At 41.5% G+C, this 72,089-nt stretch overlaps 1 protein-coding gene and 1 long non-coding RNA gene across 4 annotated transcripts; one reads left to right on the forward strand and one right to left on the reverse strand.

The window, feature by feature from the left end:
* Positions 1-601: 601 nt before the first annotated feature.
* Positions 602-32,408, reverse strand: Ovol2 (ovo like zinc finger 2). Its single transcript, XM_046434568.2, has 4 exons — positions 31,872-32,408; positions 30,969-31,195; positions 16,394-16,583; positions 602-1,395 (listed from the first exon to the last, which is right to left on the reverse strand). The coding sequence occupies exons 1-4, from the start codon at positions 32,356-32,358 to the stop codon at positions 1,079-1,081; spliced, it is 1,221 nt and encodes a 406-aa protein (XP_046290524.1). The 5' UTR covers positions 32,359-32,408; the 3' UTR covers positions 602-1,078.
* On the forward strand, positions 6,055-27,498 carry LOC124086409 (uncharacterized). Of its 3 annotated transcripts, none has more exons than XR_006849795.2 (4): positions 6,055-6,235; positions 19,128-19,359; positions 20,456-20,613; positions 27,377-27,498. It is a non-coding gene; the product is annotated as an uncharacterized LOC124086409 (long non-coding RNA). The 3 variants fall into 3 exon arrangements; XR_006849794.2 differs by lacking the exon at positions 20,456-20,613 and adding an exon at positions 26,843-26,944 and having other exon boundaries at positions 6,056-6,235; XR_006849793.2 differs by lacking the exon at positions 20,456-20,613 and having other exon boundaries at positions 6,058-6,235.
* Positions 32,409-72,089: the final 39,681 nt, after the last annotated feature.

Here is a 72,089-nt window from a genome sequence, read left to right on the forward strand (position 1 = left end):
AGACCTTAAGCAACTTAGTGAGTCCTTGTCCCAGAATAAAATAAAGTCAAGAAAAAACTGAGAAGCCGGGTGCTGTGGTGCATTCCTGGAATCCAAGTGCTCAGGAGGCTGAAACAAGAGAATTGAAAGTTCAAAGCCAGCCTTGGCAACTTAGTGAAACACTGTCTCAAAATTAAAAAAAAAATTAAAAAGGGCTGGGGATGTGGCTCAGTGGTTAAGTGCCCCTAGGTTCAATTCCTGATTTAAAAAAAAAAAAAAAAAGGACTAGAGATGTAGCTCGGTGGTAAAGCAGCCCTAGGCTTAATTCCCAGTACAAAAACTAAATAAATAAATGAAAATTTGCTTCCTCAAACCTATGAGACCATCAACCTCCCCACAAAATAACCTGGAGTCCAACGTTACACAATAAACCCTAAACACAGAATTATAGGTCAACACTCTATTTTGTTTGGAAAGAGAACTTTCACGTGAATGTTTCATTTATTAAAATAATTTCTGTAAACTCTTTCAGAATAATAAAATTCATTTTCCTTGCTTAAATAGCATTTCAAGGCACCATAAAATGATGGTCTCTCAAGGAACACCCCTCCCTCCATGTGTGAAATTAAAAAAAAAAAAAAAAGTTCTACATGGTGATTTCAGCCGTGACTCTGATGAATGTGACTGTTCAACTGGACACAAGGGACAGGGCCTGATGCTACATGATAATTGATAACCTTGGGACAGATCCTACTGTTGATGTCTGGAAAAGACAGAGAGGTGAACTCAACACTTGCAATTAAAAAGAGCCAGTGGAAGTCGAGCACCGTTGGTTGTGCTCGCCTATAATCCCAGAGACTCAGGAGTCTGAGGCAGGAGGATCCCAAGTTCAAGGCCAACCTGGGCAACCTGGCTGCATCACAATCTTAAAATAAAAAGGGACGAGGGTGTAGCTCAGTGATAAAGAGCAGCTGGGTTAAATCCTCAGTACTTAAAAAAAAAAAGCCAGTTGGATGAGGGGAGGGTATGACAGCCTCCAAACCAAAAGTCCCAATAAACATGGCGGCACTAGCATTTCTCTTTCCCTTCCTCATCCTCCTCATTTCTTCTCCTCTTCCTCACTCAGGAGGGTATTTTCCTGGTGTGTGGACATCAGCTTGCTCTGCAAAAGGGCTGCCAACTTTTTGGATGTCTTTTTGAGAAACGTGCTGCCCGGGTGGGCACTGTTCACGTGGAGGTACAGGTCCTCCTGCGTGGGGCCTGTGTAGCCACAATCCTCACAGACATAGAGTTTGTCCCGACGTTGTTTGTAGGCATACTGCTGCTGTACCCCGTGGATTTTCTTCAGGTGGGACTCCAGGGAGCAGCGCTGGGTGAAGGCTTTGTTGCAGATGTCACATTTGTAGGGGCGGATGCCTGCAAAGAGGAGGGACAGATACATCATTGTCAGGTCACAGCCAATCCAAAGCCTCTCAATTATGAAGCCACTAAAAATCACCAAGACCAAGATTTATGGCAACATGAGAAAAATGATTAAAGCGAAACACAAAACCATCTGCAAAACATCATAGCATCCACACAAGCAAACCTGACACAAAAATGCCAACAGAGCAAAACTTCCTCCGGGAGGGATTCTTGTTTTTCCCACATGTATGCCTTAATGTTTTCATTTTACAGTGGGCAAAGTCAACTTTGTTTTTTCTTTTCTTTCTTTGCTTTTTTTGGGGGTTAGGTGGGGTAAGGGCGGGGAGCACTGGAGATTTAACCCAGGGGTGCTTTACCACTGAGCTACATCCCCAGCCCTTTTTATTTTTATTTTGAGACAGGGTCTCACTTCTAGTTTTAAGGGCCTGCTAAGTTACCCAGGCAGACCTCATATTGCAATCCTCCGGTCTCAGCCTCCCAAACTGCCACCATACCCAGCTTTGGTTTTCTTTTATGTAGTTTGGGTTTTCTTGGAAACACACACTGAATCAAAGATTTCAGTCCAAGTAGTTTGAGAGGCCATCCTGGGAAGCACCAATTGGGTACTGAAGAAGCGAAACAGGAAAGGGAAGGAGCCAGGGCTGGGTGAATTACCACGCCACTCTCTGCAGTGGGCAGCTGGGTCCAATTCTGCTGGGCAATGTAGTAGGCAGTGTAGTGCACACACCCATACTGTTCAAACATTACAACCACATAAATGAAATTAAGTGATAACCATAGCAGGCCAGGGGTATAGCTCAATCATGGCGCACCTGCCTGGTATGCACAAGACCCTGGGTTTGGTCCTCAGAACGTCCATTAAAAAAAAATACCCAAATCAGAGTAAGATCCAATTTAGGCTCTAGAGGGAATGATCATGGCTATAAAGGAGGGATGGGAAGCATGATAGCCTGGAGAGGTGAATATGGTACTAGGGCTACACGAAGCAGGCTGCTGCCATGGCCCTTGAACCATCTTGGAGCCTAGGAGACAGGAGGGCTGCCATCTGGAGGAATCCCCCAAGGCCCGTACAGATTTCTGGGCTTGCCTTGACTCTAGGAACTAGGTGTGGGAGCTAGGAAACTGTATTTCAGTTTTTACATTTAAATAAAAGCAGTTGCCTACCACAGTGGCACATGCCCATAATCCCAATAATTTAGGAGGCTGAGAAAGGAGGATCCCAAGTTTAAGGCCACCCTGGGCAACTTAGACTCTGTCTTAAAAAAAAAATAAAAATAAAAAGGGATAGGGATGTAGCTCAATGGCAGGGTGTCCCTGGGTTCCATTCCTAGTACCACAAAGGAAAAAATAATTTTTCTTCACATAACAATATTCCTGCTGATTTTTCCACATTGGTGCTTACATTAATTTCAATCCTTTTAACAGTACCATGGTGTCTCACTGTATAGCTGAATCCAAATCTCTTATTTTAAAAACTATGAAGACTGGGCTAGGGATGTGGCTCAAGCGGTAACGTGCTCGCCTGGCATGTGCGGGGCTCTGGATTCAATCCTCAGCACCACATAAAAATAAAATAAAGATGTTGTGTCCGCCGAAAACTGAAAAATAAATATTAAAAAATCTCTCTCTCTCTCTTAAAAAAAAAAAAAAAAAAAAACTATGAAGACTGAGGAACTACTCCTCCAACCCAAACCCTCCCATCACATTACAGTGCTTTGTACAACCTAATAACTTATGGGTGGTCCATGGACCAACAGTGACCACATCAGCTGGGAACATGTGGGAATACAGAATCTCAAATCCTCTTGTGGCTTGGATGTGCTCTGAGTATGTGCCCCATAGGTGCATGAGCTGGAAGATTAGTCCCTAAATATGGTGGTATTGGAGATGGCAGAAACTTAAGTTGAGGGGCCTGGTAGAAGGTAATCACATCTTGGGGGCTCCATCCTCTTGAAGGGATTAATGTGGCTCTCACAGGAATGGATTAGTTCTCCCAAGAGTAGATTGCTATAAAGGGAGACCACCGCCTACACTTGGCCCTTCTCCGTGTGGCCAGTTCCCTTTCTGCTTTTATACCATGTTGTAATAAAGCAGAATGATGCTGGCACCTTGCTATTTGGACCTTTTAGCCACCAAAATCCTAAGCCAAATAAACCTCTTTAATTACTAAGTACCCAGCCTAAGATATTTTGGTATGGCAACAAAGAACAGAGTAATATGGGCTCTAACCTAGACCTACTGAATAGGAATCTAAAATCAGATATTCTCAAACTTGATAGAGCATTAGACTAAGTATAGATTCCTGTGGCACATGCCTTTAATCCCAGGCTGAGGCAAGAGGATCAGAAGTTGAAGGCAGCCTTAGCAACTTAATGAGACCTTGTCTCAAAATAAAATGAAAAAAAGAAAGAAAGAGAGGGAGGGAGGGAGGGAGGGAGGGAAGGAAGGAGGGAGGGGCAGGCTGGGGTGTAGCTCAGTGGTAAAGTGTCCTGGTTCAATCCTCAGTATGAAAAAAAAAAAAAGAAGAAAAGAAAAGAAAGAAAGAAAAGCAAAAAGATTCCCTATCCCAGCCTGGAATTTCTGATTCTGGGGGCGGAGCTGACAATTTCTATTTAACAAGTTCTCAGGTGATAATAAGACTGCTTCTGGATCACTCTTTGAAAACCCCAGGACCAAAACAATGCAAAATTAAGCCTAAGGACAGCAGTCAGACATCTGAAGGCAGCCAGGCCCCAAGGCTCTTCTCTTAAAGGCTGAATGTCCCCAATTCCTTACTGACAGTTCATGGAGTGGGGATCAAGAGAGCCACTTAGAGCGGGCACAGTGTTGCACACCTATAATCTCAGCAGCCCAGGAGGCTGAGGCAGGAGAATTGTCAGTTCAAAGGCAGCCTCAGCAACTTAGTGAGGTCCTAAGCAACTCAGCAAGACACTGTCTCTAAATAAAATACAAAAAAAGGGGTATGACTCAGAGGTTAGGCACCTCAAGTTAAATTCTGGGTACAAAAAAACAAAAACAAACAAAAAAGAGCCACTTAGCCACTTCTGCTCATTATTATTATTTTTGTTTGACTACACAGATGACAAGTTCAAAATGAAAAAAAAAAAAAAAAGGATTTCTCCTCCACTCCATCCCACTACTTCAAAAAAATCAAATCGTTTCCATATTTCTTCCAGTCTACATCCAGAAGCACAATTTCCTACAACACCCACATAAGAAAAATGTGTTGGAGCAATGTCCTGGTAAGATGTTATTCCAGCTAATCAGGTAAAATGCAGGCCTTTATTATATTCTACACATTCTAGAAAGCTGCCAAAGAAGCACCCTTTATAATCTTCAGTAGCACATAATGGGTACTCAGTAAATAGTTCTTATTTTTATTTTGGTACTGGAGATTGAACTCAGGGGCGTATAACCACTGAGCCACATCCCCAGACCTTTTTTGTATTTTATTTAGAGACAGGGTCTCACTGAGTTGATCAGCTCCTTGCTAAGTTGCTGAGGCTGGCTTTGAACTCACGATCCTCCTGAGCTGCTGGGATTACAGGCGTGTGCCACCACACCTGGCTCAGTGAATAGTGTTTAAATGAATAAATGAATGAACCCTACTAACCTTGGAAAAGAGAGGTCACATCTTTGGGACAAGTTTTTACAAAGTAAGGGCTATTGATGTCTCTCCTAAGGAATATACCTACTTTATCTTTCACTTTTGCACTGTGATGCAAACTTGTGTATTAATGGGTCTTTTGGGCTGGGAGCTGGCTCCCACCATCCCTCGCTGGTCAAACTGCAAACCTAATTTCAAACCTACAGGTCATCAAAACAAATTTACCTAGAGACCAATTGCCTTTTTCTGTAGTTATGGGAAATGATCTGCTGCTGTTTTAAAATGTCCAGACTAAAAATAGAGGAAAACACACTGACATCAGGCTTCAACGTGGATCAAAAAACTTCTAGATGCCCAGAAATGGATGTTTCCCATGTTACTGGAAGTTCCTACCCAAAGGGTGATCTGTCTCTGGGAGAAGGCAGTGGTACCTCCACCTAAGCCCAGTGTGCCTAGGGCCATGTCTCCTTTTCCTCTTCATTCAATACATCTTCTCTGTCTTCTCTTTGCAGAGTACCCAGAAAGACCAAATAGCAAAGGATAGAATTCAGAGTCTGGTACCACATGGACCATGGAGAATGGAGATGACTGTTGCATCTCCACTGGGGGTGGGGGTGGGATTTGAGCCTGGTTTGGAAGTTGGGTGACTCACAGACACAAACATGAGTTCTGGAAGCTCTAGTTAGGGTGTTTCTGACTTGTAAACCTGACCCCCCCACACTCCCACCCCTAGGCAGACAGACATTGGTCAACCCCAAAGCTCCTTGGTGTCTGTTTCTGGGCCTGGGAACAAGTTCTCCTCACGCCATGCATTCAGGGGATGAAGGCGGTGGACAGACAGGAGCCCTGGACAAGGGGGACTGAGGCCGAGCCCTGCCCCCAACACTGAATCTTCACCCATCTTAGTGCTGCAGAGCAAAGGCCAATCTTCTCCACTTCTAAAGTGCGGAACTGGGAACTGAAATGCATCATCCATGCCAGATATCATTAACCTACTGACACCTACGTGAGTACCAAAGTCCAAGGCCAATGAAAAGCCAGGCTTCACACATCTGCCACTCATTAACTGGGTCCATGGTGAGACTGCTTAACCCCTCCAAGGCTCAGTTGCCTGGCCTGTAAAGTGGGGATAACACTCACACTCCCATGGAGGCTGCTCTGAGGGTTAACTGCGACATCACACGCAAAGCACCCGGCAAGACTAAGGACTCAACAAGATACAAGGTCAGTGCTCACATCCCTCTTGACATGATGCAAACACGCCCATCCACAAGCTGTCTGGTGCCTATATACATATTTCTTTTTACACTGTCAACTTTTCTATCCATGGGCACTTTTGTATGTATTATTTGTTTCACAACAAAAATGTCTGTTTTTAAAATATTTTCAAAATAATTTTTAAATTTTTTAAAATAATTTTAAACACGGTCACTAGATGGCTGGTGGAAAGATTTCTCTTACTTTCTGCCCTTGGGAATGCTGTACCACAGGCCTGTATTACCTCCCTCCCTGCAAAATATTCTTTGTTCATTATGAAAACAGAGTTTCTCAGGCTGGGGTTGTGGCTCAGTGGTACAGCACTTGCCTAGCATGCATGAGACACTGGGTTCAATCTCCAGCACCACATAAAATATTAAAAAAAACAACAGGGTTTCTCAGGTCAGGTGTGATAGTGCATGCCTGTTAATACCAGTGACTCAGGAAGCTAAGGCAGGAGGCTCACCAGTACGAGGCCAGCCTCAGCAACTTAGCAGGAACCTGTCTCAAAATAAGAAGGGCGAGGGATGCAGCTCAGTGGTAGAGTTGCCCTGGGTTCAATACCCAACACTACATAAAAAAGTGCGTGGGGGGGGGAAGGTGGCTTCCTTTTCAAGTTTTTTATTCCTAACATCAAATTAAGCTTCATAGCACAGATCCTCAAGAAAATTCTCTGCTACTGGAATTTTCTGCTTGAGTTCCTTGCTATAGCTCATGTGTCCCTTTTTGAACTTGATCCAAACATGAACTTCAACAAGAAGTTTTTATAGGCCTCCTTGTGGGAGCAGACACTGAGGGCAGTCTTCTGGGAAGGAAATTTGGTGAAGCCTATAAAAAAAAAAATCATAATGTCCTTACCCTTTGGCCCAGCAATTCCACTTGAGGGAAATTATACTATAGAAAGACTTCCACAAGTAGACAAAGGATATATGAGAATATTCATTCACTCATGGCATTATTGCCTGAAATTAAAAACGAACCTGAACATGGAAACAAGTGTCCACTGGGGAACTAAAAAAGGACTGTGTCTCCATGTTGGAAACTTTGCCATGATTTCATATTAAGAAATGCTCCAAAGAGTGTGGTGGCTCACACTGTAATTCCAGTAACTTAGGAGGCTAAGGCAGGAGGATCAAAGCCAGCCTCAGCAACTTAGTGCACTTGGGTTCAATCCCCAGTACCAAAAAAAAAAAACTTCAACAACTAATAAAAAGAGTAAGATGTGCTTACTATGCAGATATAAGGGAAGCTCATATCTATCTAAATCTATCTATCTATCTATCTATCTATCTATCTATATATTTTAATACATATATATAACATAAAAAGGCAATGTGCATTAAAAAACTTCTAGAAAATAATTAAATGACCACGTGCTTTCATGAGTGCAACTGGGCTTGGGCCAGCAGAAAGAGGTTTACTCATTTTTTCCCCTCTTAATTTTCCTCATATGTATATATATATATATATATATATATATATATATATATATATGTATTTTAGCTAAAAATATAAGTTCAAATAAAAAAGAGTAAAACAGCAGGGAGAGACAGTTTGCTAAGTGGATGAGGCAATTCCACAAGATAGCCCTCTTGCTGCTACAGCGAGTATACTTGATTCTTTTTCCCCTGGTTGCCCTGCTCCAAACTTCTCCCAATCTGCATTTTTCCCAATCCAGTCAATCCTTCCCATCAGCTCCCAACAAAGACACCATTGTTTTCTCTTCTTTAATCAAGATGGGATTTGTTTGCCTTCTCATCCCTTTCAATGTAGCCCCTGATGGAAGATAAGGCAAGAGGGCTCCTGTCCTGTCCCCTGGGGTGGAGCCACACTGCAGCTTTGGCTAAGGCCCCCTTCCCCACCCCCTGACCTCAAATCTGAATTCTTCAGCTTCTCTCTATGGAATTCACAAGCTTCCACAGAAATGGCATGTGCTTTAAATGGCCTCCTTTATTCTAGCTTGAGTTGTGAGTATATTAACCAACATGAATTTATTATCTCCCTGGGCCCCATCTCCCCACCAAGACTGAGCCAGGAACCCCACTTTCTATTGTGGATGATGACTTTCTTCTCTACAGCTTTATTTATTTATTTGTTTTGCAGTACTAGGAACTGAACCCAAGGCCTCATGAAAGTGCTAAGTGCTCTACATCCCCAGCACTTTTTTTTAATATTTATTTTTTAGTTTTCGGCAGACATAACATCTTTGTTTATATGTGGTGCTGAGGATCGAACCCGTGCCGCACGCATGCCAGGCAAGTACGCTACCGCTTGAGCCACATCCCCAGCCCCACTTTTTTTTTTTTTAATATTTTTTAGTTGTAGATGACAAAACATCTTTATTTATTTATCTTTATGTGGTGCTGAGGATTGAGCCCAGTGCCTCATCCATGCTAGGCGAGTGCTCTACCACTAAGCCACAATCCCAGTTCGCCCAGCACTTCTTATTTTAAGACAGGGGGGGTTGGGGATGTGGCTCAAGTGGTAGCGCGCTAGCCTGGCATGCGTGCGGCCCAGGTTCGATCCTCAGCACCACATACAAAGATGTTGTGTCTGCCAAGAACTAAAAAAAATAAATATTAAAAAAAAAAAAAAAAGACAGGGACTTGCTAGGTTGCCAAGACTGGCCTTGAACTTTCAACCCTCATGCCCCAACCTCCTCATTGATGGGCATGAACCACCTTGCCTAGCATAAAAAACGCTATCCTAAAATGGTGAGGCTGATACACTGAGGCACTCAGGGTGAGTCTGCGCTTCCAACATGTTCCAGGTTCTACACTTTGAGTAGCAAGAATGTGGACACAAAGGGCAAAGTCCAGCATATGCTAGTGTTCAGTTATTATTTTTTACTCTAAAATACAGATCTCCTCTCTACCAAAAGCAAATCAATTACATCAACAGATAGCCCTTCTTAGGAAGTATCCCAGGTGGTTCAACATAAAACAAATAAATCCAAAGAATATTCTATTAAAAAAAAAATCCATGATGACTTTCACAGGCTGTGAACCGCATATACAATCATTTCTTTGATGTTTATATGCCCTTTCTCTATTTTGACTTGGGGTGGGTCAATAGCCATAGTTTCTGGCCTCAGCAATCCTGTCCACTCCTCTGGAACAGAGCGATTTTTTCCCCTATGATGTGTGTTGTAGGTGATGCTGACTCCCTCTCCAGACCCCCTTTCTGGGCTAGTGCACATCATCAGCTGCGGTGTGTTCTGGCAGCTAATTGTTCTTGGCTAATCAATTCTCCAAGGGAACTGACCTCCCAGAAGCTCAGGGAGATTTGACCGTCTGCCATGTCTGACTGAAAAGGGCACAGAAAAGTTTCCTGTAGACAGAACAATTCCAGGGTATCACTCATACTCCAGAGCACTCCCTGGGATGGGACTGAGACTAGACTCTGACCGCACCTCTTCCCAGCCCCCTTTTCCCACCCAATTCACTTCCCTCAGTCCCTGACAGGTTCCTTCCAAGAGCTTTCCCTTCATAATTCATTTGATAAGAAGCTGCATCCAGGAACAAGACCTAGGACAATTTGGATTAAAAACAGCCATTCATTTGCTGATGTATTTTAACAAAATGTTACCACGATTTTTTTCTGTAGCAATTGGTTCCTCTTCTCCCATCTTCAATCAGATGTCATTTAACTCACACCCCTTCCTGATCACACTCATTCTCCACCCCACCCCCATTCACTCTTTTCTTGATGAAGTCATATTCCAAAAAGGAGACCTAATCTTTTCTTTCATCGGTTTGAATATTAATATAAGATGTTTTCAGGCTCTGGTTTCCCTGGATCTTTTCCAAGAAGTTCCCTGTGTGCTTTGAGTCTTTCCCTAGTTGCCCTGTTCTAAGGATTACAAATTGGAGGCCAGTCTGAGCAACTCAGCAAGACCCTAACCCTAAGTAACTTAGCAAGATCCTGTCTCAAAATAAAAAAAAAGTTAAAAAGGCTGAGGATGTAGCTCAGTTGTAGAGCACCTCTGGGTTCAATTCTTAGTATCAAAACGGGTGGTGGCCAGGAGAACTGGTCCAAGTCGTTTCCATAATGCTATTGGGTTGACCACTTTAAGAGTGAAAATTAACATTTTTTAAATGGTTAACAATTATCTTAGTGCTTTCCCATAGAAATTAAAATGCAGGCCACTTTATAATTTAAAATTTTCCAGCAGCCTCATCAAAACCAATTGAAAGAAATAGCTGAAATTAGTTTTAATGATATATTTTGTTTTTGTTTTTATTGGTGGTGGTTTTGTTTGTTTTGTTTTTAATTTTGAGATAGGGTCTCACTAAACTGCTAAGGCTGGCCTCAAACTTGCCATCCTCCGGCCTCAGCCTCTCAAGTCACTAGGATAACAGGCATTGGCCACCTTACCCAGTTTAACAATATATTTTAATTCAATATATCCTAAATATTATCATTCCAACGTGAAAGCAACATTAAAAATTGAGATTTGGGGATGGAGTTGTGGCTCAGTGATGGAGTACTTGCCTCGCACATGTGAGGCACTGGGTTTAATCCCCAGTACCACATAAAATAAATAAATAAAATAAACATATTGTGTCCATCTACAACTTTCAAAATGTATTAAAAGGGCTGGGATTGTAGCTCAGTAGAGTGTTTGCCTAGCATGTGTGAGGCACTGGGTTCAATCCTCAGCACCAACAAAAATAAATAAATAAAATAAAGGCATTGTGTCTGTCTAAAACGAAAAAAATATTTTGTAAAAATGTATTTTAAAATATCACCATAGGGCTGGAGATGTGGCTCAAGCGGTAGCGCGCTCGCCTGGCATGCGTGCGGCCCAGGTTCGATCCTCAGCACCACATACAAACAAAGATGTTGTGTCCGCCGAGAACTAAAAAATCAGTATTAAAAAAAAAAAAAAAAAAAAAAAAAAAACAATAAAATATCACCATAAAGCCTTTAAAAAATTTGAGATTTTACCCCCTACACACCTTTTTTTTTTGTTGTTTCAGCAAGTCTTCAAAATCCAGTGTTTGTTTTATGTTTAAACCATGTCTCAATGCAGCTCAGCCCCATAGCAGGGGCTCAGTAGTCACATGCAGACAGTGGCTGCTGTCCTGGCTAACACAGCTCCATATTCTCCTTGGCTAGACATTGTCTAGGTCTTTCCCCAATCGACAAACTAGGTGAAGAAGACCTTTACAAAAGCATCAGCTGGAAAGTGTATTTATGCACCAACTTATGTGATTTTCAGCACTACACAAAGTCACTAGAAGTTTCACTTTTGAAGAACAGAAGCTGGGAACCAGGGAGTTACAGGCCTCCCCATTTCCTGCTCTGTCCCTTTCGTGGTCAGAGGGCATCTTGGCACATTGAACACATACACTCACAGGCTTCTCTAGAACCTCCTAACTACTATCCTGGAGTGCACAGTTCATGCCAGCTCTGAATTTCCCTTTATCTCACCTTCCTTCAGAATTAATCAAGCTTCTAGAAACTGTAAAGGGGCAGGCTGGTGAGATTCCTGCCTCAAGAAGAATACCTGAAGGCCCTGGGATACAATGAGGGAAACAGGGATCCTATAGAAGATAAATGACCTTGAACTTCGGGACCAGACTGTCTTGGTTCTCAGCTCTACCACATATGGATCATGTGAGCTCTCCGAGCCTGGTTCCCTCATCTGTAAAATGGGGCTAATAAAAAATAGTAATGGCTCCTTGGAGTTGTTTGAGAAAATGGGATCAATGTTGAGGACCTGGCATGCAGGACAGTGATCATGTGTAGCTCTCTGCCATCTGAAGGAGTCTCCCAGTCACCGATGAGCCACCACCTCACCTGCTAATTCTTCTGCCTCCCTGGTGAAGACACTGTCAACACCCTATACAGGTTAACTCAGCAGACCACCAGGGCATCTCAGGTGGTTCCAGCACCTTTCTACCTGCAGCTAGTTCCCCAGAAAACACGACAGGCTTGCAAAGGGCGGGGGCGGGAGTACTGCCTGGGCATTGAAGGTATCAGGATGGACTCCCAAACAAGGTGGAATGGAGGTAGACAGAACAATATCCCAGCTTTCCTACTCTTGGAGTGACCAGGGGCACATTCGCATCCCTAGTCCTTTATTTTGAGATAGGGTCTCATTAAATTGCCCAGGCTGGATTCAGATTTGCAATCCTCCTGCCTCAGTCTCTGGAGTCCCTGGGATTACAGGCAAATACCACAGCACCCAGGACCTGTACATTCTATGTGGTTCCTCAGAGGGTCCCTAGTGGGACTGTTCCCCAGTTGCTCTCAGTGGTAACCTGCTCATTATTAATGCACTCATATTAGCTGTCTTCTCCCTATCTCCCCTCCCCATTCCCTCACCATGCATCCTGGGATTACCTCCTAAATAAACTGTGTATATCCAAATCCTTGTGTTGGGGTACTCTTCTGGGGTAATTCAAACCAAGACACTTCTATTTGCAGTGGCTTCCCATTCCTTCCATACTTCCATGGAAATCTCACTATCCTTCAAGATCAGCCTAAAGGCCCCTCATCTGAGAGGCCTTCCTGGTAAGCCATCAGGAAAAATGCACCTGCCAGGATGCCACTTCTTCTTCTTACTGGCTCCTCTGATACTTCACTTGTGCGACAGGAGGATGTCTGGGGTATTTCTCACTGTTGGCTGAGCCCTCCTAATTACAGAGCTGAGCATGCACAGAGGGCCTGCCACATCTTGGGTTCTCAGGAAACCTGTCAATTGCTGAAACTTTTACTACTAACAATAATCAACAATATTACTAACAATAATTAAAATCTACAATAATTAAAATAATTTAACAATAATTAAAATCTACTAAGCACTTGCTTTTTTGCAGGGGTACTGGGGATTGAAACCACTAGCTTTACTACTGATCTACATCCCCAGCCTTCTTCATTTTGAGAAAAGGTCTCACTAAGTTGCTGAGGGTGGCCTTAAGCTTGCAATCCTCCTGCCTCAGCCTCATGAGTTGCTGGTGATTATAGATGTATCTTCAATCCCCAGTACCAAAATGGAAAATAAGAAAAAGAGAAACAAAAGCTAAAATGAAAGGATAGTGATATAGACAGGCTCATGGTCAGCTAACATAGACATGAGTTTTTGTTATTATTTTATTTTATTTTTTGGGTACCAAAGATTGAACTCAGGGGCGCTTAACTACCAAGCCACATCCTCAGCCCTTTATTATATTTTACTTAGAGATGGGGGTCTCGATGAGTTGCTTAGGGCTTCACGGCTGAGGATGGGCTTGAACTTGCAATCCTCCTGCCTTAGCCACCTGAACTGCTGGGATTACAAGTCTGTACTACAGCACCCAGCTCTTGGTTTTTGTTTTAATCATAGTACTGGAGATTGATCCTAGGGCCTCACATGTGTTAAATAAGTGCCCTACCACTGAGCTACATCCCCAACTTTTTTAATTTTATTTTTTCAATGTTCATCTCAAGTGAAGGTACCAGTAGCCCTCCATGTTCCCTGAGCCCCCTTCACTTTGTCCTAGGGAGCATGGGTAGGGGAGTGACTATAGAATCTACCAGGTGAGGAGCAGAATAAACAGGCCAGGTCCTCAGGGGTATCCTCAGATAGGGATGAAGAAGCTAAGAAACTTTCCTAGCAGAAATGACAACTGACCTAATAAGTAGTTCCTGATTTCCTCCTGCCCCTGGGGCCAGCTGCCCCAGGCCCAGTTTTGCAGCTACTCTATGACCCTCTGCCCCCTCTAGGATCCTACACTATTCTGCCAGATCATCACTTATAGGACCCTCACCACTCCATAAGCACTTTGTCCCCCTAATGACTAGCCAGGCCTTTCAGAAGTTAGACTTTACTGATTCACTAGGATAAAAAAAGAAGGAGGATGAGAAAGAGGAGAAGACATAGAAGGAGGAGGAGGAGGAGGAGGAGGAGGAAGAGAAGGAGGAGGAGGAGGAGGAGGAAGAAGAAGAAGAAAAAGATGATATTTTAGAGATTAAAAAAAGAAGACTATAGCCAAACAACCTCAAAGAGTATACACTATGGGGCTGGGGTTGTGGCTCAGCGGTAGAGCGCTTGCCTAGCACATGTGAGGCCCCGGGTTCGATCCTCAGCACTACATAAAAATAAATAAATAAAATAAAGGTGATGTGTCCAACTACAATTAAAAACAATTTTTTTTTAAAAAGAGTATACACTATAGGAGTCCATTATATTAAGTTCCAAAATAGGCAAGTCAATTACGCTGTTAGAAGTTATGATAGTGACTGCCCTTGGAGGCAAGGAAGTAGTGACTTGGAGGAGGCAGGAAATATTCTGATTCCTATCTTGGATGCCAGGTGCATGAGCATACTCACTTTGTAAAAACTCCTAAATTCATTAATCTAGACACTTGTGATTTGTGTACTTTTCTAGATATATGTTACATTTTTCAACGGAAAGTTCACTTTAGAAAAATATTATAGCTGGGCACAGGGACTCATGCCTATAATCTCAGCACTCAGAAAACTGAGGCAAGAGGATCACAAGTTTGAGGCCAGTCTCTGAAACTTAACAAGACCCTCAACAACCTAGTGAGACCCTCTCTCAAAATAAAAAAAATAAAAAAAATAAAAAGGGCTAGGGATGTAGTTTAATGGTGAAGTGCCCCTGGGTTCAATCCCAGTAACAAAAGAAAAAGAAAGAAAAATATTTTAAATGAAAAAATTAAAAGGGTATCTTTTCATATGCCAGTTCACTAAATTGGGAAACACTCTTCCCCTGCCAGGGAGGTAGCTCATGTCCAGTACCCTAAGAACAATAACATATTATTAAAAACTATGAAAGAAAAATGGAATACAGAGGGCTTAAGAACAGCATTATGAGTGAGTGAGGAGCTGGGGACTCCATCTGGAGGGAAGAGTGGAAGTTAGAAAGAGGGAAGTTAGAAAACTAACTTCACCAAAATGCCAGGGAAAACCCTAAATTCTGAAAGGACTTGAGTGATCAGAGTCACTACACAGAGTAAATTCTATGAGGTTGTTAGAAGGGTGGGTGGCAATCTAGATGGGGCTGAAGGGGTTGAGATGAGATGGGTTTAAATGAGATGGAATAGGAATTATGGAAATGGGTTGGGATGGGATGGGATGACCTGAGGAAGGTTCTGAGAGGATGAGATGGGATAGATGAGGGGAGGGTTAGGCTGGAATAGAATAGGGATTTGACAACAGGGACCCAGATTGTAAAGGACTTTACATGAAGCTCATCCAACAAGAAATGAGGAATCTGGATTTCATTCTGCCAGAAGTTGGAAATTTTTTACCAAGGAAATGGCATCCTTAAAATTCTCCTCAAGGGATCACTGGGCAAAGGTGTGGACTATGGGCCACACCTAGTGGAGAAGCCTAGAGGCCAGATGTCCCTAAGATAAAACTAATGAGGCTTATGACCCATCAGAAGGGCTAGGAGTGAGGCCAAAGGGCATCCCCTCCCCATTCTCTATAACATGGAGCTGGTAAGGACTCGGCTCCACATTTCATAAGTCAGGAAATAGACTGGGGGTGTAGCTCAGTGGTAGAGCACTTGCCTCACATGGGTGAGGCACAGGGTTCCATCCCCAGCTCTGAAGAGGGGGAAAAAAAAAGTCAGGAAACAGGAGGCCCAAATGGAAGATGCTTATCGACCAAGCTCACATAGAAGGCTCAGGTCAATTCTAAGTGAGCTGAGCATTTTCTTCTTTTGATCTCTTAGGAGGAACACAAAGCTAAATACCAAGGCAGGCTTACTTCTCAAGAAAGAGGAATAAAATACTTATAGTAAGACCACAGAATCACATTCCAGAAGTCAAGACCAGTCAGGGCTGAATTACAATATTCCCCAGCATTTGTTTCATGCATCATAATTCTCAGAATACTTTGCTTTGAGACTCACCAGCACTTATATCATTATTCCCATTTTATAGGGGCAAAAACAGGCCACAGGAGACAGTTTGCTTGGCATGCTGGCAGGTAGTAGAGTCAGGAAACGAACCCAGATGGGCTGGCACCAAATACTCAGTCTACACGACCTTTCCAGAAATAGGACCCTGCTCCACACTTCTGAGTTGGTTCTTAGAGGGGAAAGGTACAGGAACTCTTGGCCCAAAAACATAGACTTAATAGCAAAGCACACGGCCCCAGCCTTACCTGTGTGTGTGCGGACATGCCTCTTCAGGTCAAAGGTGTCGTTGAAGCCCTTGCCACAGAAGGTGCACAGGTGTCTCTTTACCTGGTTGTGGCACTTGAGGTGACGGTTGAGCATGCGCTGCAGGCGGAAGCCCTTGCCACACAGGTCACAGCTGTGAATCACTGAATCATTGCACGTGCCTGTGGTGTACTGGGAGCAGAGAGAGGTCATGAGTGTCCAGGGAAATTACTTGGGGGACCTGCCTCCCTGTGTCTCTAGGTTTGCCTGGTAGTGGCTTCTTCCCCCTACAACTTCCAAGGGGGCTTGGTTTGGGAGAAGGAGAAACAGTAACTGGCAGATCCTTCTGATGCTCATTTTCCCCTTCTCTCTTAGAAGAGACCTCTGGTTTCTAGCTGTGCATGCTGTCTTACAACAGCCTTACAACAAGATGTGACCATGTGACTAGCTGGCTGATTAAATAGAAATTTCCTTAAGAGGGAGAGTGGCTCCAGCTGGTTAGAGACCCAACAGCCACTTAGGATCATGAGGTGAAAGTAAGGGCTAAGGATGGAGAAGCAGAAGAAAGGAATCCGGCTCCTGTTGTAGATAAAAGAAAGACGCCAAAGAAAGACCCAACCGATTATTTCCTCCTTGTACCTCTGTGTGCTCCATCCATCAAGACATGAATCTGGGTAGGGCTTATGACCCTGGGACCAACAGAGTGCAGTAATAATGTGTCAGCTCCAGTTCTTAAGGGATTTTGCAGCTTCCACTGCTACCCTCTGGGAAGCCAGAGGCCTTCTAAGAAGTTCAAGGCCACTATCTTCTGAGGAAGCCCAAGCTAGCCATGTGGAGAGCCAGAGGCCATAACACAGTGCCAGATATGGATAAAGCCTCCTTGGATCTTCTCACTTAACCCAGGGCTGCCACCAGCTCAGTGAGTGACCCCCGCTAATGTTATCCAGAATATATTGCTTAGTTGAGCTGTGTCCAGTTTCTAATCTACAAAATCAAGATCAAACAAAATGATCACTTGGGGAAGTGATTTAGTCAAGACCTCACAGCTTCATTATGTGTAAAATCAAAATCACCAAATTCCAACCTCCAGTGGAATTGAAGAGCTTTTTCAACTGCATTTGCTGCCTCTAGGAAGGAAACTGAATCTCTAGCTATATAATGAAAAAATGCAGATCTGATAGATTCAAAAGTTACCAGATCAGATGCTTTAGAAAATGGATTCATTGCTCTACTGAAATTCTGTTCCCCTAAGGGCATCCCCTCCCCATTCTCTGTACCATGGAGCTGGTAAGGACTCGGCTCCACATTTCATAAATCAGGAAATAGACTAAGGGTATAGCTCAGTGGTAGGGTGCTTGTTTAGCACGTGTGAGGACTGAGATTGATCTTTGGCACAGATACATCCCACTGCAAAGAAAAGCCTATCTTTATTTAATCATCACTAGCAGGAAGAGCTGGTCCTTTCCTGACTCCACACTAGCTTCAAATATCTTCCTCTCATCATCTTAGAGGAGGTATTGCCTCCTCTAAGACCCAGCTCAACTGCTCCCTGGCTGACACCACCTTCTCTAAATATGGCTGCCCATGCCCAAACTGTTCTTCACTATCCCCCTTAAACTAGTGCCTCTCAGACTTGAGGGTACCCACATTCGAGGGAGTTTCAGGGAGACTGTTAAAATGCAGACTCTGGTTCAGGAAATCCAGTAGAGTCTGAGGTACTGCATTTCTAGCCAGTGCCCAAGAGTTGCTCCTGTAGATGGTATTTATGGCACTTGAAAAGTGGGTAGCTCAGTTGTAGAGTGTTTGCCTAGCATATGCAAGGCCATGGATTCACTCCTTAACACTTAGAAAAGAAAAAGAAAAAAGTGAGGCTAGACTAGAATACTAGCCCTGAGTTCAGTAGTCGTCCTTTGTCATCCTTTGGGGATTGGTGCCAGGACTCTCTGCAGATACCAAAATTTGTAAATGCTCAGGTCCCTTATACAAAATGGTGTAGTTTTTACACATAACCAATGTACAACCTCCTATATAACTTAAACCATCTCTAAATTACTTATAATATCTAATATGATGTAAATGCTATATGAATAATTGTTAGACATATTGTTTAGGTGACATTGGCAAGAAAAAAAGGTCTAAGGCTGGGAATATAGCTCAGTTGGTAGAGTGTTTGCTTCACATGCACAAAGCCCTGGGTTCAAACCCAACAGCGCGCGCGCGTGCACACACACACACACACAAGTCTATACATAATTCGGTACAGACACAAAGATTTTTTTAAAAATATTTTTAATAGGCAGTTGGTTGAATCCACAAATGTAGAAACTGCCGACAGAGAGGGCCGGCTGTACTCCATTCTACTTCATTCCAGAGGTTTCATTAGGCACACGGTCTCCTCAACTCAAGGCCTTGAGGACAGTCACTAGTGTCCACTCACATTCCTACCTCCCTCCTCCCTTCCCAGCGCCCCAAGGCTAGCCCTGGGCAGGTGCAGTCAGTGAGTGTTGACAGGCAGCTGGGAACAGATGGCAGGATGCAGGAAGTCTGGAGGGAGGCACGAGACTCCAGAACAGGGTTTTCTAGTTTGCCTCCTCCTCCCTTTTTTTTTTTTTTTTTTTTTGGTGGTTATGGGAATTGAACCCAGGGCCTCACACAAGCTAGGCAAGTGCTCTACCACTGAGCTACACCCTGGCCCTTCAGTTCTTTCTCATTTGCTTGGAGTTTAATTTTTCTCAGTTAACACTGAAGTGATCGATCTGAAACAAGCCCTGTGCTCAGTCAGTGGTTGATCTGAAACAAGACGGCTCATTGCCACTGTCTAGCGGGAAGCAGAGAAGTCAACAGGCAACTGAGATCTGACAGGCCAGAGACACCTCGGGCAAGCACCAACTCCAGATGCAGAGTCCTGGGGAAGATGCTTCCAGAGAAAGAGAGCCCCTCAGCCATGCAGCGATGAGGAGGAACACAGGTAAATGGCAAAGAGTGTTTGGGGAGAGGAGAGTGGGAAACAAGGGACCATGTGCGGTTCAGTGGGGGCAGCCAGAGCCTGGAAAGTATTTAATGGAGAAAGTAACAGTAATGGAGAGAGGTAGGATCCCCTCAGGGATCTACCTGGGCGACCCTAACGGAGCTGAGATATATATAGGAGGGTACCCCTGGAAGGCAAAGGATAGTCACAGGGGTCAAGTTGGATGGCCCAACTGGTTGGCCATCCTGGACCCCCTATTGCCTCACACCTCAGAAGTGCTGCTGCCCTGCCTCTGTCCTGCCTCTCCCAGAGGACTGACTCTGGCCTGAGGAAGACCCAGCCATGACCAAGGTTTTCCTGGCACCAGGACATGGTCTCCTTGTCCGGCAATTCCCATCCAGATCACTGCCTCCCTTCAAGGGATTTCTCAGAGAGGAAACGTGTTCCACAAGTACTTTGAGCTTCTGACGGTCTCATCCACATAAGGTAAAGTGAGAGATAGTAAGGGACTAATGAAAAAGAATAGAGACAACGCACCCTCCCTCACAATTCCAATATAAAGTCTGTAAAACTCCAGGGCTTTATTTTTGAAAAAAAAAAAAAAAATTGTACCTCGATTGAATCTAGGGGTGCTTTACCACTGATCTATATCTCCAGCCCTTTTCATTTTGAGTGAAGGTCTTGCTAAGTTGCTGAAGTTCTCCTGGGTGGCCAAGGCTAACCTTGAACTTGTGATCCTCCTGCCTCACTGAGTCACTGGGATAATAGGCATATGCCACTATATGCAGCTCCTAGAACTGAACTGTCTTTTGAATGTCTTGTCAACCACAATTAAAACCTGAACACTTGTTTACTTTTTATTTACCTTAATCTTTTTGGTAAATTCCTTTTATTTTTTTCCCCTTGTGTTGCTAGGGATCAAACTCAAGTCCCCTTGCATGCTAGGCAAGTACTCTACCACCAAGCTACGTACCCAGCCAATACTTTTCTCTTTTTCTCCTTTTTTTTTTTAAATCCCTCTAGTATAGGGACTGAATCAAGAAGTACTCTACCACTAAGCTACATCCCCTGTTCTTTTTATTTTATTTTGAGGCAGGGTCTCACTAAATTGCCCAGGCTGGATTTCAACTTGTGATCCTTTAAAAGCTTCAGCCTCCAGAGCAGTTAAGAGTACACATGTGCACCACCATGCCCAGCTTTCCTGTGGTTCTCCTACAGCAAAAGTTGAAAGTCTCCAAGTATCCTGCAGCAGAGGTTATTTTCCCATTTCTCCATCTTTTTGTAAACCCTACTTCCTGGCATTGAAAACAGCCACCACTGAGACTCCTTTAGGGAATTCACTGGGAGGTACACCCTACCATTCACAAAGCACTGCATGCCACCCTTATGACCAACACAGCCACCAGATGTTAACAAATTATATTGAAAGCCTAGAGAGAGACTTGTTCAAAGAAAACGCAAGGTTAGTTAAGTGGTAAAATATTATGGTTGATGAAGTGAGCTTCTGCCAGACTATCAGCAGGCCTGCCAGATTATTTCACTTCTCAGAGAGGAAGGGATATTTGCAGTATAAATCCTAAATAAAAAATTTATTCCAAAAATTGTATTTCACATCTTGTGCCTTGAAATTTGGTCTGTGATAATAATAGCCTGAAAACTACTTATATATCCATCAGAAGGTACTTATTAAAAAATGATGGTAGACCCACTCAATCAAAGCAACTAGGAAAAGACTGGAGGCAGGGGCAGTTCATATCAATTGCCAATCCTCTGAGTGAGCCCTCTTGGATATCTAGTGTAGGGAAGGCCCTGGTAGACTCCAGCCCCAGCTGCCGTCTAGCTGCAATCACAAGATAAACTCCCAGGTAAATTACTGCCCAGCTGAGCCTTCTCAAGTTGAAGAAAACAATATATATTATTTTTAGTTACCAAATTTGGGGTTACTTGTGTATCAAGACTGGGTAAACTGGAACAGTAATAAATGTATCACATTCTTTACAGAATACCAGATCTGTCACTTTTCATAAATATTTATTTATTTATTTGATTACTTACTGTATTCATTTTGGGGCTGGGGATGGAAGCCACAGCCTTGTACATGCTAAGCTCATTCTCTACCACTAAGCTGCACCCCCAGCCCAGATCTACCACGTTTCTAGAGTTCTCTCCCAGGATAGGATGCAATGCACAAAACATTTTCTGATTCCTGGAAGGACATCGCTTGGGCCAGAGGACCAATTCTCCCTCCCCAGGTCACATATTTGCTCACTGGGCACTTTTATTATGTTTACACAAGTTTGTACCAAACACTCTACCTCCTAAAAGTTCAAAGGAGAGTTTACCAGTCTTCCCTTATTACTCCATTCTACAAATACTATACCAAATTACATCTGAGATCTAAACTGAGACCTAAGTTACATTTTGGTCATATTGGTTATGATTGTGGGATACAAGAAATGCTGAGGAATCGGATGAAAACCTAGCCCTGGTTATTTGTGTGATGTGAAATGTTATTTAATATCCCTGGGTCATAGCTTCCCTATATATAAAAATATTAAATGGTCCTATGTGATCTCTTTAGCAGTATCAGGAGCTAACAGTAGGGTTTGTTTTCCAACTTTCTAAGTTCAATTCCTTCTCCACAGCTTACAGTCTGAGAATATAGGCGAGTTACATAACCTCTAAACCTTAATTTCATCACTTGTAAAATATGAATCATGATATTTGCCTCTTGGAAATAAATTAAGGAATTAAGGAAGATAAGCTACTTTAAAAAGACTTGGCACTTGTTAAGACCTACTGCAGTTAAACCAGCTCCAAAAAATCTGTGATCCTAAATAAAAGGTAATTGGTCAAAATCTTTAGTTTCTCAGTGTGCTTTTGAATTTTTCTCTCTGCAGTTTTAGAACAAGAGAACTAATCTTCAGTGTGAGCTACAAACCCCCCAGTCCTTCATCCACAAAGCTATAATCCCAAAAGCTCTAAAAACTAACATTTCTTTTCTATCTCCCTGGGCAGTGAAATCTGACCCGAGCTGATGTGAAAATATGCAGACTTTATTCCATGTAGTGTCAACATTCATGTGTTTTGATACAGAAATTGTTAATGCATTTAATTATAGGATACTGTTCCAGACCTGCCAAGGGTGGTGTTTACATCATGCTACTTTCTGAAAAAGCCTAATAGTCTCACCCTGAATACAAAATTATCACTTTGTAAAGTCTTATTAATGAAGTGGGGAGATTACCCTAGAGGATGGGAAATGACATCAGTCTGGAAATTAATTCAGGGCAAGAAAGATGAAGAGCAAATAAGCAATTTTCCAAGTTTTTGGCTTGTCTTATTCTTCTGCTTATAGTCCTTTCTCTGCAAGATCTCTGTGTGTATGTATGTATTCATTCATTCATTAATTCATTTATTGGTACCAGGGATTGAACTCAGGGGCACTTGACCACTGAGCCACATCCCAAGCCCTATTTTGTATTTTATTTAGAGACAGGGTCTCACTGAGTTGCTTAGTGCCTCACTTTTGCTGAGGCAGGCTTTGAACTCCGGATCCTCCTGCCTCAGCCTCCCAAGCCTCTGGGATTACAGGGTACGCTACCAAACCCAACTCAGCTTTTGTTTTAAAAAACAAACAAAATTCCCCTCAAGTCCTTCTAAAAAGAACAGACTTCTGCAGCAAAACCAAAATGATTATTATATCAGGGCTGCGGAAAATGTCAGGAGCACCCAAGGAAGCAGGGATCTCACCTGGCTCTATGACCAACTTCAAAGCTGGCTAAGATCACTTACCTGTCAAACTTCTAAATAAAAACCAACAAAACGGGGGAACAACTCCATTTTCCATTAAGATTTTTCCACTAGACCAGTTTATTAAATGAATGGTCCTAGGACTGGGGATGTGGCTCAGTGGAACAGTACTTGCCTAGCATGCATAAGGCCCTGGGTTCTATTCTCAGTACCATTAAAAAAAAAAAAAAAAAAAAAAATCAGTGGTCCTATTTACTGTGGAAAGATACTCTGAGTTCAAGACTACCTTCCAGTGGCCATTTGGACAAGATTTCCACTGACATGTTGCCTATGCCTGAATGCTCACAGCATGCTAAGCTAGCATATTTTCCCAACTTCTTTTGAATTCAGATTTCCCTCCATTTAACATGTAGGCTGAGACTTCACAACTTCCCTAACAAAGCAGAATACAGAACCTCAAAGGCAGAGATGATGAAGGGAATACCTCCTTATAAGCCAGAAGATAAAACCAAGGCTCAAAGACACATAAACTATCTGTGGTCACCTGGCCTCTAAGGTACCCACATTGAGATTTTTAAAAGTGAAACTTGCATTATACTCTCCTCAGTACAGGTCAGGGCAGGACAGGTCCATGATCTGGGATTGATGTTGGAAAGGGGGAGAAGAAATGAACCAACTTGTATCTCCATGAGGAACAAGTTCAGATTCCTTAACATCAGACTCAATAAAGGCTGAAGTGTCAAAGCTACATGTTGACCATGGATGTCATATTGGATGGTGTAGTTGTCCCACAATGCACAAAAATGCTAAAATAAAGATACTTGGGTTGGGCTCTGCCACTAATGACTGTGAGGAATTCAATGAAAACTTGAGATAGAATTTTTCTATCACCTCAGAAAATTCTATCCCAAGATAGGAACTTAGAGCCCATGGGTAGGGCTTTGGCTAACTGCAAATAATTCAGTGAAAACTTTCTGGGCTTTTCCTTTCTTACTCAGAAAGTAAGGAGTCTGGGCCATATAAGTTTCCAAGTTTCCAGCGGCGAACCCTATGATTTGACAATCTCAGTATCAATTCCAACTTCTTTTGTTGGGCCTTCCTGTACTATAGGGGCTAGAGAGCTGCAAACTACATTTCCCAGACTCCCTGGCAGCTATAGTTTAAGAGGAGACTTGGATTCTACCAATTGCACACATTTTGGGGGGATTTGATTTCAACCCTGAGTTAACTGGGCTTCTGCCCAATTCCAGGCAGGAGACAGTCAGCTTACACTCTTCATTAACAGAAGCATCAAGCCATAGAGGCAGCAGCCATAGTTCCACAAGTGATTTAATTTCTACAGTGGGGCTCTTAGGATCATTCCTGAGAGCCCAGTTTGGTTCATTTACTACCATTTAACTACTCATTCTTTGTTTTAATTAGCTGCTGTGGATTCTATTATCTGCAATTAAACTCACGCCATCCTTTCCAACAATAAAAATCCACTTCACCTTTATACAAATTTAAAAGTGGTCTGAGGGGCTGGGAATGTAGCTCAGTTATAAAGTATGCCTCGCATGTGCAAGACCCAGGGTTTCATTCTCAGCACAGCAAAATAAATAAAGGCTAAATTACTTAAAAAAAAAAAAAAAAAAAACTAAATAAATGAATAAATAAATAAATTAACCTTGATGATTCATTCTTAGCATTTTTCCAGATCCCCTTTTCCTCTTCTTTCCTGTGTTTTCCTTCAATGCTGTCACTCATGTCTAGGGAGAATTGTCTTCCTTGCCTGCATTCTTGTTCTGTGTTGATTTGTATCTTCCTATGAGTCAGGTAATACTGCCAGGTGCTGGGAAATGAGCACAGTAGGCAGTATTCTCTGGCTTTGATGGGAACACTTTAAGGAGTCTAGTCAGAGTGCTATAAAACCTGTAATTCCAGCTACTTGGGGGAACTGAGGCAGGAGGATCACAGGTTCAAGGTCAGCCTCAGCAACTTAGTGAGATTCTATCCCTACTTTTTTTTTTTAAGAGCTAGGAATGAGGTAGTAGAACAGTTGCCTAGCGTGCAAAGCCCTGGGTTGAATCCCTAGTACTGTTAAAAAAAAAAAAGTCTGGTTAGTCAAATATACAACAGGAAGATAGTCAGCAAGTTTCACTGGGGAGAGAGGAAAAGTATTCAATTCTGCCTTGGTAGATAGGTGACAAGAGGCAAAGAGTTTTGAGACAGAACTTATGTTCCCTTCTAATATCAAATCGATAGGTTTTTTAAAAACAACCTGAAACCATGTTTCACAACAATGCTTAGAAATAACTAATTGGCCATCACTGGAGAATTTTGGTTAGCCAATTAATTATCTTCATTCATATATAACAGTAAGGATATAATATGTCAAGATCATTGTATTATCATGTGCAACTAATAAAAAAATGAAAAAAAATAACAGTAAGGAATCAAGCATTCTTCTGCCTTTCCTGGATGAACTGTCTCAATAAGAAACCAAATAAGGGGTGGAGGTTGTGGCTTCGAGGTAGAGCACTCGCCTGGCATGTGTGGGGCACTGGGTTGGATCCTCAGTACCACATAAATATAAAATAAAGATATTGTGTCCACCTATAACTAAAAAATAAATATTTTTTTAAAAAGGAAACCAAATAATAGATGGGGGAAGTCTCTCTGTAAAAAAAAAAAATGGGCTTGGTTTGTAGCTCAGTGGTCGAGCGCTTGCCTAGCATACGTGAGATATGATCCTCAGGACCACATAAAAATAAACAAAGGTATTAAATAAATAAATGAGCCAGGGGACTGGAGATGTGCTCAGTGGTACAACATATGTTTAGCATGCACAAGACCCTGGGTTCAATCCCTAAAACCACACACACAAAAAGAAAAAAAAAAAAAAGAAAGACATATGTAAGCTCATAAATAAAGAACAGAACTGGAATATCACTGTTTTGCAATATCTGATAACCCGAAATATTTAGCCACTGAGCATAACAGTTGCTAACAAATATTCAGTGCCTCTTGATGGAAATATACAACCCCACAGTGACATATTCTAGCCAAAATAAAATAAATCTGGTCAAGCATGTAGAACAGTACTACCCAATACAACTTTCTAACGGTGATCAAAAGATTCTATTCTGTACTGTTCAATATGGGAGCCACTAAAAAAACAGCTAGCGTGGCCAAAGAGCTTAATTTTTAATCTTACTTAACTAAAAAGCCACATGTGACAAGGGCTATCACACTGGACAGTACAGCTGCAGCGCCAAATATCCATTTAGAGAAAACAGAACTGAGGAATGTTAAAACCCCTTGGTGATACATTTAGCAAAATCCAGACTGTTGGGAACTCCACAAAACAATAACCCATTTCTTTAACAATTAACTTGTAAGGACATAAAAAGAAATGGAGGGAAAACGCATCAATTAAAAAAGACTGAAAAACGTTGCCAATCAATTACAATGTGTAGACATCATTGTAGACCTGGTTAAGCAAACTGGGGGGGGGGAGTAGGAATTTATGAGATATTTAACAACAGTTCATGTGGGTGTGAGCATGTATTTACCTATTAGAGGTACATTCTGAACTATTTATACTCGCAATACAGTCAGGCATTGCCTAACGCCAGGGATATATTCTCAGAAAACCTTGTTAGGCAATTTCATCATTGCGTGGGCATCATAGAGTGTGCACTTACACAAACTAAGCTGGCTAAGAATCACCAGACATTGTAATCTCCAGGGACCAGAGCTGTATATGGATGTAGTCTGCAGTTACTCCGTGCATTACTTAGAGTGACGTCTGAGATTTACTTCAAAGTCATGTGTGGAAGGATAAAGGGAGGTATGTATGGCAAGACTGGTCAAGGGCAATGGTTGTTGGGGCTAGATGACAGATACATACCACTCTGCCTTTGAAATTCTCCATAATTAAAAGTGATGGGGAAGAAAAAGAGTACTCCAAGTTCATATATCTGTCACGACTGGAAAAGTCACACTAGAGAGATAGGTAAAAGATTGAGAGTACTTTCAAAGAATTCTAAACTCAGCTGTTTTGTTTTTGGATACTGGGGATTGAACCCAGGGTGCTTTACCACTGAGTTACATCTCTAGCTCTTCTAATTGTTGAGACAGGTTCTTGAAAAGTTGCTTAAAGCCTCGCTAAGTTGCTGAGGCTGGCCTCAAACTTGTAGTCCTCCTGCCTCAGCCTCCTAAGTCACTGGGTTTATAGGCATGTACCACTGTGTCCACTAAACTCAATTTCTTTTACCCACAGGAGAGGCCGAAGGAAGAGAGAAAAGTACAGGATGGATAGGAGAACAATTTCACCTGCTAGTCTGTATTTGATTCTGGATTCTCCTAGCCACACTGGGAAATAAATAATATCAGTCAACTGAATTAATTCCAAACTTTGTTTTTGATAAGACTCTGGACAAAGGTAATCAGTATTTTCTGGGTTTCTCTAACCCACAGCTGGAGATCTACAAATGGTTTTATCACAAAAGGAATCAAAGAGACCTGGCATGAACACTGTCCTAGATATACGTTATCTCCCCACCTCAATCTGTTTTGTAAAATGATAGAATCCTCGGTATTAAAAAGACAATTTCACAACTTGCCCTGAGGTCCACAGTCAAAAGGCAGCTGGGATGGACCACATTTCCTAACCTGCCTCCAGGACTCCTTTTCTGATCCCCTCACCACATAAACAAGAACAGGTTGCCAAATCCCAAGTCCCTATAGCAGGCAACACAATGTTAGACCTTAGCAGACCTTGCTGTATGTCACTGTCAGCCAACTCCCTGTTAGACAGTTTGTGCACGCACAAAAGAGCTAAATATTTTGCATTTGTTATCTAACTATTTAACCAACACCATGCTTCCAAGTCCAGTTCTATTATTTCCTCATTTTACAGATCAGGGAAGAGGCTTTGAGGAAATAAACTGTCTATGAGGACAGATGGTAGGATTTCGTTTTCCTTCTCAAAAACCTTCCAGAGCTTCTTGTCCAGGAGCATCCATGCTTCTTGGCTTGGCCCCCTGAACCATCTCACCCTGTCCTCCTTTTCCAACCTTATACCTCCAACTCTCCCCAACAGCTGTGTCTCCTTATCATTTAGTCACCAGAGCTCTGAGTCTTTTCCTTACTCAAGCTGTGGGGCTCAACCCATACCACCCTAAAGCCTGCCCTGCCAGCAATTTCCACAGCCTTCAAATCCATGTCAAGCAAACTTCCCTATTTGGAAGTGATCACATCTTTGCCTATGTTTCTGGTTGGACATTCATTCTCCTATAATAGTTAATAGTATGTATGTTTCCCCACCAACCCAAACAGTATCTACAGTTACTGGGCACATACCATGTTGCACCTTTAACTTATTTATTCTCACAACTCTGTTAGGTAGCTATCATTGTTAGCCCCCATTTTACAGATAAGGAAACTGAGGCCCAGAGGATGAGCAACTTGCTCAAGGTCACAAGCTAAGAATTGACAAAGCTGGAGCTTAGATGCTTCACCACAACTGAAAGAGGATTCTAGAAGGAACACCCAGATGGGAGCGTTTTCATTGCCTTGCATACTGCAGGCACTCCATAAAGTAGGATGGTTTGTTGCCTCCCTGTATAGGATACAATGGCTCAAATTTGCCCTTACTCCTATCATTAAAGCCCACTGCCCAGTGAGGTATTAAAGCATGCCATCAGGCTGGGGACCCTAGCTCATGGTAGAGCACTTGCCCAGCATGAGGCCCTGGTTCCATCCTCAATACCCCTACCCCAAACAGCAATGCATCATGAATGGTCCTCATTCTTGAATGGCTTTCCTTCTCTTCCACTTAAGAAACTAATTCTTTTTTTTTTTTTTTTTTTTTAGTATTTATTTTTTAGTTTTCGGCAGACACAACATGTTTGTTTGTATGTGGTGCTGAGGATCTAACCCGGGCCGCACGCATGCCAGGCGAGCGCGCTACGGCTTGAGCCACATCCCCAGCCCAAGAAACGAATTCTTAAAGAAACTCTTTGAGTTTAGCATGCCTTGCAAAGAACTTTAGAATTGCACAAGGTGCTAAATTGTGGACAACTTGATCAGTCACTTGAAAACCCACCAATACCATGGCTGATATTCTAAAGGATCAAAGAATACTAAGATTTCTCTCTTTGAGTTAGAGGCAGAGAGAAGGAACCCGAATGCTATCAGTAAATAAAAACGCCCTGGGAAACTTTGGGGAGAAGTATCCTTGTAGACGGTACAGGAGCAAACTACACCACACACACCCTCCCAGCTCCCAAGAACATAGTGACTGATCTTGGAAATGATTGATTTATTCCCTTAATCCAGGGTTCCAATGACGATATTTGCTTGGGGAAGGAAAGAAAGCCCTCAAATGTTAGATAAGGGACTAGATCTCTCTCACACCTCCCAGTTTCTCTTCAGGGGATTCTGGGCAATGTGGGGTGGGGGGACAGAGGGGCAAATTGGCTACAGTCCCTCCCAAAACAACGGTTGTGATTGTCTCTCCAGCCTGGTGATAAATATGCAAGTGGGACACTTTGTAGAATTTCCCAAAGGGCAGAGCTACCAGCCTCACGCAAACCGTTCCCACCCACTTAACCCCACCTGGCCCAGAACCACCACAGGCCAACTGACTTTGAACCTGAGCAACACTCTTGACTGCTAAATAGCAGGCGCGGTTGACCATATCCTTTAAAGAGGTCTTTCCTCCGGATTCTAGCTCTAGCCTCAAACCACAATTCATAACCAAATGCAACCCCGCCTACCCCTGAGTCAAGCCCCAGGAGCCAGGAATGTGCATGGGGAGAGGGACTGCCTCTCTCAGGAAAGTTAACCGCTGCTCTCACAACCCCCAGCTAAGGCTGTATTCTCCACCCCAATCTCCCCCACCCCCCTCTCCGGCCACGGTGGCAGGACCGCCCTGGAGTGTTCTAAAGTTATCACATACCTTGCAGAGTGGCACTGTAGCCCACCACGCTAGAAACCCAGGTCAGGTGATTCATAAAACACCACTCCCTACTTCTGGCTGGCTGTGAGTCCGTAGAACGGGATTCCTTAATCCTGGGGGGTAGCGGATCCTTTGAGCAGACGATCATGGAACGTCTACCCAAAAAAGCGCACATGGGTACCTAAATAATGTTGCCTACAATTCTAGAATCTTGATGGAGCGCCGAAGCACGACAGTAAAAGGGAAACAGACGCTCCAAACCACTGGGTTAAAGGCTCTAAAGAAATTCTTATGTAAACCCTTTTATCCATCAACTTAATTCACCAAGATTTGAGAGAAACAACGAATCAAAGTGCCCAGTACAACCCGTCTAAACACTCCACAATTGGTACTAGGAATAACTGTGGTTGCAGAGGCCCACTGTGTGCTAAGCTGCCTCAAAACACAAAGGATATGAAACTCTAAATCACGTGGCGCAGGGGGCTGCGCCCCAGAGGATGGAATTTTTGAAAGCCCTCGTTCTTTTTTTTTTTTTTTTTTTTCTGACCCTGCAATCCCAAAACCTGGTTATGAGTCAGGCCTTGTGCGTAGAATGGGCTGCTAAAGGGAGGAAGTGGTCCTTGATCCCTCTTGACAGTTCTAGAGGCCACTATCGGCGTCAGGCGGGGCCACCCAAAAGGATTGAGTCCGCTTTGGAAGCGGGTCCACTGGGCGAAGCGGCACGGGAGAGAGGACGCGCGGAGAAGCCCTGGCCGCAGCCCAGGGGCAGGTGCAGGAGAGGTGTGACCCGCCAGCTTGGGGCGCGGGTGCTGGGGTGCGCGGGCGGGAGCGGCAGGGAGGGGCGCCGGCCCCGGGAGCCCGACGCCAGGGCGTGGTGCAGGTGGCGGCGGGGGCAGAGTCGACACCATACCTTGATTTTTGACCTGGCAACCGGGCGCCGCTTTGCTGCCAAGTGTCCATCTGGGTCCTCGGCGTCGCGGGGCTCGGGGGTTTCGCGCTCCAGGGCGCGCGGGGACAAGCTGCTCTCGGCGCCTCCAGGTTCCCCGGCGCTGCTGCTGCTGCTGCCGCCACCGCTGCTGCTGCCGCCGTCGCTGCGGCAGTCCTCGGGGGGGTCGTGGAGCAGACAGCCCAGGACCACTGCAGAGGGAGGGAGGGGCCGCAACCGATAGACACACTCACGCGGCGTCAGGCACGGGCGCCCGCGGCAGTTTGACCTGCGGGCGGTGCCGCCGCCACCGCCCCGCCCCGGACCTGGGCACCAGGCCAAGTGGGCAATGTCGCCGGGGTATGCGAGTAAACACCCATTTCGGCCCCTCGAACTACTTCGGGGTGCTGGGGTCAGATCCTTAGCCCCAAACCAGTGCTCACGAGGAACTGAGGGTCATGCGCGGCGGAGGACCCCGCGCGCCAAGTTTCTTGTGCCCGGGGAGGCGACTCCGACCTCTTCCAATCTAGCTTTAGAGGGGTTGGCGGACCTTCATGCACCACCACCCCCCTTGAGGACGTGGGATTGAATGTATCCCTTTTTGGTTTTCAACCTCCTTCCTGGGCCACCTCCGCCCGCGCGGCAGCCAACGGTCCTGCCGCCGGGCAATTAGAGGCTCCCACTAGGGGGAAGGGAGCGCAGGGTGTCCCAGGCTTCCCAGCCTCACTGCCCTCTTTTCTCCGCCTGGAAGACCCTAGCGTCCTCCGCCCGAAAGAGGGAGATGAGGTGGGGGGAGCCCAGCCCGACCCAAGAGTACAGAGAACTCGTCCGCCCCTTCCCCCACCCGGAGAGCCCCGCGCCCAGGCCCGGCCCCCGCGCCGCGCTCACCTGGGATGTAAGCGTCTGCCCTTTTTTCATCCGGGAGCTCATCCCAGCTGCGGACCGTGACTCCCGGGCTCCTCCTCTTCACCAGGAAGACTTTGGGCATGGTGGGGTCCCTTTGCCAGGCTGAGGCCCCCTCCTCTCGACTGTTTCCCCCTAGGGGCTGAGGTGGCGGCTGGGTCCCCAGCTCCCGGCGGTCAGAGCCCACCTTCCCGCCTCGCCTGCTCTCTTCCTCTCCCCCCCCGCCGCGGCGTTGCCCGGGCCTCTCCCCCGCACTCCCGGAGACTCCCAGCCTCTGGGCTTGGCGACACCTAAGCCTTAAATCGCGGGTGAGACCACGCCGGGAAAAAAGTTTCATAAGGTGGAATAGAAAAGGCACCAGGAAACTTGGGAGTGAGCATGCGCCGTGCAACATAACGGTGTCAACAAGCTCGCTACCTGTCCGACCGGTTCCGGCGGCCGGGGCTGCCTGTTCCAGCCCTTCCTTAGGCATGAATGTTTGCAAAAGAATTTAACGTCTGATTCTTCCCCCCTCCTCTTTTTTAAAAAAGAAGGGCATTTTTTATTCAGCCCTCTGCCCCCTTCTCCCTTTACGTGCATCTCAGAACGAACTCCTCGAGGTAAACCGCAGGTCTGCTCCCTGGGACACCCCTCCCCCGAGTTAGAGCCTCCCGGGAGTTGGCCCCCACCTCCCGAGTGGATTTGTCTCAGAAAAGCAAGCCAGAAAATGGCTCGATTCCTCTAGACCTTGTGGATCGCTCCAGAGGCTTGCTGAAATTTTGGTGGTCGGAAGTGGGAGGCGGTCGAGAGTCTCCTCGGGACTCTAACCTGGTAAAGGGGAACGTGAGGGTTTAAGCTTTCCGGTTGTCTACAACAGAATATACAGTAATAAAATTTTTTTTTAAAGGTAGCGTCTTTGGAATATGTGATTTTACTAATTTGTGCCACACAATCTAAGAAAAACAAGGCTTGCTCCTTCAAAGCAAAGTCCGCCTCAAGACCTTACATCCCAAGAGCCCCTTCACCCCAAATAAATACATGGTGGAAACAAAAGCCAAGTGCAGGTTATGCAAACGCAGCTTCAAAGCAAGTCTCCAGTTCTCGCCTACTCACATTATTGCCTCCCCTAACCACCTGATCCCCAAATTCTAAGACTAGAAAATGCATTTCAGGAAGTCAGGAACTGAATGCAGTTACACCCTCTTTCTCCTCTTTACCGGGGAGGTGGCTGGAAAGTTTTGTTATTATTTTTATTTGCATTTCTCTATCTACTTTATTCCTGGAAGGGGGAGGAAAAGAAAGAAGAGGGGTTGGTAAAAGATGTTAAGTTTCTAAGGGCGGTATTCTCATTTTTGGGAGCGGCGCTGCCCCTTCCAAGGCCCAGTTCCGATACGCCCAAGGCAACCTGCCCTGCCTGGTCACTGTAGGTGCTCCTCTCTGGGGTACCAGCTACTGGGGGTTGCGGAGTGGGAACATCTGGCCAGAGGTGTTCTAGCGGCCGAAGCTTAACCGGCCGACGGCCTCACCTGTCGGTAACCTGACCTGCTGAGCGCCCAGCCCAAGGGGCGGGGGAATCAACACAGCGGTTTTCCTGGTCTTCTTCCGCCTTGGAATGGCCTTTGGGGACACCGCAGCCTGGTAACGGATTTCTCTGCTTGGCTGGCGTATTCTCAAGGCGCACGGCGAGGGGGCGCAGCTTTGCCGGGGTTGTGGAGGGGACAGGCGCGCCATGGCTCCAGACCTGCCTTCAAGTATTCGCCCTGTCTGAACTCCAGATTTTCTCCGAGAAAAACGATCCAAGAATGAAAGGGACTTTGATCCCTGTGAGCCGGAGGAGGAGGAGGAGGAGGAGGAAGAGGAAGACATTTCTACAGCAGCACAAGAAAGGAGGTTTCTTTCTTGGCTACAAGGCTGATGGCGCAGCTTCTGGGAGACTCTGCAGATGTATTTTTATCTGCTAACGAACTGGAGATTTGCTAGAAAGAAGGCGCTGGGTTGAATGAAAGAGTAAAAAAAAAGGGGGGGGGAGAGGGAACTATGCAATCAGAATTATCCCTCATCTTCAAAAAATTGTAAAACCTCGTTGAAAATTCCTATTTTAGAAAAAAGGGCAGTCAACCCCATTAGTAAAGCTTTAAAAAAAAGAAAGATTTCAAATTAATGAAAAGATCACTTTATCTATTTCTGTTACTTGTGAAGACTATAGAAAAAAATATATGCTACAATGAAACCACTATTCTGTATAATTATTATGCACCAATAAAAACTTTTTTAAAAAAATTATAAAACAGTGGATATATATGCCTAGAAACCTCAAAAAACACAGGTAAGTTTAAGGATTTGGAAAAGAAGAATAAAGAATATAACTATATTTATTCTATGATTATCAAATACACACTTATAATAGGTGCTAAGTGTTTCTTTGGGAGAAAGAAATTCTAATACTGTTTTCTTTCTTTCTCTTCTGTTTTTTTCATGCTCATACTTGGCAAGGGTGTACCAATGCTATTACCATATACAAAGAACAAACTTTTGTCTTTGTTAACTTTATTGTAAATTCAGTTTTCTAAATACTATAGGAAAATAGAGTAACCTCTCAAGTAGGATTGAATGAACCCAATTCTTTAAAAAACCTCAGGCTTGAAGTTGGAGGAGACAGAAGACATGGCAAGGTCTATACCCCCACCATATTGGAAGTGAGAGTCCTGTACAGTATCCTTGAAATATGTATCCAGTTCTCTTGAATACTTTCATTTCACTATCAAACAGCGATCTATTCTCTGGTTAGATACCAATGATAGTTTTTTCTTTCTGCTATGTGGAAATCTGCTTCTCTCTGCTTCCACGTCACCTCTCATTTGGTTCTGGAGCTACTGAGACCATCCCTGTGTCCCTTCCTCATCTTGATAGTTCCAAGTCCATGGCAGCAATCATCTGTGTTCTTACTTAAGACTTATTTTCCCCAGTAACGTAGAGTCAAGTTGAAACCTGCTCAGTGGCATCCTTAGTGTGCATAGTAATAAGAAGAGGTTAGGATGATTCCTAATTTTTTTTCTTTTTAGTTTTTATTAATGTATAGTATAGTACCGTGAAAATGGATGTCAGAAATATACAGCCTGATATATATATTTTAAATATTTTTGAGTTGTAGATGGACACAATACCTTTATTTTATTTATTTTTATGTGGTGCTGAGGTTCAAATCCAGTGCCTTGCATATGCTATGCAAGCCCTTTACCACTAAGCTATAAACCCAGCCCCAGCCTGATATATTTTCTAAAAAACTGACTTCACATGTGGGAGCAGCCTTCAAGAAAAAGACAAGACTGTCAATTCTCATCACTCAGGACGGTAATTTCAACATCAGATCAATGTCCTTGAAGGTACCATAAGACAAAAAAGAAGAAATAAAGGTATAAGGATTCCAAAAGAAAGAGAAAAAAAATGATTATTTATAGTCAGTATGATTGTCTACATAGAAACTCAAAAGAATTTGCAGGTGATTATTAGAATTAAAATAATTTAGCAAAGTAATCATATAGAAAACCTATTGGTGTGTATATCAATTATATTTCTAAATGCCAGCAACAATCAGGAAAATAAAAAGTCTAATGGGGGGGGGGGGAACTTTTGACAGGAAAAAAAAAAATTATAAATACAAAGATCCCTGAAATATATTTTAAAAAATATTGCCCAATTTCATGAATAAACTTAGGAAACTTTTCATTAGAAGACATGAAATAAGATATTAATCAATAGAAAGATTTACCATAATGATGGATTGGATGACTTAGAATTAAAAAAAGCCAAAATCCCTAAATTCTTCTGCAAATTTAATACAAACCTCCAAAATACTTGAGAAAAAAAAGTTCTTTATTGCAGAACTGACCAACTTGTCTTAAAATTTCTGTGAAAGAAAAGTCAAAATATTCCTGAAGGATAAGATGCATAGACTTAATCAACTTGATACCAGTGGTAATTAGAATGGTGAGTCGGAGAAGTTCCCAAGCCCCTCATTAAGGATGCACCAGGATACAAAGAATGTGCATCCAGAGCTCAGCTCAGCAGGAATCAGCCCTGAGTCCACTAGCCCTACCCCACCCCCAGCCAGGGATGTGCCATATGGGGACCCCTGGCTTGAGGTTTACTCAGTCTGTATACATACTCAGAATTTTCCAAGATCTCAGCAGCTCCTCCACATTATCGGAGCACGTTTGTGTCTGTGAAAGGGTGGGAAAGGAGGACCTTACCAACTCAACTTGAGGAAGACCACCTGGTGTTTTCACGTTCTCCAGCATCTCCTATGGTCCAGCAACTTCAGTCTCATTTTCTTGGGAAATCGCTTCTTTTCCACTCAGCCAGTGCAGTTCTAGACAGGCTAACTCCACCCCTCCTGTGGGAGGTGGGCATTTAACTCAGTTAATTAGAGCTTCTGTCAGCTTGCCACAGTGATTGCTTCAAGAGCAGAATTGAGACCCAAACAGAACCAACTTTGGTTGAGCTTGAGGGCAGGATGTGATATAAACCTGGGGCAGCCAACTCTGCTGCCAGCAGCCACCTGAGACTAATGACAAGAAGAAAGTAAAGCCAAGAGATAGAGTCCCCAATACAGTGCTATATCCAGCCCTGCCAGAAGCAAAATCCATCCCTGGAGTAGTCAAATTATTTTCTTTTCTCTTCTTCTCCCCTCCCCCTCCTCCTCTTCTTTCCTCCCCTCTCTCCTTCCTTCCCACCTTCCCTTCCTCCCTCTCCTTCTCTCTCCAGTTAGGGTGGTGCTTCTTCATTTGCTACCAAGTTTCAACTAAACTCTTATTAAAGTGACACCTGCTCTCTTTGTCCTACCAGTGACCCATAGAAAAGACACTGTATCCTTTTCCAATAAACTACAAGCTAGTTCTCCAAAGGCCCCCGGAGCCCAATAACTTTCTAGCTTGTTCTTGCGAGACAGAGGATATGGCTCTGTACATTAAGGATATAGATAGATAGATAGATAGATAGATAGATAGATAGATAGAAAGAAAGAAAGAAACAATTCTCCATCATTTGGGGGTAACATGAAAATATAAATGTAATTAAATGGCTAGGGAGTGATTTGATTATTATTGTAAGAATTGCTGTTTTAATATGCTTAGGATGCTTAGAGTCTGAATGAATCCAGATTCACAAACTCAGGTGTGTAAATAATGTCATGTGATTTTATTTTAATTTCATTCCACAGTTTCACCCCAAGTGGTAGGCTTATAAAATAGCTGCCTTCTTTTCCCTCCCCTCCACATCTTATCCCCCAAAATGGGTATATAGGTTCTTCCTGCTGTCTAGATCCAGAGCCTCTCTCTCCCTGAACAACCTCCCATTTCTCCCTCCAATCATGAATTATATATTTTTTAAATACTGCAAGTGTGCATGGTGCGGTGGAGCACACCTGTAATCAGGAGGCTGAGGCAGGAGAATCTTGAGTTCAAAACCGGCCTCCGCAATGTGCCACAGATTGAACACAGAGGCACTTAGCCACTGAGCCACATCTCCAGCCCTTTTAATTTTTTATTTTGACCAGAGTCTCACTAGGTTGCTGAGACTGGCCTTGAACTTGTGGCTGACCCTGATCCTCCTGCCTCAGTCTCTTGGATTACAGGCATGTACCAATACACCCAGCTTGTGTTAAAGTGGAAGTGTCAATTGAGAAAGTTATTTTGTTTGTTTTTGGTCCTTCTGGTTATTCTGTTTATTTGCTTTTTTTTAAAAAAAAAAGTAGGGCTGGGGATGTGGCTCAAGCAGTAGCGTGCTCGCCTGGCATGTGTGCGGCCCTGGGTTCGATCCTCAGCACCACGTACAAATAAAGATGTTGTGTCCGCCGAAAATTAAAAAAAAAGAAAAAAATCTGGTACATATTGTATTCAGTGATTAAAAAAAAAAGCTACAGTCATCAAACATTTAGGGAGAAATTCAGATGCTTTAGTTAGTCTTGGTTTTGAGGCAGTACTGTACTGGTAATCCATTCTAACAATAAAAACTTAACTTCTCCAGTGGCTTCATTTCTTCATCTACAAAGTGAATAAGACCATTGGCAAGGTCCAAGGCCAAATAACTAATAAAAATATTATAATAAATAAATAAATAAATAAATAAAAATTAAAAAGTATTTTTTTTAAAGAGAGAGTGAGAGAGAGAGAATTTTTTAATACTTATTTTTTAGTTTTCGGCAGACACAACATCTTTGTATGTGGTGCTGAGGATCGAACCAGGGCCGCACGCATGCCAGGCGAATGCACTACTGCTTGAGCCACATCCCCAGCCCCTGTTTATTTGCTTTTGATCCTTCTGATTAGGTTCAGGAAAAGTCTTCTCTTGGTGCCTATTAGATTTTTTTCCCTCTCCTGCCTAACCTCCTGAGTAGCCGGGATTACAGGAATTTGCCTCCATGCCCCACCCCCCACAAATTGAACCCAGAGGTGCTCTACCACTGAGCTACATCCCCATCTCTTTTATTATTTATTTACTTACTTATTGGTACTGAACCCAGGGTCATTTTGCCATTGAGCTACAAACCCAGAGTTTTTGTTTTTTGTTTTTTTGAGATAGGGTCTTGCTAAGTTGCCTAGGCTAGCCTTCAACTTGCCATCCTCTTGCCCCAGCCTTAAGAGTAGCTGGAATTACAGAATTACAGGTGTGCACCACTGTGTCCAGCTCTAATGAGTCTTTTTTTTTTTTAAAGAGAGAGAGAGAGAGAGAGAGAATTTTTTTAGTATTTATTTTTTTAGTTATCGGCAGACACAACATCTTTGTTTGTATGTGGTGCTGAGGATCGAACCCGGGCCGCACGCATGCCAGGCAAGCGCGCTACCACTTGAGCCACATCCCCAACCCTCTAATGAGTCTTTGATACCTTTCTAACATTAATTAAATTCCCTTTCAAAAGCAAACCATCCTCATATTTGGGTTCTCCAGCAGGCAAGCTCTAGATATCTGGCAGAAATTAAATAACATTATTTAATTATTATTAAATAACAATAATAATGTTACGTGCTTAATAAACACTCTTTCCCTGTGTTTATTAAGTATGTGATTTTTTGGGGGGGGTCATTGTTTTATTATATTATTTTTTTGTGGTACTAGGGATTGAACCCAGGGGCACTTTACCACTGAGATACACCCCAGCCTGTCTTTTTTATTTTATTTTGAGATAGGGTATCACTAAATTGCCCAGGCTAATCTTGAACTTGTGATCCTCCTGCCTAACCTCCTGAGTAGCTGGGATTACAGGCATTTGCCTCCGTGCCCCCCCCCCCAATTATATTGTTCTTATGCAAACAATATTGGGTTCCTATTTCCAGTAGAGATGTGAGAAAAGACAACTCTTCTATGCAGAAGAAACGCAAAATGTTATGTAGATGCTCTGCTTACATTAGCTCTCTATAGCTGCTATACCACATTCCTACGAATGGAATGGTTTAAAACAATACAGATTTATTATCTTACAGTCCTGGAGGTCAGAAGTCTGACATGGGTCTCACTGGACTAAAATCACAGTGTCAGCGGGGCTGTGTTCCTTTGAATGCTCTAAGGAAGAATCCACATTCTTGTCTTGTTCCGGCTTCTAGAGGTTTCTAGCTTTCCTTGGCTCAATGCCTCCTTCTACAAATCCAGAACCAACTGGTTGAATCCTGATACTCATCACTCTGAAGGGCTTTTCTCTTCCACGTTAAGGAACCTTGTGAATACATTAGGCCCACCTGAATAATCCAGTACCATTTCCCTATTTTAAAACTAAAGCCTACATCAGGCATGTAATCCCAGCAACTCAGGAGGATTGCAAATTCAAGGTCAGGTTCAGCAACTTAGTGAGACCCTGTTCCAAAATAAAAAATAGAAAGAGCTGGGAAAAGAGACCCTGAGTTCAATCCCCAGTATCAAAAAACAAAAACAATACAAAGCCTCAGGGCCTGGTGTGGTGTCGTACTTGCCTATAATCCCACTGCTTGGGAGGTTGAAGCAGGAGTATTACACATTTGAGGACAGCCTCAGCAATTTAGCGAGACCCTGCCTCAAAATTTAAAAAAAAAAATTTAAATGTAGCTCAGTAGCTCAGTGGTAAAACATCCCTGGGTTTAGTCCTTAGTAATAATAATAATAATAATAATAATAATAATAATAATGTAATAATAATAAGAAGAAAATGAATAAAATCAGTTGATGAGCTCACTTTCTAGGAGTATGTGGTCTGTGAGATACTATTGCCACCAGCTGAACCATGGCAGAAGAAGGGGGGAGGGGGACATATCATGAATGTGAGGCACATAGCTGGAACCAACCACACATTCTAAGACAGCAGGTATACACTGTGATCCTGATGGTGTACTCTATAGGATGTCATTATGCTTGTAATTAACTCAAAGGTTAATGATTCAAATTTACATTAGGGATTAAATTGTACCTTTAATAAGATTATAACACAGTCCCAGTATTGCTCCTCCCACACCTACCCTGCCCTGATCTTTTTTCCTTTTTCCTTTTTTTTTTTTTGTGCACAAGATTGAATCCAAGGGCACTCTACCACTAGCTACATCCCCAAACTTTTTTTTTTTTTTTTATTAAGAGTCTCACTAAGTTGCTGAAGCTGGCCTTGAACTTACCATCCTCCTTCTTCAGCCTCTTGAGTCACTGGGTGCTCTTGCCTTTTATATGTCCTTTCTTCTAATCAAGTGACTTTTAAACTTTGGATATATGTGTATATAGAATCAACTTTCCTGCAACTACTCTTACCTTTACAAACTGTGAGACATTCTGACATTTTATAGTCTACTTCATATTTTATTCTACTGTCGATTGAACCCAAGGACACTCTACCATTGAGTTATATCCTCACCACTTTTGATTATTTGGGGGGCGGGGTACTGGGATTTAACCCAGGGGTACTCTCAACTCCTGAACCACATCCCCAGTCCTTTTTATTTTTTATTTTGAGACAGATTCTCGCTAAGATACTTAGGGGCTTGCTGGCTTTGAACTCATGATCCTCCTACCTCAGCTTCCTGAGCCACTGAGATTATAGGCGTGAGCCCCTGGGATTATAGGCATGAGCCACCGAGCCCGGCTAACACATATTTCTTTATTATACAGAAGGAAGTACTTCTCAAATGTTTTTCCTGGAGAAAAATAATCAGAATAGCCAGATATCAAACACAAAAGCAGTCCATAATATACTTTTTTAAAATAAAACACTTAAAAAATACATAGTTAATTGTGTTTGTCAGCTTTTTGTCTTTGTGACCAAAATACCTGACAAGAACAACTTAAAGGAGGAAAAGTTTATTTTGGCTCACAATTTCAGAGGTTCTGTCCATGGTCAGTTGACTTCATTGCTTTGAGGCAGAACACGATGGTGCAACAGAATGGCAGAGGAAGCTGCTCAGTTCTTAGCAGCCAGAAATGAGAGTCCAAGCGAACACCCCTACAGTTATCACCCAATAGTCCATTCAAATTATTAATCTGTCAAATGGGTTAATTCATTCTTGAGGTTATAGCTCTCATAATCTAATCATTTCACTTCTGAACATTCCTGCATTGACTAACAGATGAGCTTTTGGGGAGATAACTCATATCTAAACCATAACATTAACAAATCAAAAGAAAAAGAAGTATGTCTTCTGCTTAAAGTTACAAAAGTGGGCTGGGCCCGATGGCATATATTTGTAATACCAGCAACTCGGAGAGGCTGAGGTTGGAGGATTGGAGTTCAAAGCCAGCCACAGCAATTTAGCGAGTCCCTAAGCAACTTAGTGAGTCCCTGTCTCAAAATAAATAAGAAGGGCTAGGGATGAGGCTCAGTGGTTGAGTGCCTCTGGGTTCAATTCTCAGTGCTGAAATAATTAAAAAAATAAAAAGTTACAAAGGTAATAGCAGAATTCACTTCTGTAATTCTAGCAACTCAGAAGGCTGAGGCAGCAGAATTGCATGTTTGAGGCCAGCCTGGGCAATTTAGTGAGACCCAGAAATCTCAAAATAAAAAAATAAAAAGACCTGGGATGTTGCTCATTGTTGAAATGCTCCCAGGTTCAATAAATAAATAAGTAAAACAAAGACATAATAACTCAGTGGTAGAGTGCCAGTACCACTTAAAAAAAAAAAAAAAAAGGAAAAAGAGGGGAGATGTTGGTAAATGTTGATACAGTAGAGATGTTCAGTTGTCACATTCATGTTGCAGAACCCAGAGGTTGATACGACTCATATTTTCTATGTCAACATATAAAAGAGTTGACATTGCCGCCAACATCTATGGGGATTTGGGGTGGTACAGCTTTCATCCACCCCATTCAGTAACAACTTTAAGAGCTGTGTTTCCTAATCCTATTCCACCTGGTTTGGGTAGAATCGTCTCTAACTCAGTTTATCTGTTCTTGCCAAGTGAGTCAACCATGCAGCTCTGAGAGCTTTAGCCTGTGGCCCAGGTTTCTACCTGTAGATTTTCTTGCTTCTGCAGGGGCAGCACCTGTGAAACGGGGTATGTTTAATGATAAGGGGGGCTCTAAGCTCTTTTATTTCTATGTTTACATTCTCTTTCATTTATCCGGAGGGGGAATGTTGTCTTGACTCTATGGGTGGAGAAGGCTCCAATCCCTGCTGTGGAAAAAAATTTCCAGGCCAATGGAATGGGAGAAGGGTACAGGACACTTGTGTGTATCATGTGACAGGTGCTGTGGGTGTGCCACACATATCCCCTCAGCACTCACCCCAGCACACTGAGGTTGTTTACTGTGCACTGCAAACACCTCTATGTCCTCTGAGGCTTTTCTTTTCTTTTTTATTTTTGTCATAAGAGCTAGGTTAGCTGCCAAGGTGGTAAATGGGACAAGCTGGACATTCCAGAAAATTAATGTCTCTGGAAGTAGCAAGCTCTAAATCAATGATACATGAAAAGTTGGTGGCTAATGACCCCAACCCTCTCATCCCTCTATTGGGATAACTCTGATGTGACTTCCACGCGGTCTCCAGAATTCTCTAGTGGAGTCAGGCTCTAGTTACCCACAAAGGAAACTTTCTTGACAACGCAAACTTTTTTTTTGTCTGTTATTTTTTTTTGGAACTGGGGGGTCAAACCCAGAACTTTGGAAATTCAAGGCAAATGCTTTGCCACTGAGCTACATCCCAGCCCAACACAACCTTTTTTTATTCTTATTTTTTGCAGTACTGGGATTGAACCCAGGGGCCCTTTGTCACTGAGCTGCATACTCAATCCTTTTTGTTTCTTTATTTTGAGACAGGGTCTTGCTAAATTGCCCAGACTGGCCTCAAACTTTGATCCTTCTGCCTCAGCCTCTGAAATCTCTGGGATTATAGCCATCATGCACTGCTGTGCCTAACAACTCCCCCCACTCACCTCACCCCGGAGCTGGGGATCAACCCAGGGCCTTGTGCCTGCTAGGCAAGTGCTCTACCATGGATCTACATCCTCAGTCCCAAGATTCTTTATTGATATTGACTCTCCTCCTTTTCTTGTTTCCCTACTCCCTTGAGATCATGTCTCAAACTATTTGTATTTTAATACAATCATGCACAATATAACAGAAAGCACAAGCAATATGTTCCCATAAGATTATCATGGAGCCAGGTGCCATGGCCCACACTTGTAAACCAAAGAATCAAGGCAGGAGGATTGCAAATTGGAGGCCAGCCTCAACAATTAGCAAGGCCCTCAGCAACTTATGGACAGCCGATCTCAAAATAAAAAAAAAAAAAAATTAAAAGAGCTGGAGATGAAGTTCAGTGATAAAGCACCTCTGGGTTCAATCCCTGGTGCTAAAAATCAAATAAAACAACAACAAAAAGATTATAATGAGCTGAAAAGTCCCCAGCACCTGGTGATAGTAGCCATCACAATATCATAGCTAGTGGCACTGGTGTGAACAATTGCACTGCACTGTCAGTCATATGAAAGCATAGTAAGTACCTAATTATTTATAGTACCTAATACTTGGTAATTACGATTAACAACTATGTTATATATATTTACTGAATTCTTATGTATTTGTTATACTCTGCTTTTGTCATTGAAGTGTACTTCTCTTTATTAAAAAAAAAAAAGTTTATGAAGCTGGGTGTGGTGGTACCTGCCTGTAGTCCCAGCAGCTCCAGAGGCAGGATCACTTGAACCCAGGTTACACTGGCAATATCTTATACCTCTTGTGTTTATCTCCTCTCTTAATTGCATCATTTTCTCTTGTGCCTGATTTAATCTCATGTTGTTTTGTTCATCTTGGCCCTAGGAGCAATAGGCTACTGTGTGTGTGTGTGTGTGTGTGTGTGTGTGTGTTGTTTATATCACATAAAGCCTAAGTGCGTAGTACGATAGGCCATCTAGACTTGTGTAGCTACCCTCTATGATGTATACACAATGGCAAATTCTTCCCATTAATAAAGTAACACATAAGTGGACTTGGGGTCAGAGCCTGGGGAAACTCACATTAAGATACATCCAGACCTAGTCTTTCAATAATAGCTCCTGAGTTTTCTTGAGCATTCCCCGCCCCCACCATCACCATCAACAACACCAACACCAACACCAACACCACTCACTTTCCCTCTAGAATTCCATAGTGGAGGTTGCCTTTGCTGCTGTCGCTTTGCCAGCCTGTCTGAAAAGAGCCCACAGAGAGGACTTCTAGGTGCTAGGTGAGAAACCAGACCCTGTGGTAGCATCTGAGCCCCTGAAAAAAAAAAAAAAAACAGAAAAGAGAGGGCTGGGGTTGTGGCTTAGCTGTAGAGTGATCATCTAGCACATGCGAGGAGGCCCTGGGTTCGATCCTCAACACCACATATAAATAAATAAATTAAATAAAGATTTTTAAAAAATAGAAAAGAGGACATCAAAATGTGTTTCAAGCTAGAAATATTCCAGGAATTTTCAGTTAAAAGACCAATGAAATTCCCAATTTAGTTTAAATCCAATTTGAGTTTAACAGAGTTTTAATCCCATTAGGGAAACCCAATCCCTAATGGGATTAAAAAGTGAGAAAGAGTTGGCGGGGTGGCACACACCTGTAATCCCAGCGATTTGGGTGAAGCAGGAGGATCTCAAGTTCAGATCAGCCTCAGCAATTAAACTGGGACCTAAACAACTTAGCGAGGCCCTGTCTCAAAATAAGAAATAAAAAGAGGCTGGGGATGTTGCTCAGTGGTTAAGTGCCCCTGTGTTAAATCATCATCCCACTCATCCCGCCCGCCTCCCAAAAAAAGGGGAAAGAGGAGGGGACTTTCCGCTCCAGGTGTGGGGAGAGAATGAAAAAGCCTTCCTGCCTTGGCTTTGTGCCAATGCAGGTACATAAACAGACATGATGGGAATTGATCTCTACTTGCATAGGAGGAAAACCCCACGTGGGCTTCTTTGGCCTCAGGGGCCAAGCACTCCCATGCCCAGGGGGAGAAGGGATGGCCAGTAAGTTTAGCTGGTCCCCTGGAATAAGAAGAGAACTGCCAGAAGTCCCTAGTGAACATTCTACAATATAAAGCCAGGTAGCATTAAAGGGCAATAGATCTCTGCTTTTCTTCTGGGAAAAATCTGAGCCCCCAAAAAGATGAATCGGGATTTACATGAAAGCAGAGTCTGCTCCTGAAGGTGGTTTTGGGGAAACTGGAACACTTTCCCTACTCCACAAACACCAACATTCTAGGCCAATGTTGTGATATAATATTTCTCCTGTGCAATTCAGTACTGCTGCAAATCAAAACGCAAATGCCTCTGCTTGAGGTGGCAATATTAGCTATTATCAGATATCACTACCTAAATGAGAGTTGCTTATTTATTGTTTGTTTGTTTGTTTGAGAAGGAAGAGGAATAAGAGAGGGAGGAGGAGAAAGGAGAATTGCTTATTTCAGAGTGTCACAGAGAGCATATTTTGCAGGGGGCATAAGGCAAAGAACCTGGAGGGAGGGGCTCAGACATAAACTACAATGATTTCAGAGCTAGGATCTCTACTGTACCTGGAGTAGACTTTTTTTTTTTTTTTTTTAATAGGGATTGAACCCGGGGGCACTTAACCACTGAGCCGTAACCTCAGCCTTTTTTATTTTTTATTTTGATATAGGTTCCCTTTGAGTTGTTTAGGCCCTTGCTGATTTGCTGGGGCTGGCTTTCAACTTGCCATCCTCTTGTCTCAGCATCCTTAGCCTCTGGGATTACAGTCATGCACCACTGTACTCGGCTCCTAGAGTAGATTTTAAGACTGTTAGAAGACAAATTATAATACTTCAGTTTAGAGATCCTAATTGGTTTTATTGTCCATTCTAGAACTGGGCAACACATCATTCCTTCAAATACGATGAGTGTCAATAAATGAAGCAGAGGAGGTTGGTTTTATAGACAGAAAAGTGCTTAAGAAAACAGAACTAAAACTAAAAAGCTTCAAAGTTACTTTCCTTGTAAGGCAGGGACATTGAGACAGATTAGGGAAATAACTGATTCATTAGTATCAGGTTGCTTCAGGTTACCCTTTTGTGTGTGTGTGAATGGATTAAGACAGAAGGAATTTTATTGTCATGCCAATTGGAACTGGCCAGTTTGGGGAAGTAATCTGTTTGTCATCTCTCTAATCCTGATTTCTTGGAAATTTAGATTAACAGTTTAGTTTCTGTTTGGTGGTGTGGAGCTTTAGTGTGATCCCATTTTGATTCTTAGCCTAGTCTATCAGCCCAGTGCAAGAGCTTAGTTCAAAACAATGACCTCTTATAATTTTTATTTAACAAAACTGGTAAGAGGGGACAGGGAGGTAAAGGAGAAATTCCCTTAAAGATAAAATCTTTTTTCCTTACATTTACCTCATAGTCAGCATCTACCTGATTCCCCCAAGCCCATTTTAGGCCGAATCCAATCATGCCCATACGTTTACTCATGTCTCTGGCTACTTTTGTAATACAACTGCAGAGCTAAGTAGTTGCCTTGGAAACTAGTTCACAAAGTCTAAAATATTTGCTATCTGGTCCTTTTCAGAAGAAGTTTGCTGACTCCTAAACCAGTGGTTCTCAAACTTGAGCATGTATTAGAACTCCCCAGAGGGCTTATTAACACACCAAATTGCTGAGCCCCATCCCCAGGTCTCTGATTCATTTCGTCAAAGATGGGAGCTACGAATAAGTTTGCTGCTATTGTTTTGCGAACCGTGCTTTGAGAAGCACTATGCCAAGCTCACAATGCCAGTATTTAATGTAATGCCATTTCTTTCAGTGCTCCATCTCATAGCTTGGGCTGCTAAGGCTCCAGACTACATGGCGATTTTGCCTGATTTAGCCCATGAGGCAATTCTAGATCTGCAACCATGAGTCCCAAGTCGCTGATGCTTGGGGGTTTCTGATAGAAGCTGCTTTATGAAATTCCTGGGGAAAAGTATAGGCTTTGCCATTGTTACAGAGAGAACCCCCCCGCCCCAAATACAGCAGCTTAAATACGAAAGAGATTTCTCATTTCAGTGTTCCAGTTGGTCCAGGATGACAGGTTATTCTGAATCACATGATTGTTCAGGGACCCCATTTCTTTACCTTATTTTTATTTTTATTTATTTATTTATTATTATTTTTTTTGGTGTGTGTGTGTGTACAGGTGATTGAACCTATTAACTTTTTACCACTGATCTATATATCCAGCTCTTTTTATTTTATTTTGAGACAGAATCTTGCTAAGTTACTGAAGTTGGCCTTGAACTTGCAATCCTCCTGCCTCAGCTTCCTGAGAAACTGAGATTACAAGCATGTATCACCAAACCTTGCCCTGTTTCTTTACATTTTGTGGCTCTACCATCCCCATCAGATGTAATTCTTATTTGCATAGTTACAGGCAGATCCTTGCCATCTCCACATTCAGGTACCCAAGAAAAGGTAAAAGCAGAAGTCCATGGCCAAAGTTATAGAATCAGCCTAGGCACCCACCAACCATGAATGGATGACGAAAGTATGGTATGTATACATAATGGAGTATTATTCATTTGTACAGAAGGATGAAATCATATAATTTACAGGGAAATGGATGGAACTGGAGATCACCTTGTTAAGTGAAATAAGCTAGACTCTGAAAGAAAGACAATGTTTTCTCTCATATGGGGAATCTAAGGGAAAAAAAGATGACATGAAATTAGAAGAGAAACTATTAGAGAAGAAGATTGGGAGGTTGAGTGAAGAGAGGAAAAGTGGAAGCATGAGGGGTTGGAAATGATCAAAATATATTATATGCATACACCACAATGAAACCATTATTCTGTATAATTGATATGCACTAAAAAATAAAAGGTCCATGGCAAGTGGTTCATTGTAAGTTGGAGATTGTCAGGAAGTTGCTCCTATCTTTCACTTCTGCCTACTTCTCATTGACTCAATATTAGAGGCTGGGGAATGTAGCTTCTGGTCAGGCAGCCATTTATCCGGGAAGAGGAGAATACATTAGAGAGGACAGCTAGGCCCAGAGTATGGCATTATTTTCTAGGGGCTTAAGAAAGTGAAGGCTTAGTTCTTTCTCTCCCATGTTGACATGTCCAACCAGGTAAGCTAGAGGTATGCTCCAAGTTACTGTGGGGCTTATTTTAGGATCCAGGTGATAGATGGAAGTGCTGCATTTAAAAAATTTTTGCTTTTAAGATAATTTGTATTAAAATGCAACATGTATACATAAAAGTGCACAAATTGGAAGTGTATCAGTGACTTTTCACAAAGTGTTCACACCCAGGTTAACAAAGTAGAGACTCTACATATAACTTGAGCATTGCACCAGAAGTCCCCTTCTCCTCCATTGTCGCAGTCCGGCTGCAGCAGAATAACTGGGGGGTGACCAACGACTTGTGTAGATTGATACAGCAGGAGTAGGAGCCATTTATTGTAGGACAGGAGCGGTATTTATACATTCCACACAGCTTATCTAATTAACATAAACTAGATACATCAGTCAACCAATAAGGAATCTCCACATTTAATGGCTCGCTGGTGTTACTTCACAAACCACTCCCTCTGGCATTTTGCCAGGCGCCATCCAGACTTGTTTACAAACTCTAACATTCCCCTGGCAAAATGCCAGGTGCTATTTTGACTTGTTTACAGACTCTAACACTCCATCTAGTCACTATTCCCTTGTCCAGGGCAGTCACCCTTAAACCTAAAGCACAGGTGAGTTTAACCTATTTTTGAATTTTCTATGCCAAAGGAAATGGGGATGTGGGGCAACCAGGGCTTTTACACACTGTCTCATATGGTATGATCTTTTCTTTGAATCTTTCACTTGACATTTTGTTTTGTGTTATCTGTTGTTTCATAAAACACACATATATTTCCATTGTGAAGGGTTTTTTTTGCATTGCTTAATATTTCATTTATGATTTATTCATCAATTTGTTTAGCTTTTTTGAAAATATGTACATAGAGTTTTATTGATCAATCACAGAAGTTAATTTTTTTAAAAAAATTGTGATAGCTTTTCATCACTATAATAAATACCTGAGAGAATAAACTTATAAAGAAAAAAAACCAGTTTATTTGAGCTCACAGTTTTGGAGATTTCAATTCACAATTAGTTGACCCTCTTGCTGTTTGACCTGTGGCTAGGCAATATGTCATGATGGAGACATGGCAGAGAAAAACCACTCATCTCTTGACCAGGATGCAAAACAGAGAAAGGGAAGGGACCAGGGCCTCATAATTTCCCTAAAGGGCATGACCTCTGAAAACCTGAGTAACTCCTACGAGGCCCTGCTCTTTAAGATTCCACAACTTCCCATTAGTATTTCCCTAGGGACCAAGACTTTAACATGTGGGCGCTTGGGGGGGGGGCTTATTTCAGATCCAACTTATAGCACCATTCTACTTTTGATGGCCAGTATTTGTTCCCAGGATTTGACTACTACTGATAGTGTTTCTATGAAAAAGAAATATATGTGTGTGTGTGTGTGTGTGTAATATATCAAGGATTGAAGTCAGGAGTGCTTAACCACTGAGCTAAATTCCTAGTCATTTTGTTTTTTTTATTTTGAGACATGGTCTCATTCAGTTGCTTAGGTCCTAGCCAAGTTGTACAGGTTGGCTTTGGACTTGCAATTCTCCTGCCTCAGCCTCTCAAGCCACTGACTGGGATTGCAACTCCTGGCTCCATGAACATTCTAATGCCTGTCTTTTGGTAAACATACATTTGCTTTTCTCTTGGAGTAGTATTGTTGGCTAATCTTATTAGTTATTTACAAACAGTTCTCCAAAAGGGTTAGAGCAGTTCACACATCCATCAGCAGAGGATAACATTACTACACATGCGCACCAACACTTAACAACTTCAAGTACTGATTCTGATCCGGTTGGACTTTGCTGTAAAGTGTTAGACTTTCCTTTTTAATAACCACACACAGTGCCTGGAGATACACAAATGAAATGTGAAATGAGCATGACAGCTTGTCCAATGCTCTCCATCAATCACTAAACCAGGAAGCTAGTGGCCTAGCTATAAAACATGGAGGTTTTATTTTAAAATCTGGGTATTTTAGGGGAAAAAAAAAAAGAAATCCATCAATAGAAATCCTATGTTTCCTATGACTATAATTGTCTGGAGTTCAAAGCTGGTGGTTCCCATTCCATTCATTTTCATGGTTCTCTTTGCCTCCCATGACTGACCAACTTTATTCATTTACCTTGACTCCCTGATCATAGTAGACAATTGAGTTTCATGCATTGTATACCCTGGACTCCCTCCAACCTTGGTCAAGGCATCCAATATAACCATTCAAGCATGGCAGTATGCCAGAAATACTTCTCTGTTCAATATCTGTAACTATTATAATTTTTTACTTAATGCAGAGAATTACTTTCTTTCTGCAGACATCTTAAATAGAATAAGATGGACATGGTGAAATAGCAAATTGTTTTTCAGGGTGAATAAGATAATTCATATGTCTTTTCATATATCTGTTGCTGTGTAATAACATCAATATCTTAATGCAAAATTTTATTTGAGGGCTGGGGCTGGGGTTCAGTGGCAGAGCACTTGCCTAGCATGTGTGAGGTACTGGATTCGATGCTCAGCACCACACTAAAAATAAATAAATAAAATAAAAGTTTAAAAGAATTGTGGGTCAGTAACTTGGTCAGAGTATGGTGTAAATAGCTCATCTATGTTCTACCACATCTGGGGCTTCAGCTAAAATAGTTCAAATAGCTGAGGTCTGGCTAAAAGAATTCAACTGGGGCCATATGTCTAGACCTCAGACCTTGCTATTTGCTTGGCTCCTCAGTTCCCTCCTCATGGCCTCTCCACAAAGTTATCTTGACTTCCTCACAGCATGCTGATCTCAATGAAGTTGGACTTCTTACAAAAGCTACCAGGCCTTCTTCAAGTGTTGGTTTGGAACTGGAATATCATCACCTATGCTGCATTCTGTTGACCAATGCAAGGCACAAAATCAGCAGATTCAAAAGAGTGAAAATAGCCTTCAATTTCTTCATGAGGAAAACAGCAAAGACTTAGTGACCATCTTTAATCTATCCACTTTTCATCTGTCTCAGTCCATTTTTCTGTTGCTATAACAAAATACTGGAGGCTGGATCCTTTATAAGGAAACGAAGTTTATTTAGCTCCATGTTCTGGAGATTCAAGAGTATGGCACTCATATTCACTTGGATCTGACAGGGACCTTCTGGATATATTACAACATGGCAGGTGGCATCATGGTGAGAACACACATGGGGGAGAGAGATCACGTGACAAGACAGAAAGCCAGAAACATTCAGAAGCTATACACACTCTTTTTATAATAACGTGCATTTTGGGGAGCTAGGTGGGAGCCCATGAAAATTACATTAGACCCATCACCTCCCACTAAGCCCCTCCTCTCATACCACTACACTGGGAAAAGAGCTTAGAGCTTGTGAACTTTCGGGGGGGTCACATGCAAACCATATCCAAACCATAGTTCTACCTTTTTCTCTCTTTCTCCCTGATCCCTCTCTGCCCTGCTGTTTTTCACAAGCATGTAGTATGTTCCAGTCTCTAAGTTAGAAGCACAAAGACAAAACATAGTTCTTGATCTCAGGAAGCTTCCAACCTAGTGGATAATACAAACAAACTGACAGTTATAATATAGAGTGGGAAATGCAACGATACATATTCACAGGTTTTTAAAAGAGGACAATGTAGGGGCTGAGGTTGTGGCTCAGTGGTAGAGTGCTCCCCTAGCACGAGCAAGGTGCTAGGTTCGATCCTCAGCACCACATAAAAATAAATGAATAAAGGTACAATGTCCATCTACAACTAAGGGAAAGAAAAGAGGACAATGTATTGTTTATATTCAGAGCCTGGATAAGACCCCTTTATAAATGTTAATTAAACTAAAGAATGAGTGAATGCTATTAATCATTAATACCCAAGAATGAATGAGCTTATTTAAGCTTTTTTTTTTTTTTTACAGTGTTGGGGATTGAACCCAGGGTTTCAGGTATGCTAGGCAAGCACTCTACTACAGAGCCCTCCCCCACCCCCAATCTGAGTTCTTCCTATGTGGAGAAACATCTAGAGGACAAAGTTTGATGAGATTAACTGCCCAGCTATTAACTTAACTAGAGATAACAATCTCAGAATTTAAACATTTCTATTGTTTGGCATAAAATGTTGTATGTGTTAATATCTGTGTGTGTGTGTGTGTGTGTGTGTGTGTTTTGAAGCACCCCCAGCATCATGAGCATTCTCTCAGGGTACCTATGGATAGTAACTAGAGTGGGCATTCAAACATCCCTGGGCCCCGTGGGGGGACATAAAAAGAAGGGACCATCATGGAAGGCAGGTTCCTGAAGGGCAAGGAGGAAGAAGGTCAAGAGGCATTCATTTATCTCCTGGCTCTGCTGGGAAACTTGCAACTACACTGGTGCTTGTCCCCTTGTCAAAATTGCCTGAGGAAAACCAAACACCTATTTGTTTAAGTTACAGCTTCAGGGTAGAAAGGGAACAGGTTTTCTATTAACTGCAGTCAAGTGTTTTTCTAACTGGACAGCCCATAGACAACAGAGGCTTCAGGAAAGGGGGACGGAGAAATGGATGCTGCAGAGGTACCTTGGGTCAGGTTTCCGGGCAGCTAGGCTGAACTTGGGGAGCGGTGTGCCAGTGCTTTCTTACAGGGATGGGGTGCTCACAGGAAAGACTTGTGAGGGACAGAGGGGGCAGGATGAGCCAGCAGGAAAAGCCAAACAGGATGTGGCTTATGAAGTCCTGGCACAGCCAAGTCCTGGCTCAGCCCCCCCCCCTCTTCCCTTGGGAGCTCTGAAGTATAAATTTCAACACTGAATCTTTCTGCCTTGGGGCATGGGACTGGGCTTTTGTACCCCACATCAGTCAACCTTTGGTTTCAACTGCCTTAGTGTGTGTGTGTGTGTGTGTGTGTGTGTGTGTGTGAGAGAGAGAGAGAGAGAGAGAGAGAGAGAGGAGAGCGGTTTGGAAACTGGCTACTCCAGTTGCCCAAGGACACGTGCAGGATAAAGTTACAGGTGTGAGGAAGCCCTTAGCAGCAGCACCTGCTGCTGCTGTGGAATAGCAAAAGGGATCCCAGGGAATCTGGGCAGGTCACCAAAAGCATCTGCTGCAGATGACTAATTCTTTTCATGATTTATGACAAGCTTTAAAATCTAGTTATGTTTGCACCTTCAAGAATGGCTAAAGTGCTACATACACAGGGACCAGGATGCTGCTTAGATGTGAGTGAAGACAAAGCAGTTAGAATTCTTACACTGCTGGCTCAACCACTTGGGAAAACTCTCTGGCTATACTGCCTGCTGACATTAAACATACAAATGTCCTATGATAAAGCAATTCCACCCCCACTAATACACCCAATAGAAAAGAGTGCTTATGTTCATCAAAAGACATGTAATAATGTCAACAATAAAAAAGGAATGTACTACTGATAAATAGCAAAGGAATTATCTGAGTGAAAACTCAGTCTCCGATGGTTACATGATACAGGTATCATTCTCAAAAGGACAAAACTGTGATGATGGAGAATAGATCTCTGATTGTAAGGGATTAGGGTTGAGGTGAGGGGTGACTACTTCAGGAAAGGGGGACCGAAATGCTTTAAAATTTTTTTTGTTTTATTTTTTAAAAATTATACGTGACAGTCAACTTTGATATAATATACATGCATGGAGTATAACTTCCCATTCTTGTGGTTGTACTTAATGTGGAGTTACATTGGTCGTGCATTCATATATGAACAATTTATGTCCAATTCATTCTACTGTCTTTCCCATTCCGATCCCCACTCCCTTTCCTCCATTTCCCCTTGTCCAGTTCGGTGAACCTCCACCCTCCCATACCTCTACTCCCACCTATTGTGAGTGCATACTAGAGAGAATATTCGGCTTTTGGTTTTGGAGAATTGGCTTATTTCACTTAGCATGATAGTCTTCAGTTCCATCCATTTATCAGCAAATGCCGTAATTTTATTCTTTTTTTATTGCTTAGTAATATTCTATTGTGTATATATACCACATTTTCTTTACCCATTCATCTGTTGAAGGGCACCTAGGTTGGTTCCATAGCTTAGCTATTGTGAATTGAGCTGCTATGAGCATTGATGTGGCCTCATAACTATAGTATGCTAATTTAAAATCCCTTGGGTGTATGCTGAGGAGTGAGATAACTGGATCAAATGGTGGTTCTATTTCAAGTTTTCTGAAGAATCTCCATATTGCTTTCCAGAGTGGTTGCCAATATGTAGTCCTACCGGCAATGTATGAATGTATCTTTTTTTCCTCCACCTCCTCACCAACATTTATTATTACTTGTATTCTTTTTGGGGGAGGGCGGGTACCGGGGATTGAACTCAGGGATACTTAACCACCGAGCTACATCCCCAGCTCTATTTTGTATTTTATTTAGAGACAGGGTCTCACTAAGTTTCTTAGCACCTCACTTTTGCTGAGGCTGGCTTTGAACTTGTAATCCTCCTGCCTCAGTTTCCCAAGCTGCTGGGATTACAGGCATGTGCCACCCTGCCCAGCTATTACTTGTATTCATGATAATGGCCATTCTGACTGGATTGAGATGAAATCTCAGTGTAGTTTAAATTTGCATTTCTCTAATTGTTAGTGATGTTGAACATTTTTTCATGTCTTTGTTGACCATTTGTATTTCTTCTTCTGTGAAATGTCTGTTCAGTTCCTTTGCCCATTTATTGATTAGATCTTTTTTTTTTTTTTTGGTGTTAAGTTTTTTGAGTTCTTTATATATCCTGGAGATTAATGCTGTGTCTTAGGTGCAGGTGGCAAAGATTTTCTCCCATTCTGTAGGCTCTCTCTTCATGTTCTTGATTGTTTCCTTTGCTGTGAAGAAACTTTTTAGTTTGATAAAATCTCATTTATTGATTCTTGATTTTACTTCTTGCAGTTTAGGAGTCTTGTTGAGGAATTTGGTTCCTAAACTGACATGATGGAGATTTGATCCTACTTTTTCTTCTAGTAGGCATGCAGGGTCTCTGGTCTAATGCCTAGGTCAAGGACATGTTTGATATGGAAATATATCCTGATTGTTGTAGAGATTATATAAATCTATATGTGCTGAAATTCACACTATCATACAACAAAAAAAGGTGCTCCTGTGCAAAAAAAAATTTTTTTTTTTTTTTAAATATGAAGAGCTGGAGATGTAGTTCTATGGTTGAGTGCTTGCTTAGATTGCATGACTGCCCTGGGTTTGATCTCCAGTACTGGAAAACAAACAAACAAACAAAATGGCTATTCAAAGCAGCTTTATTTATGCCAGCCTAAACTGGGAACCTTCCAAATGTCCATTACTAGGAGAATGGCATGTAAATTGTGATATGTTTATATTATAAATGCTACTCAGCACTGAAAAAGAACACCGATGATGTGGTAGTGCACACCTGGAATTCCACCTACTCAAGAGGCTGAGGTAGGAGAACATCAAGTTTGAGGCCAGCATGGGCAACTTTGTGAGACCCAGTCTCAAAATAAAACAAAAAGATCTGGGGATATAGCTCAGTAATAGAGTGCTTGCCTAGCATATATGAGGTCCTTGGTTCAATCCCCAGTATCTTCTTTTTTTTTTTTTTTAAAGAGAGAGAGATAATTTTTAAATATTTATTTATTTATTTATTTATTTTAGTTTTCTGCGGACACAACATCTTTGTATGTGGTGCTGAGGATCGAACCCGGGCCGCACGCATGCCAGGCGAACGCCTGACCGCTTGAGCCACATCCCCAGCCCCAATCCCCAGTATATTAAAAAAAAAAGAAAAGCAAGGATGAATTTCACAGACATACTTTTAAGTATGTGAGACCCAAAGAGAACACAGTGTATTGTTCCATTTATCCATTTATGTAATGTTCAAAACCAAGCAGAATTTTTAAAAATATTTTTTAGTTTTTGATGGACTTTTATTTTCACTTATTTAGAAGTGGTACTGAGAATCGAACCCAGTGCCTCACGCAAGCTAGGCAAGCGTGCTACCGCTGAGCCACAATCCCAACCCCAGAATTAATTTATGATAGTACAAGTCAAGACTGACTGGAAGGGTAAATAAAGAACTTTCCAGGGTGCTAGATATATACTATATTGTGACCTAGGTGATGGCTCCATAAAAACATTCATTTGTTAAGTTTCATTATGCTATACACTTAAGATTTGTACCTATACTAGCATAAATAATACCCCAGTATTTGTTTGTTTTTTAATATATTTTTAAAAATTTTTATTAGTTATTTATGGACCTTTATTTATTTATTCACTTGTTTATATATGGTGCTGAGAATTGAACCCAGTGCCACACACGTGCTAGGCAAGTGTTTTACCACTGAGCTACAACCCCAGCCCCTTAATATTTTTTTTAGTTGTAGATGAACACAATACCTTTATTTATTTATTTTATGTGGTGCTGAGAATGGAACCCAGTGCCTCACACATGCTAGGCAAAGTGTTCTACCATTGAGCCACAATCCCAGCCCCTACCCCACTGTTTTAAAAAGCTTTTAAAATGTAGATTATAGTGGACCACGCACACCTGTAATCCCAGTGACTCAGGAGGCTGACGCATGAGGATCTCAAGTTTGATTATCTCAAGATAAAAAGAAAATTTAAAAGGACTGATGATATGGCTCAGAGGTAGAATGCCTGTGGGTTCAAACGTTAATAACACACACATACACAGAGTGAATTTTCCCCTCTGATTTGTACATATCTAGGAGAAGTTGTACAAAGTGCTAAAATTCATTCTGGATCATTAGTTTCTTGACAGCAGACTCCTTATTTCTACTCAACAAACAGGGCACAATTCTAGGCCCTGAGGACCCATGAGAACAAAGACATGTCCTGCCTTTGATCAATATTTGCTCTTGATAACAAAAGGGATGATGATATTTGGAATTCAGGATTATGTTTTGTCCTGAGAACAAATGATCATTTTCCTCAAAAGGAAAAATTTTTTAAAAAATACTTGTAATACCACAGTGGGATTGGCTATAGATTAAACCTTACTTAACTATGGACCACTTCTAAGGGAAGCTTTTGCTTTTGAACCATAAAAAAGCATGGATCAGAATTCATACTAGAATGATCAGAGGAGCAGGGATTTTTTTGGTGAGTCATTTAACTTCTGATAGAGCTTTCTGGAAATATATTATTTTTTTCTTTTTGTTCTTGGTTAATCTGATTTCTTCTTGGTTTTGTCTTACACCTTCATGTTCCTCACAGAGTTTTCAAATAAAAATGGAAGTCTATTCCTTAGAAAACAAAACAGCTAAATCTTGATTCAATTATTTAAGGAAGTTTTTAATAGATGTTAAGTTTGAATAAAGTTCTGATATGAGTTTTTATACTTATCTTTTTATAGACTCCCAAAATACTATTGACCTGTCCTTTAAATGCTAAAAGTATTCCAACTATAAAGAAACTGAGACAACCATATGGTTTTTAAAAATATAATTTAAAAAACACAATGGTTATGAAACTGGGTTACTATTGGAAAAGGGTAGGTGTAACATACATTTTCCCAGTAGTAACTCATTTATTCCACAGAGATCTGTTGATCATCTTTTTCAGTTTCTCTCACTTTTACTGACCATGTGAGAGGTGCTGTAATAGATGAAGTGCCATGAAAGATAAAAGATTTTCCCTAACAATAATAGAAGAGTTAAAGAAACCACACATGACTATGTAAGGATTTTTAAAACTTCTACAAGGATATCAAACATAGGAGCAGTGGCATCAGTAGACACGAGCTGATTAAAAGCTATTGCAGGCCAGGTGTGGTGGTAAATGCCTATAATCCCAGTGGCTGGGGAGACTGAGGCAGGACCATCTCAAGTTCAAAGCCAGGCTCAGCAAAAGCGAGGCACTAAGCAACACAGTGAGACACTGCCTCTAAATAAAATACAAAATAGGGTTGGGGATGTGGCTCAGTGGTCGAGTGCCCCTGAGTTCAATCCCTGGTACCAAAAAAAAAAAAAAAAAGCTATTGCAATTGATATGCTACACTGTGTTTTTGGCAAAGACTAAGAAAATATTTTTATTTGCTTAACTGTAGAGAAATTTTGGAGAAATCCAGAAAAAACTAAGAACAGGGGCTACTCATGGGACATGGGGAGAAACTGGGCAAATGAGAGGCAGAGGTTTCACTGAGTACCATCTTGTACTCAGAAACCTTATGAGATGTATAATATTTGTTTACCGTGAACTCAGGACTGTGATAATCAGGTATGGCAAGATATACAGACATAGAAATGATTGTTATAAAGGAAGAAATTTACAATATTTACTAATGCTGAGAAACAGACAATGTAGCCCTTCATGCTGGGACTGGGGAAAGCTTTGGGGTCAGTTAGGAGACAGTGAGAGAGTGTAGGCAAGTGTCTTAACTGTGGTTTCCATGGGGTGGAACAGGTAAGGCAAGGTAAGCAGGTTTAAGAATGGCTTGGATATTCACAGTGGACTCTGGAACATAGGGCCTCTTCCTAGTTTTGTGGTACCTGACTCTGGGTGAACAGGGCAGGAGAGTATGGGACATTACGAAAGCCTGGTAGAAAAGGTGGTTCAAGTGTGGACTTCAGATTGACTTATGTGAAAGGCATACTTGCAGGGGAGTCCTTTAGGATTTGGCCCGCCTTGAGAGAGGCAGTCTTTTCAGATCTCATCTCTCCAAGATGTCAAAACATCAGAAAGTAAAGACATGGTTAATAAAAATGTTGCATGTGAAATTATTAAATTTTAACATAAGAGTGTATGAGTCCGCTTTGGGGATGGCTGCCTGACCTAAACTTCCACTTTCTCCAATATCCAAGATGACACCCAGTGGCCACATCTTTAATATTGTATGCTGATTTTGTTCCAGGATAGGTCCAAGATGGACCAATGTTTTGTTCCAGGATAGGTCCAAGATGGACTCTTGTGGAAATGTGAACATAAAAGACAGTAAAAAAAAAAAAAAATGGAGTTGAATTCCTTCAAGGCAATAATCATTTTCTATATCTGACTATCCAATATGATAGCCACAAACCACGTGGCCAGTGAGCACTTAAAATGTGGCTAATCTGAATTGAAATGTGTTGTGTGTATAAATTGTACAGTATATTTAAGAGAACCAAAAAAAGATGTAAAAAATGTCATTAATGCATCTTTATATTGTTTATACGTTGAAGGGATATTTTGGGTATTTATTTGGTCAAATAAAGGCTACAAAAATTAATTTGACCTCTTCCTCTGTTCCTCCTTTTCCTCCTTCTCTCCCTCCCTTCCTCAATTCCTTTCTTCTTTTTTTCTTCTTCCTTTCTTTTTCTTTTTATTTCTTTGTGGCTTCTAGAAAATGTAAAATTTGAATTAAACACATACCCCTGTCTTGGCTATTACAAATAAAAATCCAATTTAAAAAAAATGTTGTGGTTATAACAAATATCTGTGGCTTATATTTGTCTTTTGGTGAATACTGCTCTAGACAAGAGGGCTATAAATGTTTAGTGAGGATCTCCTAGCTTCTTTCCTCCCCATATCTTGGTCATTCAACAGTTCCTTCAGTTATTTGAAAGCCATAAGAATGCTTTATATATATGTGTGTTTGTATAAGCTAGCTGTAGATCATTTTTGTTTCTTGTCACAAAGTTAGAGGAGAGAAATGGTGAATTAAATGTGGATTGAAAACATACATTTTGATGTTTCATATTCTTGAATATACAAAAATAAACCATGGGATTAAAAAAATAAACATAATAGTAGCCGGCGTGTGGTGGCACACACCTGTAATCCCAGTGGCTCTGGAAGCTGAGGCAGGAGGATCTTAAGTTCAAAGCCTGTCTCAGCAACTTAGTGAGCCCCTAAGCAACTTAGGGAGACTATCTGAAAATTTAAAAAGGGCTGGGGATGTGGCTCAGTGGTTAAGTTAAATTCCTGGTACCAAAAACAACAACAACAACAACAACAAAAGGGCAAGGGCTGGGGAGTGGGATTAGATTTAGTTGATAAGAGTAAGGTAAATCAAATGCTGCCACAGGGGGCATGGAGGATAGAAAGGAAGGAAGCTGATTTTTGCAACAAAACACTGTAACAAAGTAAAGGTCAAGAGACTGCTGAAAACTAGGATATTTTAGACCGGGTAAAGTAGTGCATGCCTGTAATTCCAGTGACTTGAGAGGCTGAGGCAGGAGGATTACAAATTCAAAGCCAGCCTCAGCAATTTAGCAAGACCCTGTCTCAGAAAATTAAAAGGGCTGGGGGATGTCACTTAGTGTTTCCGGGTTTAACCCCTGGTACCCCACCCCCGCCAAATAGACTAGGGTGTATTAGTTATCTATTACCGAGTAACAAATGAATTTCCCCCAAAATGTAGTGGTTATTCCATTTGAATTAAACACATGTTCATGTCTTGGCTATTACAAATAAAAATCCAAATTTAAAAAAATGTTGTAGTTATAACAAATACAATCATTTATTATTTGTCATGATTCCTGTGGGATAAGAATTCACATAGGGCACTGTGAAAGTGGTTAATCTCTGCCTCACAGTGTCTGGAACTCAGTCAAGAGACTCAAGTTTGGGGCTGGAATCAAGTGAAGGTTCATCCACTCACATATCTGGTGGTTAATGCTGGCTGTTGGCTAGAACATTAGCTGGGATGGTGACACACATGCATATGACCTCTCTATGTGCTCTGGGTTTCTTCATATTGAATTCTATGGTTCAACTAGGAAATCCAATGGTTTCGTCTCTGAATACACCTGCATTAACAGAGGAGCATAGATGAAGCTGTGCTTCCTGAATTAATACACCAGGCATAGGTGAAACCTTACTGGAAGTGGGGAATTGAGCTAGTTAGTCTACTGCATGGGGATATTCCCAGTGCTTTTCCTGGTTCTAAGGATGTTGACTGCCAGATCTATGACCTTGCAGGCAGGAAGTTAGAGAATTTCTTTCTGTAGAAACTATCCACATAAGAAAAAAGACCTACAGATATAAACATTTCTTATCTAATATATGTATTTAATGCTTCAAATTTCCCTCTAAGTACAGCTTTCACTGCATCCCACAAAAATGTGTGTGTGTATATATAGTGCACGTGTGTATATCTGTGTATATATATGTATATGTGAGAGTGTGTGTGTTTTATTAATATTACTGTGGATTGAACCCAGGAGTGCTGCTTAACCACTGAGACACATGAGCAACAAACAAGCTCTCTCTCTTTCATTCTTTTGCAGCTCAAACACAGAACCTTGTACACACTAAGCTACATCCCCAACTATGAATCTGTCATTATCTGAAAGAGGAATGTTGAAGTGTAATAAAGGATTCATTTATTAGTTCTTGCCCCATGTAGTTTTACACTCTGTTGCTAGACACATACATATTAAAGATTATTATGTCTTTTGAAAAATCTATTCCTTTTTTTTATTATGTAAAGCCCCCCCCATCCCTGATAACTTCCTTTTCTTTGAAGACTGCTCAGTCTGAAATTAATGTATATACTCCTTTCTTTTAATTAGTTTTAGCATGGTGTGTCTTTCTCCATCCAGTTACTTCTAATTTATAAGCATCTTTATATTTGAAGTGGGTTTTCTTGTAGAGAATATATCATTGAGTTTTATTTTTTGATCCACTCTGATAAAATATCTTTTAATTGATACATTTAAACCATTGCTATGGTTTAGATATGAGGTGTCTCCCTAAAGCTCAGGTATAAAACAAGCAAGAATATTCAGAGGTGAAGTTATTAGATTATCAGAGGTGTGACCTAATCAGTTGATTAACCCACGGACTTGGATTAACTGGGTGATAACTAGAAGCGGGTAGGGTGTGGCTGAAGGAGGTCCTTGGGGGAGTGCCTTTGGAATTCATATTTAGTTCCTGGTGAGCAAGCTCTGCTTCCTCCTGCCTTGTCCCGAGCTGCTTTCCTTCTCCACACTCTTCTGCCATGATGTTCCGCCTCATGTAGGGTTCAGAGCAATGGAGTTGAGTGTCTATTGGACTGAAACCTCTGAAACTGTGAGCAACAAACTTTTCCTCCTCTTTAATTGTTCTTGTTGGTCTTTTGGTTACAGCAGAGAAAAAGGCTGACTGAAACAACTATTGATATTCAAACTAGTTACTTTGATATAGTTGGATTAATATTTACAGTATTTCTTATTCTTTCCTATAAGTTGCTCTTGCTCTTGGTTTCTGTTGTGTCTTCTATTTTTCTTCATTTCGTGATCTTAATTGAGCATTTTATATGATTCCACTTTCTTTACTTTCTTGTATATCATCTATACATTTGAAAATTTATTAAAAAGTGGTTGCCCTGGAATTTGCAATATATAATTACAGCTAATTGAAGTTTTAAATAACACCATACTACCTCCCCATTAGTATACCTTATAATAACAAAATAGTTCTAATTCCTCCTATTAAGTATACATAATCTAACACATTGTTGCTATTATGATTTTGAACAAACTGTTCAATTAAGAATAAGAAAAATAAGCCCGCCCACCGCTCTGGAGGCTGAGGCAGGAGGATTGCAAGTTCAAAGCCAGCCTCAGCAAAAGTGAGGTGCTAAGCAACTCAAAATACAAAATAGGGCTGGAGATGTGGCTCAGTGGTTGAGTGCCCCTGAGTTCAATCCCCGATATCCCCTTCCCCTCCCCCAAAAAAAAGAAAAAGAAAAAAGTTTATTTTTTCTTTTCTTATTCAATGCACTTTGTTTTCTTCACGTAGATCTAGTACTAGTCACCCTTATCTAGGGGGTATGTGTTTCAAGATCCCCAGTGGAGGGCTGGGGATGTGGCTCAAGCGGTAGCGCGCTCTCCTGGCATGCGTGCGGCCCGGGTTCGATCCTCAGCACCACATACAAACAAAGATGTTGTGTCCGCCGAAAACTAAAAAATAAATATTAAAAAAAAAAAAAAAAAAAAGATCCCCAGTGGATAACTGAAACCATGGATAGTACCAAATACTATACATTTTGTGTTTTTCCTATACATACATATACAACTTTAATACCTTTTTCATCATAACAAAGCATTTATCACAGACTGCAGCTGGAACTTTTACACTTTGAGGTGCAATAACAAAATAGCATGAATTTCTTTTTCCTTCTTCACAATTTCACAGATAAATTTGTTCTTACTGTTGATCTTAGCAACACTGGCATTCAATGTTTTTCTTTCCTTTATTAATAAGGCAAGAACTTTTCACTTAGAGGAAGTACTTTGTGGCTTCCTTTTGGCATATCTGAAGTGCCAGCATCACTACTCTTGTGCTTTGGGCACATCATTAAGTACTACAATGCTGTGACAGTTTCTGATAAGTAATCCATCTATTAAGTAACTTATGAGTAGGTAGCAGATACAAAGAGGATACAGTGGGTAAAGAAATGATCCCCAAGGATGGTACAAGATTATTTCACATGAGTCAGAGTGGCACATAATTTAAAACTTATGAATTGTTTATTTCTGGCAATTTCCATTTAATATTGTCAGACTGCTATAGACCATAAGTAAACCTTCAAAAAGTGAAAGTATGGATAAGGCATGATGAATGTATATTATTTTCTTTCTGTCCATAGGACTCATTTTATCATTTCTTTTTTAAAAAAACATTTATTTTTTAGTTGTAGTTGGACACAATACCTTTACTTTGTTTATTTATTTTTATGTGGTGCTGAGGATTGAACCCAGGGCCTCACACATGTTAGGCAAGTGCTCTACCACTGAGCCACAACTCTAGCCCCTGTTTTATCATTTCTTGCAGGGCAGGTCTACTGACAAGAAATTACCTGAATTTTTCCTTGTCTAAGAAGTCTTTATTTCCATTTCACTTTTGAAGGATAATTTTTCAGGGTGCCGAATTATCAATGATGACTTTCTTCTTTCTCTCACCACTTCTAAGTATTCACTTTCTTCTTACTTTTATGGTTTCTGTGGAGAAGCCAGATGTAATTCTTACCTTTGCTCTTCTATAGAGAGGTGTTTTTTCCCTATTATTCTTTCAGGAAATTTTCTTTATCTCTAATTTTTGGCACTTTGAAAATGATATATGTAGGAGTCTGGGGTTGTTGTTGTTGTTGTTGTTGTTTAGGCTACTGTCTCACTTGTTGTTCTTGGAGCTTTCTGGATCTGTGGTTTGGGGTCAGACATTACTGAGTGGGATAATCTCAGTTATAATATTGTTTCAAATATTTTCCTCTGCTACTTTCTGTTTTTCCTCCATCTAGTGTTCCCATTATGTATGTTTGTCGTCATTGTTTGTCTGTTGGTTTTAGTTGTTTTTCAGTTCTTGGATATTCTATCACGGGTTCCTCCTTCTCCCCTACCCCATTCCTGTCTTTGTTCTCTTTGCTTTTTAGTTTTGAAGGTTTCTGTTGATATATCCTCACAGAGATTTCTTCTTCCACCATGTGCTGTCTACTAGTAAGCCTATCAATGGCATTCCTCATTTGTTACAGTATTTTTTGTTTGTTTTTGTTTTTGTTTTGGGTATTGACTGTTACAGTGTTTTTTATATTTTATTTCCTTTTTTAAAGATGGGGTCTTTCTGTGTTGCCCAGGCCAGCCTTGAACTACTTCTCTCAAGCAATCTTCCTACCTCAGCCTCCTGAGTAGCTGGGACTACATGTTTGTGCCACCCCACCAGGCTTTTAGCATTTTTTTTTAGTGGTTATTTATTAGAATTTTCATTTTTCTGCTTACTTTATTCTAATATTTTTTGGTACCAGTGATTGAACCCAGGGGCACTTAACCACTGAGCCACATCTCCATCCCTTTTTATTTTTTATCTTGAGATAGGGTCTGACTTAGTTGCTTAGGGACTTGCTATACTGTGGCTGGCTTTGAACTTGGGATCCTCCTGCTTCAGCCTCCCAAGCCATTGGGATTACAGGAGTACACTGTGCCCAGCTGTCCTAATATTCTTGCATGCTGTCTACGTTATATATTGAGACCTTAGCATATTAATTATAGTTCCTTTAAATTCCATGTCTGATAATTCAAACATCATTTCCAAGATTGGTTCTGATGCTTGCTTTGTTTTGAAACTACCTTTTTTTTTTTTTTTCAGTATGCCTTATAATTGTTTCTTAATAACAGGATACGATGCACTTGGGGAAAGGAACTGGTATAAATAGGCCTTAAGTAATATGGTGGTCTGATGTACAGGGAAAAGAAGCATTTTATAAGCTGGGCACAGTGGCACACACCTGTAATCCTAGCAATTTGGGAGACTGAGGCAGGAGGACTCCAAGTTTGAAGCCAGCCTCATCAATTTAGGCCCTAAACAACTTAGCAAGACCTTGTCTCAAACTAAAAAATTGAAGGGCTGGGAATATAGTTCAGGGGTAAAGCATCCCTGAGTTAAATCCCCAGCACCCCTTCCCCAAACAAAGGAAACATTTATACACCTAGGATTAGGTCTCAGCCTTTTAGTGAGTCTATAGCTCTGTGAACTTCACATGTGCTTCTCAGTTTTTTTTTTCTGCTCTGTGAAGTAACAGAACATCTAGAGTAGGTTGGAACTAGGTATTTCCCTTTCTTCAGATCAGTTAGTCTATGATAATACCCTAGCAAGATCGCCTCTACTTAACTAGTGTCTCCATTTCCCTACTGTTCTGAGTTTGTGCCATGAAACTGAAAAAGCTAGAGAAAAAAATTTTAAATGCATGTCAAGAACTTTGCTTGGGTACACTCATACACTGCTGGTGGGACTGCAAATTGGTGCAGCCAATATGGAAAGCAGTATGGAGATTTCTTGGAAATCTTGGAATGGAATCACCATTTGACCCAGCTATCCCTCTCCTGAGTCTATACCCAAAGGACTTAAAAAATAACATACTCGGGGGACACAGCCACATCAATGTGTATAGCAGCACAATTCACAATAGCTAAACTGTGGAACCAACCTAGATGCCCTTCAATAGATGAATGGATAAAAAAAATGTGGCATATATGCATAATGGAATATTACTCAGCAATAAAAGAGAATAAAATTATGGCATTTGCAGGTAAATGGATGGAGTTAGAGGAGATAATGCTAAGTGAAGCTAGCCAATCCCAAAAAACCAAATGCTGAATGTTTTCTCTGATATAAGGAGGCTGTTTCATAGTGGGGTAGGGAGGGAGAGCATGGGAGGAATAGATGAACTCTAGTTAGGGCAGAGGGGTGAGAAGGGAAGGGAGGGAGCATGGGATTTAAAATAATGGTGGGATGTGATGAACATTATTTTCCAAAGTACATGTATGAAGACACGAGTTGGTGTGAATATACTGTGTATACAATCAAAGACATGAAAAATTGTGCTCTATATGTGTAATAAGAATTGTAATGCATTCTGCTGTCATATATAAATTTAAAAAATTAATTTAAAAAAGAACTTCACTTGGATCCCTGTTGCTGCCCAGGATTCATAATTATTCTTCTCTCGTCCATTCATTCCCCCATTTTCCTAGATGACTATTTCACACCTTCTTTCTCATCAAACAGCCAATATCTCCTTCTCCATCTTCACTCAACAGATGACCTCATTTCCTACTTCAGGAATCTTTGAATCTTAGGGTGTAGCGTCTCCACTCTGCTGCTGCCACATCTGCCCACCTTCACCATCTGCACTACATTCTGTTACACAGATGCTATAGGCACTATTTGTCCTCTTACCTAAAGACAATCCTCCTTCTTCCTTCTACAGTAGATCCCATCCTTTTTTGTTCACTGAATGAAATCACTCCAGATATTCTACCCTTTCTTTCCCATGCCATTAACATTTCCCTCTCTACTAGGTCATACTTAACTCGACATAAGTATTCTGTTACTGCTCACAACTTTGAAAAACAAATGAAAATTTCTCTTAATTTTACTTTCCCCGTCATCTATTACCTTATCTTTATTTTTCAGCCAAACTCCTCTGAAAGGTTGTCAATATTATTATCTTCAATATATTTCCCCATTCTTTCTGAAATCTGCTCTTATATGGCTTTCACATCTATAAGAAAAACCCCTAAAACAGTTGTTTTCATGATTACCAATACCTGCACGTGGAGAAAACCAGTTTTAGCCATCCTCTTTCTTGAAGTATTAACATTTGACACTGTTTCTTGGTACACTGCGTCTGTTGGTTTCCTACTTCACTGGCTTTCACTGGCTGTTCTCTCTCAGTCTTCTTTAATAGTTTCTCCTCTTACCTTCAACAGTTTCATGCTGGAGTGTCCTGGGACCTGTCTTTGATATCTCTCTCTCTCTCTCTCTCGGCTCAAGATTTAAAAAAAAAAAAATTAGTTGTAGATGGATACAATATTTTTGTTTTATTTATTTATTTTTATGTGGTGCTAAGGATCAAACCCAGTGTTTCATATATTCTAGGCATTTGCTCCACCACTGAGCTACAACCCTGGCCCCTGATCTCTTTATTTGTATTCATTTCCTTGGTAATGTCATCTAATCATATGGCTTGAAATCCACATATCTAGCAACTCCCAGAATTATATATCTACAATGAATTCAATCTCAAATTCCAGGTTTGTATAACTAAATGTTTAGTCAAAATCTTCACTTACCTATATTGTACATACGTCATGCCTAAAATATATAATGGAACCATTGATCTTTGCCCCCAGGTCGTATATCCACAGTCTTTCTTATCTCAGTAGATAGTGACATCATCCTTTCAATTGCTCAAGCCAAAAGCCTTGGAGTTGTTCTTGGTGGCTTCCTTATCTCATCTCCCACATCCAAACTATCTTCAGAATGTATCTAGAAACTATTTGCTTACCATCATCTCCACTGCTGCAAAGCTGTGGCAATCCACTGGTATCTCTTCACTGTGTTATTCAAACAGCATTCTAACTGGTCTTTTGCATTTACCCTTAACCCATACTGTGTCAGCTGTCTTCTGAAACCCTGCAATAGCCCATATTCCATTTAGAGGAATAGTCAACATCTTTTCTATATTCTATAGGACATGAAATAATTTGATCTTACCATTACCCTTCTAATCCTCTCTTCTACCATTCTCTTCCCTGCTTACTCCATTCTAGCCACACTGCCCTCCTTGTTATTTTTCAAACATATCAGGCAGTCCCTCTCCTGGGATCCTGTGCACCAGCTCCTCCTTCTATTTGAAAGACTTTTCTTCCAGACATCTACATAGCTCCTCCCCCCACTCCTTTACATCTTTACTCCAAGATTGCTTTATCAATGAGGTCTACCTTGACCATCATATTCATAATTGAAGTCTGATTACTTTTCCCCACTCCACTCTGGCACTCCCAATTCTTACACCATGTTCTAGTTTCTTCTACTTTCTTACAATATAATGTATCATATAATTATGATGTCTATTTGTATTCTCTGTTTTCTTCCACTAGAATTCCTGAAGGCTAGATCTTTGTGTGTTCCCCCGCCCCTCCAGTTGTACCCCAGTTATCAAAAGCATCACCTGGCATGTGGTAGGAGTCAAATACTTTTTTGAATTGATGAATGTATGGAAGTGGGAGTGAGTGAGAATTCAGCAAAGAAGCCCCATTTGTGTATTAGTCTAGTAGTAGTGAGGAGGATGAAGGGAGAAGGGGAGGCTAATTGTAAGCAGTTTCAATATTGTTTGGCTGAGGAGAAGTTAAAACTAAAATAATTCACTAGCTATGAACTTCAAATCATGAGCAGAATTACAGATGTCTTAGATTATGTCCTGACTCTTCTCCCATATAATCCTCTTCTACCAGAGAGAACTCACTTCATTCAAAGATGGGTAACAATATATTTTTTTAATAGCAAAGATCTGTAGAAATGCCTACAAGAAAAAAGGAGAAAAAGAATAGAAACAAACAAGCAAAAAATAGGCAAAGAGCATTCACCAGAAAAACTTGCCCAGAGTAGAATCCGAGACAGTGGAATAGAGGAGGTCGCTTCCTGGCTACTCCATGGCGTGCAACCAAGAAAGCAGACAGGCAGCTTCTCCACAAGGTGGGTAAATAAAAAAGCAGGGGGTACTTTACTGGAACCTAAAACTGGACATTCAAAGCAGATTGGGGACACAGGAGGTTGGATATGATAAAATAAGGAAAAAGTCCCCGTTGGCACAACTGCTGCCACAGCCAGGCTGGAAACTCCAGCCAGAGAGGTCTGTCTGTGAGCATAGAAGAGGGATAAGGAAATTAAAGGAACCTGTATTTTTCGGAGGCCTGAGGCATATCTGGGTATGGAGCTTTTAGAAACCAAAGACATTGGCCAACAGAACTGAAGGACACTCTTGCTTCACAACATCTGTGTGTGGGGAAAGATGCCACCATCTCTCCAGGCAGCACGTGGAGGACAAAGGAAGGGACCATTTTTCAACTGCACACAGGGGCCGGCAATGGATGAAGCCAATTCTGGGAAATACAGGCCCAGAAAAGACAAGCTGCATGACATAGAGTGTGCTTAAGTGACCAGAAGAAATTCAAATGTGGAGAGAGATTTACACAGGGAACAACTGGTTGCAGAAACCCTCCCGGCTCTACCCCTCAACCTCCAATCTGAGTGCTTGTAGGACCAGCTGGGAGAGAGGCATTTGGCTGAGAATTCAAAAGGGGTGAGGGACAGTCCAAATAAATTGGAGACTGAACCCAAGACCAGGAAACATGGGGTCTTCAGGTGACGTAGGGGACCAAGAATTGGCTCCCCACCACAAGAGTGGAACCCAGGGAACCCTGGGGTAAAGTCCTCCAGTGTGGACCAGCAAGTACTGGGCACTGGAGGTGTGCTGATTTAAAATCTCCAGATCAATTAGCATTCAGTGAAGAGCCTAGAGCCCTCCTAAACCTAAATGCTGCCTCCAGGAAGTCTACCTATGGGATTACCTCTCTTACTCCAGCAATCCAAAGGGTGGAGCATCACATTCCAGAGCATCACATCCCACCTAAAACTGCTGAGAAGCTGAGAATATTTTGAACTCTAATGGAAAAAAAAGCTTTAAATTTTCATCAAGATTTTTTTTATTATTCTTTTTCACAGTTTAATTGTGACCTTAATGTACATGGACATTTATACAGTTTCCTTTTTTTTTTTATTCTCATCTCTAACATATTTGAAGCCAGTTATTTTACATGGATTAGTTTTTTGTGAACTAGTTTGTTTGATTAGTATATTTGTGTTTTGTTTTGTATTCTTTTATTTTTTTATTTAAATTTTTTGCTTTATATATTTTTTCTCCTACCTATTTCCTTTGATTCTCTTTTCTTCTGCTAACAGCCAATCTCTATTGTTCTCTTTCATGCTTCCTTTAATCTTTTACTTCTGTCTTCTCTCTTCCTCCCTCATGATCATTACATCCTATGTCACTTCTGTTCTCTCCTTGTCTACCATTTGAAATGTAAACGCTTTTGCAAACTTGCTGTTTTTATCATAGGAATAACTGGTCATATGATTTCTGTTTATTGTGATAATTAACAGTATAGACATCATAGTAGGAACTGTTTGATTTAATGCTGTAAATTGTTTGCATTGGTTGTTGTTATTTGTCTCTCTCTAAACAGTGAGGTACAGGAAACCTTCAGGGATACCCTAAGTCCACAGGGTAGAAATTTTACTGCCTCAGATCCATACTGTTAGAAGGGTAGACATACCAAAAAAAAAAAAAAAAAAAAGAACCCAAAAAACAAGGAAACAAATCACCCCAAGCAAACCAAGATACTCTAATAATATAGTACATATATATCGCAGTTGAAGAAATGTCAGAGAAAGAGTTTAGAATGTACATAAACTGATTTGCGAAGTAAAGGATGATGTAAGAAAGCAAACATAGGTAGCAAAATATCACTTCAATAAAGAGATAGAGATTCTGGGGGAAAAAAAAAAAACAGAAATCCTTGAAATGAAGAAAACAATAAACCAAGTTAAAAATTCAATGGAAAGTCTGGTTGCAGTGGTGCAAACCTGTAATCCCAGCCACTGGGGAGGCTGAGGCAAGAAATTCAAGAGTTCAAAGCTAGCCTCAGCACTAAGCAACTCATTGAGACCCTGTCTCTAAATAAAATACAAAATAGAGCTGGGGATGTTGCTGCTCCTGAGTTCAATCCCTGGTACCAAAAAAAAAAAATTCAATGAAAAGCATCACTAACAGACTAGACCACTTGGAAGACAGAACCTCAGACAATGAAGACAAAATATATAATCTTGAAAATAGTTGACCACAGAGAGAAGATATTAAGAAACCATATACAGAACTTCCAAGAATTATGGAATAATATGAAAAGACCAAATTTAAGATTTATTGGGGTAGATGAAGGCATAGAGATACAAACCAAGGGAATGCACAATCTTTTCCATGAAATAAATCCAAAATTTCCCAAATCTAAAGAATGAAATGGAAAATCAAATACAAGAATCTTACAGTACCCCCAATGTGCAAAATTATAACAGACCCACATCAAGGCACATTATAATGAAAAAGCCTAGCATATAGAATAAGGATAAAATTTTAAAGGCTGTGAGAGAAAAATATCAGATTACATATGGGGGAAAACAATTCAGATCTCAGCTAATTTCTCAACCCAGACCCTCAAAGCTAGGAGGTCTTGGAACAACATATACCTAGCTCTGAAGGAAAATGGATGCCAGTCAAGAATCCTATAACCAGCAAGTTTAAGCTTCAGATTTGAAGATGAAATAAAAACCTTCCATGATAAACAAAAAATAAAAGAATTCACAACTAGAAGCCCTGCACTTCAGAATATTCTCAACAAAATATCCCATGAAGATGAAATTTAAAAAAAGAAAGAAAACTA

This window comes from Marmota monax, unplaced genomic scaffold, assembly GCF_021218885.2.
Source record: "Marmota monax isolate L192 unplaced genomic scaffold, Marmota_monax_Labrador192_F-V1.1 WCK01_AAM20220418_F8-fsc00005, whole genome shotgun sequence".
In the NCBI taxonomy this organism is placed as follows: domain Eukaryota; kingdom Metazoa; phylum Chordata; class Mammalia; order Rodentia; family Sciuridae; genus Marmota; species Marmota monax.

Coding starts and splice junctions, on each gene's coding strand:
- Ovol2 (XM_046434568.2), bottom strand. CDS start 32,358: ATGCCTAAGGAAGGGCTGGAACAGGCAGCCCCGGCCGCCGGAACCGGT. Junction 31,196..31,871: donor GGCAGACGCTTACATCCCAG/GTGAGCGCGGCG, acceptor CTCCCTCTGCAG/TGGTCCTGGGCTGTCTGCTC. Junction 1,396..16,393: donor GCATGTCCGCACACACACAG/GTAAGGCTGGGG, acceptor TCCTCTTTGCAG/GCATCCGCCCCTACAAATGT.